The sequence below is a fragment of the Lepisma saccharinum genome, chromosome 4 (assembly GCF_977018435.1).
Source record: "Lepisma saccharinum chromosome 4, izLepSacc3.1, whole genome shotgun sequence".
In the NCBI taxonomy this organism is placed as follows: domain Eukaryota; kingdom Metazoa; phylum Arthropoda; class Insecta; order Zygentoma; family Lepismatidae; genus Lepisma; species Lepisma saccharinum.
In genome coordinates, this window is record NC_139232.1 from 33,115,943 (window position 1) to 33,188,031 (window position 72,089).

Consider the following 72,089-nt stretch of genomic DNA (forward strand, 5'->3'; position numbering starts at 1 on the left):
TTTGTGTATAATAATTACAACGAAAGTTATTCCTGGTAATTCTGAATCTGCAGTTTGGTTTGCAGGATAATATTTAGTTTTCGAGGGCTGTACCGTCGAAACGAGGAGTCAAAATAATAATAATAATAATAATAATAAAAATGTTGAGAAAGGTTTTCTTGTATTTATAATGATAAGCCTCTGCATACGTTGTTAATTCTACATTTTTCTAGACTTGAGACGAGAACGTGAATTGCCCTCCCAAACCGAGACGGATTTGTATAAATTGAGACGAGACTGTCAATGAGACATTTACAAATAAACACGAGACAGACATTTACAACTCTCAACGAGAACGAAATCAAGGCTTCCATGTCTCGTCTCGATAGGATCCTTAGTGGTGAAGTTGTGAACCAACCAATTAGTGCGTTCGGGGTAACGAGATGAGGCTCCTTTTTTCGCAGTACAAAATTCAAAATAATTATATCGTACCATTTCAGTATGGGATATTGTTATACACATGGGCGTATATATAGGTCACGGGGGGGACGGATCGATCAACTTTTGGTATGATTAGGGTTGCTTTATTTCGTAAGTGAAAATCCAGGACACTGCTGGCCGGAAGCTTGTTGGGGAGCAGGGGGGAAGGGGTGCTGGACCCGACAAAGTTGTGTGTATGTAGTCACACTACTTATTAGTATTGATACTTTTCTGTTCATCTTGTGTCACAACGCTTTTAAGAACCAAATTTCTTTAATATGATTCGAGGGGGGAAAATAACTGATTTGATAGTCTGAATGCAGTTTTTTATCGCAGAAATTCCGAAACTATCAGGAAATTGCAGATATTGGTCTGAAGTCCCATCTGGTGTGTGGAATTACCGAAATTTCCTTCCCATCCGTATCCCATCCTATACGGCTCTAATTTAAGAGAATGAAATAAGTCCGAAGGATTTTTTTATGAACAAGCGGATAGAACAAGGAAACTGGTAATTTTAATTAAACAAAAGAAGAGGGGGGGTTGGACCCGTTGAATCCCCCTTAAATACGCCCATGGTTATACACATTATTTTCTTGTAATAATTATACATAAACTAAGTATAGATATGTACTGTGCAACTAATGTAATCTTCTCAGTGTATTTTCTCTTATGTGCTCAAAAATATTTGATCATAATTTGCGCAACAGAAATGGAACACAAACTGAAATATTGCTTTATGGAAAAGAAAGTTAAATAGGCTTTATAAATAAAGTGAAGAATATGAAAATTCCTATTTTGCACTACATAGGTTACGGTAAATATCGATAAATATAAGTTTAAAAAATATTTTTGAGTGTCTGGTCAGCAACCAATTTTATAAGCAATATTTTTCGCATGGCCTGAGAACACACGCAGCTGAACCCTTTCATTTATTTTGCACGTGAGCAGCAGGGATATTTCATAGAAGAATGATCATTACAAAGCATAGCTTTCCTTTCTCCTATCGCTCCTTCTTCCATTATTTAAATCGGTACAGATTTGCAAAACTGCTGCACGTGTTCGCTCACCGTGGGCTACCCATCTGGAACTGGACGCTCGAAGCAGACGAGAAACGAGCTCTCCCTAAGGAGTGACGTAGTAACATGGCGGCGGCGTGTTTTCAGCGCAACGCTAGTCTCGCAACTTTGGAAGTCTCGTTTCTGCCTTAAACTGGACGCCAGAACTTGCAGGGGTCATTTTTCCAGGGTGTAGTTTTTAAAATTGTAAAAAAAATTGAGTGGAAATGTCCATTGCGTGGTAAGTTGAATATTATTAATGCCAAAGTGTGTTTAATTGTGTTATACTTATGCACGCTATATATTTAATCTGTGTTGTGTAACGTGTGTGAAAAAGTGAGTGGAAACAAGGCAGTTCAAGCCAGTGTTTAAAGAAGTATTTTGTTTTGTTTGTTTAATTAAAATATGTGGACGTAAAGAAGCTTGAACTTCTCCACCTCATGAAACTATAATCGCGAGAAATAAGTTGCCTGCGTTGTGTGTAGTGAAAAAGTGAATGGTCGAGACGCAAAGTATTTCCCTGCATGTTTTTACTGTTAAAAATAGCTATATAGTTTTCGTTTACGGTATATGACCCCCCCTCCCCCTAAATTTTGCACAAAATTTGGCCTCTTCTTTTTAAAAAATGTTGTTTCTCACTTCTCTGTGGCGTAGAATACCACGTAAGTTGTTACGTTCAGAGCCTCTATCTAATACAAATTACGAATCAAGTGATTTGTTCTGTGACATCTTTACGTAATGTAAGTCTACGGCAGCACCACAGCCACGGTCATACTTGTTAGATCAGCTCTCGATTGGTTGCAAAAGCTATCAAGAATAAAATTATCCTATGAAAAAACCTTTAATAATAGCTCAAATGAACATAGCAGTCATAATCCAAATTCTGCTTACAATGAAGTGCAATTATAAACAAAACAAACATTATACTGGCTTTAAAAAAACTCTGAAAGTGACAGTATGCCATGACTACTACTAGTGTCACAGTGCCATGACTAGACAGTGTATATTATAAAAACATGACTAGCTATGCCAGGCTATCAAGCTAGTGTTTATATAAGTATTTTGACCTGTCTCATTATCCACTATAATGTGAGAAATTCTTGTTCTGAAATACATGTAAAATCAGAAGAGATTTTGCTGTATACTTTCATTTTTTTCATGCTGCTTATCAGGTTAGGTAGATAATATGCAAAGTTAGCTATTCCTATATTTCCAGTCATCAATCACCACATAGGTAAATAATTTCATTTTTTCATGCTGCTTATCAGGTTAGGTAGATAATGTGCAAAGCTAGCTTTTCCAATATTTCCAGCCATCAATCACCACATGGGTAATTTTTTGTGTGACAAAACTAAATTCCTAATTATATTTCTATCTTAATCACTTGTTAGGTTACTCACTTATGTTAATAATCTCTCTCTTTCTCTCTCATGTAGTCTTGTATAGTTTTGTTTCTCATGAGGCTTGCGATGCCCTCCATATACTATATTCATAATTTTTTTCGTAATTAGGTAGGTAGAATTATAGATTATTGACAAAAATAAAATAAAAGGTTAAAATGTAATTATGAGGCTGCACGATTGCACAAGTTGCAGATGTTGTATTCAACTTGACATGCTAAAAGAAAGATGAAACATGATTATTTTTTTCTGCGGAATGCCGAGGAATATTCTAAAAAAGTAGATGGAAACACTGATTTTTACTAATACTAACGATTTGGATGTTACATAACATATTGAGCATTCACTAAAAACCTTTATGCTAGTTCAGAGCAAATAATATGAAGTAAAAGCAATTTTTCTTGCCAAAATTGAATCGGTTTTACGACATTGTCCGAGGTTACCTTTATAAAAAAACTGAATGGTGCTGACATGAAGAATGTAAATTCTTGATGTTGCTTTGTAATTTTCTTCAAGGCTATGATGTTTATGACTCCCACAGTTAGTTTTTATGCAGATTTAGCAGTAATTGAGTATTTTATGGCTGATTTAAGATTAGTTTCTTTCGCAAGAATGATAATTTTTTGACAAAATTTGGATTCCAAGTGACAGTAATTCAAAACTATGAAACAATACAAGTTTAATATACTAGATTTGGGTCATTTGTGGTTCAATTGTTATTATTAAGTTTCAAGAGGTAAAAAATTGGTAATATTTAGTTGTTCTTATGCTAAAAATCCATTCAATCATCATTTCTTCGTAATTAGGTAGGTAGAATTATGGATTATTGACAAAGGTTAAAATCAAATTATGATACTGCACGATTGCACAAGTTGCAGATGTTGTATTTAACTTGGCATGTTAAAAGAAAGATGAATTTTTTTCTGCGGAATGCCGAGGAATTTTCTAAAAAGTAGATGGAAACACTGATTTTCACTAATATTAACAACTTGGATGTTACATAACATATTGAGCATTCACAAAAATCTTTTTGCTAGTTCTGAGCACATAATATGAAGTAAAAGCAATTTTTATTGCCAAAATTGAATCGGTTTTACGGCATTCTCAGAGGTTACCTTTATAAAAAAACTGAATTGTGCTGACATGAAGAATGTAAATTCCTGATGTTGCTTTGCAATTTTCTTCAATGCAAAGATATTTATAACTCCAACAGTTAGTTTTTATGCAAATTTAGCCGTAATTAAGTATTCTATGGCTGATTTAAGATTAGTTTCTTTCGCAAGAATGATCATTTTTGGACAAAATTTGGATTTCAAATTACAATAATTCAAAACTATGAAACAATACAAGTTTAATATACTAGATTTGGGTCATTTGTGGTTCAATTGTTATTATTAAGTTTCAAGAGGTAAAAAATTGGTAATATTTAGTTGTTTTTATGCTTAGAATCCATACAATCATCAATTCTTCGTAATTTGGTAGGTAGAATTATGGATTATTGACAAAAATAAAATAAAAGGTTAAAATCAAATTATGATACCGCACGATTGCACAAGTTGCAGGTGTTGTATTTAATTTGGCATGTTAAAACAAAGATGAAATATGACATTTTTTCTGCGGAATGCCGAGGAATTTTCTAAAAAGTAGATGGAAACACTGATTTTCACTAATATTAACGACTTGGATGTTACATAACATATTGAGCATTCACTAAAAATCTTTTTGCTAGTTCTGAGCAAATAATATCAAGTAAAAGCAATTGTTTTGCCAAAATTCAATCAGTTTTACGGCATTCTCCAAGGTTACTTTCATAAAAAAAACTGAATGGTGCTGACATGAAGAATGTAAATTCTTGATGTTGCTTTGCAATTTTCTTCAAGGCTAAGATGTTTATTTTACTTGTGCAAAATATTGTTTTTTGAAATGAAAATTCTGACCAGAATTGGTATTATGACATTATTTCCTTTCAGGAAAAAGTGAATGTTACTGCACTCCAACAAGAGGTTATAGCGGAGAACCTGCAATGAAATATCTCTTAACAGAACAGAAGCAATTGTATTTAGACAAATAAAGAATATATTTTATCAAAAAATATTACTTTTATAATAATTTTTCTTTGAAGTGATGCATGTCCAATTTTTAGAGTTCAATGGTGACATGGATAGTGTCTGATCACTCGCTGGTTTCAAAAAATGTTTCAAAGTATGCTTATTTATATTTATTTGGTTCTTTGAATTGATGTTTTAAGTCCACTTTATGCACCACTAGGCTAATCGAGACTGGACCTACAATTCAAAATGGGATCCGTACCACTGCAATGTGGCTCTAGCAGAGTTTCGAACCAGAAATCCCTTCATTACAAGGAGCTTAATTCAATTTCTCAGTGTATTCTGAAACTGACCAACCCATCCTAACCACCATAACAACGTTGAAAGTGAAACATGGGTGAAATATAATTGATTAAAAAATAATAGAAATGAAAACATATAATTATATCTTTGAAGTAATAATTCAATGGAAATTGCTCACAAGTAACATTAAGAGAATTAATTTTTCTAACTAGTAACCACAACCTCTGATACACACTGCACATTTAACATTATAGAGAATGTCAAAACTTTTCATTGATTTATAAATTTTTAGTTATTATTCAATTATATTATTCGTATTGTTACTGCCTAAAAATTGCTAAAGTTTAGCTATAGTCTCCACTTTGCACTTGTGAATTGATATTTATTTCCCAGTTGTGGTTACTGGTTCATTTACTGAATTTATTTTGTGGTCAAAGTGTATCTACATTTCTCCAATTATGTAAGTATATAGGATATTATTACATTCATTTTGAATTTTTATTTGAGATACGTAAAAGGTGAGAATGTCACATAGTAAATTTTAGTATCCGAAAGTTATATTTGAAGACATGTGCTCAATTTGTGATGTTTGAAATTAATTTGGAATATTGCTGTGTAATTCTGAAAGTTCGAACACCATATAGGTTGAAAACCATACATGTGGAACATGTATTCTGTCCAGGAAAAATGTTTTCATTCATACAGAGACATTAGAGTAGAATTTTCAGATGACTGGTGACTCATAGAGTCATGAATGAATTTCATACAATACTAAAATGCTTCCAGCTTCTCATCTATTAGTATAGGGGACGCGAGCATTATGCTGATCACATCACTCAAATCCCACCTTCTTTGTGACAGGGTGCAACAAACCACGGAGAGCTTATTATTGCATGTAAAACTTTACACATATTTGAAGGTAGTTTAGGATTTGGTGGCGAATACGAGTATTTTTCTTTTTTTAGTTTTAACTGTTGTCTGGTGTGAATGAATGTGTATTTCGTAATTTTATGCACTCCCCCCCCCCCCCCCCGAGATTAATTGTAGCAATTGAGATACGTGGTCATTTGAGGAGAGGTAAAATAAATATAATTAAATATCATTCCTAATTAGGGATCAAACATTGTGAATTTTATTTACAGGAAATGATTTACAAATAAATATTGAAATAAAGGGGCTTAACCCCAATAGGCCCCCTTAAATATTTCACTCGTGAATACAGTACTGATTCCATTCAATATAACCGTAATGTAAAATTATATCACTGTAATGTAGCTGAAATATCACAAAACCTTACGGAAATGTATTTGTAATGTTACACTGACATTTTTCTGCAATGTTACATTGACAAATTTCTGTAATGTTGCACTGATATGTTTCTGTAACATTACGAATGTTATGTTAGATTCGCGGACATTTTTACATTGCTGAAACATACCTGAAACATCACAGTAATGTTTCGCAATGTTGCTGCAAAGTTACAATGTTTCACGAGTTACGTATCCGTAACATATCTGAAACCATGTTGTGCTGTATGGGATGGTTGTTCGGATTACACTTTAAACTGTATGTCCAGTCCCGATTAACCTTACTGTGCATAAAGTGGACCAACCAACGAAAAGCTTTACTGTTTCCTTGCAAATCTTCAACTATCTAATGTAAAATTTAATATAAAAACATTATTTTAGCTGACTTGCTGACTTGAGATTTAAAGGCAAATTATTACCTTTAATTCTTCATTAACAATAACATGCTTTATCCTATATAAAATATAGGATAACATTCTTGTCTTCGCTGAGAATCAAATTAGAGATGTACAGGTTAGGAAATGGGAGGGAGAATTTCCTGACTCCTTCCTCTTCAGTGCGAACCCTGCCTCCTACGTTCTACAGTCCATTCAAAATTTCTTCTTAGTTTCAGATATATTTTGCCTCCCCTATAGCGTAATGGTAAAGGTGACCCTTGTAATTTAAAATATCCCGAGTTTGGTACCCGGTGGATGCCCAATAGTTCAATCTCGCTATAAATGTAGATCCAGTCCCGCTTAGTCTATCTGTATATAAAATAGACTTAAAACAGAAACTCAAAGTCAAGATACTCAAACGACCAGCATAGGTAGCTTGTGTAGTTTGAGAGCACCCTCTGCTCAATCAAAATTAGGAAACAAAAACTTTTCAGTCAGTAAAAACATCGTGGTATGTACATTAAAATTTTGGATTCAATTAGATATTCGACGTCGATCTTGTTCACCACATTACCAATTTTGACAACTTTTTTCTTCTTTAAAAACTACACAAGGAAATAAGTTGAAAACGTGAATTGGACAAGGTTTCTTCTCTAAAACTGATTTTTAAATTATGTATATTTTGTCCCGCAGGCACGTGGCCGGGAGGCGGGGGGAGGCTGATGACCGTTCCGAAATCCTACAAATATGTATTTAAAATAGGGTATAACGGTGATTAATTTTACTTACATTAAACATCTTGTACAACAACTTGTAATATACTGAGAAATTCATCTTCAGGGGTTCTATTCTCCACCTTTTCGCCCTTAGATGGCAACTGCTGGCAAGGGATGAACCTCTCCCCCACCCCCCACCCCGGAATTAAAATTCTGGCTACGGGCCTGCTGTCTTGCATCGTGACTGTGCGGTATAAGGCATCATGCTTTTATCTCCGTCAACGGGACGCGCGCAGGTTCGAGTCTCCTGGGGGAAACGTAACAACTTTTCTCCTGACATTTCGGCCTGTGTATAGGACCGGTTGCTACTCACATTCGTCAGGAAGCTACAAATGAGTAGCGCAACCCGGTCACGGAAACCTACAACAAAGATTGGGAGTTCGTCGTGCTGACCACACGTAACTGATTGGAATGGAAGTGAGGCCGGCAGTCGGTAGGTAGGCCCTGGTCCTCACGGGCTGTAGCACCACTGGTTTACTTACGTATATTGGCGTAGCCATGTGTGGGTCCACAGAGGCTCGGCCTCTTCTCGAAATTCTGTCACATTAATTTGAGCAATTCACTGGGTGGCTCAGTCGGAGTCGACCTCCGTTCGAGTCCCGGGTAAGGCATGGGTATTAGTGTTTGTCCAGATGATAAGAAACTGAGAAACTGTAACAATTGAAAAAAGTGAGAAAAGAGTGTGAATGGTGGGGGATACCTCCGTGTAGGGGGTATTTCCTTTTGTAAAAAAAAAAAAAAAAAAAAAAGTCGGTAACGCGTCTGACTACCATGCTCAAGGTCCCGGTTCAAATCCGGGAACTTTTCTAACGTTAGAAGCGGCCTCGGCGCCCACGCAGCGTCGAATGGCATGGGTACCTGGGGTAAACGCTGGGGGGTAAAGGCGGTCAGGGTCGTGTGCATGCTGATCACATCACCTTCACTCATGACCGGATCATGAAAGTGTGGGGGTAACACCCCCTATACGCCTTCATGGAGTGGTGCTAAGCACAGGGGAGCACTTTTATTTTATCACTGGGATTTTTTTAAGAGTACTTTGTAACACGTATAGTGCTGATCTTGAAGATCATACTATCATTAGTTTAACTGAAATTTCACTTGGGAAGCAATCAATTAACATTGGGAAAAATCACAATAGGAGAGAGCAAGTAATGTGATGCAGGAACTTGTTAAGTGCAACTGGTCATATGTTTCCACAGGGGATACCACTGACAGTATGTCCCCACCCTTGGCCGATTTGCCGGTCTCCGTGGCGGAGTGGTTATCTCATTTCGCTACGACGCCAGTGGTCCCGGGTTCGAATCCCGGTCTGGACATACGTGTCCTTTGTGAGCGTCTCTTCATCAATTTCATCATATCATCATTAGCCAAGAGTGGCCAAAAGGCGAAGTAAAATAAACAAAATCAATCAATCTTGGCCAATTAAAGCTGCTGTAAACTCCAACGGTGCCTCGTTACCCTAGGCTAAACTTTGTTTTGGACTCTGCCAACATTTCTTATTACAATTATCATTATTATTATTATTAACAGTTTCGTCTTCACTTCTACCAATTTCATGCTCTGTATTAATAATACTTGTTAACTTTTAAGTATAGACACACCTGATTAAAAATTATCCATTAAACTTCGATAAAACAATACATTTTGATTTAACAAGAGAACACTGTTTCCTTCTGGCTTTTATGATAGCAAACTGATGGCTGAGAGACTCAAAGTCAATTTCTTGCAGGACATCAACATTCGCTGTGAAGGATGACAAACTAGAAAGTCTGCTATCTTGAACGACCGCTCTCCACTGGCCTTCAATTGTAAAATACAAACGTTCTGAGAGCAATATCAAGATTTGGGAAAAGCACAATTAAATGTTTCTCACGAATACGTTTTAAATAGTCACCAGCCTAATTGAATTCATACTTTGCTTCTGTCAAGTGTAAATCATTTAAAAATTATTGAAATTGCGCTACCGACACTACATTACGATAGCCACATTGGCCGCGAACTGCGAAACGAGGACGTTGATTTCAACCGTCAGTATCCATCCTTCCACTTGACTTTCAATAGTTAGCATTCAAATTTTTTACATTCGTTTCTTCGAGGAACAGTTGTTTATATGCGAGCACCATTACCTGATCTCGCGCGGCTTCCTTTGTGGTCTGTCATTCGGACTTGCACTCCGGTCAAGACACAGTAGTGAAAATTGGGTTTTGATATAAGAAGTTATTTAAACGCCAGAAACTCCATTCTATCTTATTTCTTGAAATAAACAAGTAAATGGACTTGACATGCCTGAGTGACTCGCCCTGATTCGAGTCTCCTGAGAGAAGCGTAACAAGTTTTCTCCTTAGATTTCGGCCTGTGTATGGGAACGGTGGCCACCCACATACATGGGGAAAATGGTGAACTACGAATGAGTAGCGTAACCCGTTCATGGAAACCTGCAACAACGACTGGGGGTTCGTCGTCCTGACCACACGTCACCCCGTAAATGGTTGGATGATCTCCCACCTCTGCTGAGGCATATGGGAGTGAGAATGGCAGTCGGTAGGTACTCAAGGGCTGTTACGCCACAGGTTGTTGTTTGATTGATTGATTTGGTGTTTTAAGTCCACTTTATGCACAGTAAGGTTAATCGGGACTTGACCTACAGTTTAAAGTGGAATCCGAACCACTATGTGCCTCCACCGGGTATCGAACACGGGACTCCTTGATTACAAGGCGACGACGCTACCACTACGCCATCGGGGAGGCTCGGTTGTTGTTATTATTATTATCATCATCATCACAATATTTAGGATTTTTTGGCTCCCCCCTGGACTTGCGGCCGCTAGGAGTGGCAAATCCCTCCTTCCCCCTGACCACTGTGCTGTAGTTTTCATTCAGGAAAACTATCCAGCGACAGTGTACTTTCAATTATTTATCCCTACTTCCTCGTTTTGTTACTAACGGAAGTTGTAGTATTTGTAGCAGCATGAGAAATAGAAAATATAAAAACTTCCTAAAAAAATCAATTCCAGTAGATAATAATATAATAATGCACGCATGTGCAATCTCTAATGCACTCTTCCTAACAGACGTAGGTCATATGTGACCACTGCTCGAAGTAAGTTAGGATGCGGAGCTAGCTATCACATTTTCTCAAAGCAACCCCCCACCCCCCCCCCCACCCCGTTGTCTCATTGTCACCATGTTAAACCATAGGAGTATCCATCCACACAGCTAACCACAAAACTCGATTAAACTTCCCCCTCAGTTAGCAATTTCCACTTCAAGTTCTGCATGTGACCTACAATTCAAAATACCACTTTAAAAGCACAATTAATTTATAAATTTAGGTAGGCATGGAAAATGTGCTCAAATGAAAACGCGAATTTTGGAAAAAAAAAACACAGAAGAATCAAGTTCCCTAACAAAACGTTGTCTTAGAAGTCCCTCCTCTGTTATATAAATAAAGGAGAATAATATCTTAATTAAAACAGATATGAATGCATAATAAGGTGTAGCGGAAATCAGATGCCATTACGAATGAAAAACAAACCAGCCCCGGAATATATAACTATGCAATCTGTTCAGATTCAGTTGACCGTAAAAATGCTCCGTAAGAGTAACGTGTTTTTCCAGCTTTATTAATGTTTCATTTTCATCGTCATACTTAATTTTGCTTTTAAAGAAAGAGTGCCCCGCAGAAAATACAAATATAGAAACAGAAATGCGTGAAAGGCTCTGTATAGATAGCTAGAGTTTCTCCCTTTTCGCTGCAGATGGCAGCACATCACAGGCTACTCAATGTAAACTAGTTCCCAGACCTGCCGACAGATGGAAGGCGATCAGCTCATATCTGGAATTATAATAAAGAGATATACGTATTTTCAATCCTGTTGCAGTAAGTTAAAGAAATAATATATTTCGACTTGGGTTGCAATTAGGCAATGAAAACATTGAAATACAGAGCTTGGTTTAGGAGGGGGACAAAGAGGGAACAAGTCACAAATTCTGTGACCACGTCAACTTCCGTAAATTGAGAGCCATTGAGCTAAAATTGGACGAGTTTTGAAATGGTGCAAATTAAACTTACCGTGAAAACATTTTGGAAAATACATATTTAATGTATGCAATGTACCCTGTTCTCTTTTTCACATAATCGCAGGAAAATAATTTGCATATCGTGTATACATACATATGCAGAGCGGTTCGATATCCGGTGGAGGCACGTAGCACAGTGGTTCAGATCCCACTTTAAGCTGTAGGTCCAGTCCAGATTAGCCTTTCTGTGCATAAAGTGGACTTCAAACAACATTTCAATCAATCAATTCAATTCATATGCAGAGCGGATCTATGTAGTTCCTGAATTGTTTTTATTGGTATATGCAGATATGCATCAGTACTTCGTTAAAGCTTTTCTGCATGTTCCACATGAACTGGATATAAGCTGCGCATTACGCAGTAACACATTTTTGTTTTATTTTGTGCCTTCTCACATTTACATTTGCTACTACTGTCTCCTAGCGGAAAGCCACTCTCTGCGGCTCTATATATAAACTTTGATAGTTTGTCATTCAAACGTTCAGAATTGTAACTATGAATTTTTGAAATGTTTCACAGACTTACGAATCCGTGATCATAATTCTATTTTGTTACCTCAGTTATTTACTGTGTATGTAAGGCCTACACTGGAATGCAGTATATACAACAACTTGAATTTTTTGAATGCAATAATAATATAAAAATCATGCTTGAAAATGTACAGAAAAGATTTATTTCAATTTTGTGCTTTAAATTCTGAGCTTTTACATTTTATTATAAATATTATAATTTGTTACATACATTTAATATTTAGTGTCTCTTGGATAGAAGACATGCTAACGATTACAATTTCATTTGCAAAGTAATTAATGGAAAACTTGCAAATTATTTAATGGAAAGCTTAATATTCCCTACTTATTATCTAAAATTACTCTAAAGACTCGTCACTACGCAATCAGCACTAACCGCTTTGCAATTTCTGTCATTTCTCATTTTAGAAATAGTAGATATTTTAATTTTCTTATGTCCCAATACGATCATAATCCGCTGGAGTCTAATGACCTTATATTATTAAAATAGCATGTATAATTTTACTACTAACGTATGTTTTAGTATAAGTAATTGTATTGTAATTTTTAAATTTTTTGATTTGTAATTATTTTATTTCAACGCAAATTGGTATCTTTAGTATGTTTTATTATGTAGTATTGTAACGAGTGCACTCACGGCCCCCAAAATGACGTGTCAATCATACCCCGGCACGGGGCCAAACGTCGTTATGTGCACGGGAGACCGGTCGTGACTCTCGGTCCAGGTTTTCAAGTTCGGTACTGAGACGGTCGTTTATTGTCATACTATTGCGAGGCGGAGATTAATACCTTGAAATGTTACACTGTTTTGTTTACCTTTGATATGTAGATTCGAACATTCATAAAACACTAATAGCATAATATCTGGTACCCGAAAAACGTCAAATAACAACGCTGACGAACGGTAAAAAAGTGAATATATATTGTAACAACCAAAGAAATATTGCAATCAACAACTGTTTACAAAGCCTCCTCAAACGCTCACTCATTCACTCTCTCTCTCTTTCACACACATGAGGTATTTTTACATGTGAAGTATGGATACAAATCATGGATCTCATTAACATACCATTCCTTTTAATTTTTAAACCTTTATGTGAATTTAGGGCATTTGTCTGCCAGCTCCTGTGCTCTTTAAAGTTAACTTAAGATGCCAGCCCTCGGAAAGCGGTTAACTAAGACAATTGGGTCGGCGTGGTTAAATCTTTCGTTCGACTGAACGTTTGCACCCAGTCGTAAGCACGACTTTATACAAGTTTCTCGGACGGGGGTATTACGCACAAGCCTCTCTCGTCCAATGAGAACAACTACACAATTACATAGGGATGCAAAAACTTAAGTGGCTCCAGCTGCCGGAATACACTAATCAATCGTCGGCGCGAGCAAAAATTACCTTAAAAACCACTATGCAACAAATAATACTATTTCACGCACACGACCTTGCAATAAAAACAACTACGCTTTCCACAATTAAAAGAACTCATCAGTCAACTGTTGACAAATTAAATGGCGCGACGGGGCGGTCGGTTACACAAAAAATGGAGCACACTTTGACAATTTATACTAAATATTAAAGAAATGAAATGGAGCTTCTAACCCTGAATGCAGACAATTAAATTAGAACATCTGAACATGAAATTACCCTTTTTTTATAACAATACCAAAACAATTTTTAGACGCGGAAGTTAGGTTTGGGTTTTCCTGAGTAACTATGCAAATAAGTGAGACGTCGGCGTTAACTGTACGGTGTTGATACTAACGGCGCACGTTTACATGTACATGAGACCCTCTGAAGTATACTGTACCAGACTCTGCTACATGGCGTGGTCCTTCATCTCTCCTGGACGCGGGACTTGCACACGGTTCCTTTGTGGCGAAATTGTCCTCCGAGGTCGATCGCGACGAAGAATAATTGCGACGATATGGTGTACTTGCACCTCCTCAGAACCTCGGGCGTTCCTCTTGTCACTAGCGTCGGGTGTACGTGGTCACGCGCCGGTTCGGAATATCTCTAGTGTCGGGCATCAATTGGACGTCGATCTGCAATCATCTCTCTCTGGTGCCGGGCTTCGTTTGGGCGTCGTTCTGGTATCATCCTTCCCTCTCTTTCTCAGGTAACTAGCTTCGGTTGGAACGTCGATCTGGAAACGTCCTTCGGGCTTTGGTTGGGACGTCGATCTGAAAGCGTCCTTCGGGCTTTGGGCAGTGTTTGGTTTTGGCGTCGTCTGACTGGCTTCGGCGTCGTTGCAGGCGTCAGGGAAGCGACGCCCCCTTCTCTATCTTCTTTAGCCCTCCATCCTTATGTAGTCCACGCTTGGCAAAAACAAATCACCGCGTAATCTTCACCAAAATAAGGCGCACACTGGTAACTCCCTATCCGCAAGTTGCTCACAGTACGTAAGGAAACAAAGTTCACGGACACAAAGCAATGATCACGCGAGAGTGTAGCGCGGAGATGCTCTCTCTGTGAAATCCGGGTGAAAAACTGTGTCTGGAATCATAGTACTGCCTATATATAAGAGATTCGAATTCTTCCGTTGAACAGGACGCTCTAGTGGCTTGGCTTCGCTTTCTCAGGGGATGGAAATGACCTCTGTCCATTGTCTTGAAAGGCGCGGTCGGCGACGCGTCCTGGATCCTTGCAGAGTTGAGCTCCAGCTGGTATCTCTGGTCATCCGTGAACATGGGTTCGAACGCCTGCTGCGACTCGAGCCCGGTAGCGGCGAAAATAATCTTTCCTTATCTCCGCGTTGGTGCAAATATGTCATGTTCTAAGCGGCGGCTGTCACTCAAGAAAAACCCGTCCCCAGTTTCCGACGTCTGGCTCGGATACAAGTTTATTCACAAAATAAGATCAAACCTCACACTTTCATGTTTGTGCATAAAATGAATCAATAAACAAAAAATAATTTATATCGAACTGCGTTTCACATGTCACTAGATACCGTGATAGTATATACTTATTTATTATTTTTATTTTGTATATTGTGTATATAATCCAATACTTAAATAAATAAAGTACAAATAGGTGTAGCATAAAGATCGGAAGGCCTGGAAATATAGTGAAAAATCTGCCTATTAATCCATAGAACCAATGAATGAATTAATAATATAAGCACAATATAGATAACGTCAAAGTGGGTTTAAGTCAAATTTATACTCGGGTAGGTTGTCGAGACTGGACCTACAGTTAAAAGTTCGATCCAAACCGCTGTTCATCAGGTATCGAACCCAGGACCCCTTGGTTGCATAGCGACCACTTCACCATGAAAAGGCAGTAATGGAATAAGAGAAACCTAAGTAATTTCGTAAATAATTTATATACTACTAACTACATAAACAAAAAAAAAGAATGTTCAACTTGTCTTTTTTATTAACGACCCGTTGTGACTGGATTTATACTTGGGATATGTCTACAGTCATAGAAAATGTATTAGGATATAATTTAATTTTCACAGTGCCCTATAATAAACTTCCTTTCATATATGTACAAGTATTATTGTTTTTGCTGTTGATACGAAAGTTTGTTGTGCGCAACTGAATACATAACTGTAGAGAAACTTTCAAGTAGATTCCATTTCGCCAGATTTTAGATAAACGGTCAGAACTTCAGATAAATATTATCAATTAAGCCGCCTTCTCTTTAACTTGACCCAAGTTCTTATCGAGAGAGCTGGTAAAATATTTAATGTTGGTGTTCGTGTTATCGTCGATGGTCCACAATCACTGCGATTGAGCAGTAACCTTGGGCAAGGGCGACAAATACAGTTGGTCTGTATGTCTGTGAGTGTTGTTCCAGAAGGTAATATGAGTAAGTTATTCGAAGATTCTTCGCTCTCTGAAGCCTATTGGAAATTTCGATCGTACCCGCCCCAACCGCTTATTGACACGGTAGTCAGATATGTGCAGGAGAAGGTGAGTACTTTCACATTTTCTTGTTGTTCTCCTCGTATAAACTGTTCGAAATTCCTGTCGTTAATAGCGTCCAAGGCAAAGGATATTCAAAGGGTTTTGGGTTTGATACCCGGTGTATGCACATAGCGGTTCGGATCCTACTTTAAACTGCAGGTCTTTCTGTGCATAAAGTTGATTTAAAGCAGAAACTCAAAGGTTGAAGTGTAAGTCCATTTCATGCACAGGTAGGATAATCAGGCCTGTGCCTAAGTTTAAAGTGGGGTCCAAAGCACTATGCAAGGTGCATTCACCAGGATCAAACCGGTGATCCCTTGATTACAAGGCAACAACGATATCAAGTACTCCATCGGTTATACCCAAGGCCTATTTACCATCTCTTGATGTATCCTTCTTTTTCAAGAAAGCTAAGCCTATTGGGAGATACATGGAAGTCACATTAAATTCTATGAGTCTAAATGTTCGTGCGTCATACTCTTTTTCTCCATAACTACACATACAGTAGCCAACAAGAAAAAAATAATGGATGAATATCTAAATTCAATCACATAGCTAATGGCTAAAGTAGTGTATTCATTTTTCTATGAAAACCTAGTTCCTTATCATTCTTACAATTGTCCGTGTTACTAGTGTTATCTGTGCGAACTTTGATTTACATATCAATATTTCTTTACGGTACGCATTACTTGCTTGTATTGTTAATACTAAGTTCAATACAAATAAACGTTTCAACTTTGCTTACCAAGATTTCATTAATAATTGTGCAGAAATTATATATAATCACAAATAAAGCATTTGATAGAAAGCAGGCAAAGACAGAAGAAAAATGGTTAGTAAACAAAACAGATAAATGTGCAATATTGTAAAAAAAAGTTTATTTAAAGTTTATCAGTTCAACAGAATTCTAAAAACAACTTTGTTAACCTCTCTAGAAAATACATAAATGGATTTAGCGTTACATAAATAATGATCATTCTGTCATTATTTTCATAGTTTCTCGACGTTTCAATTATTACTACCAATGTTACCAATTTATCTCTTCGAGAATTGCACGTTTGGAGCAGGGAGAGGGTCAATGGTGGGTCAGAGTGGCCCATGGCCCACCTTGTCAAGATGTAATGGGCAAATTTCATGGAAAATATGATAAAAAATATGCTATGTAGATAATGATGGTTTGATGACAAACCTTAGAAAATTCGAATCAGGGACTTTTGGTTTCGGAGCTCACTCTGATAGCCCATGATCCTTCAATTTAACACATGCAATGGGACTGTTGATCTTGTGGAATTTATTTTTACTGCAATATTTAAACTTCCGATTATTAACTGACGGCACCCGTGGCGGAGTGGTTATCACATCGCGCTACGACGTCAGGGGTCCTGGGTTCGAATCCCGGCCTGTGCATGGATGATTGTGAGTATCCAAAATTGGCACAAAAGACGAAGTAAAATAAAGCAAATCAATCAATCAATCCAATTATTAACTCATAAATGCTTATTTGGGTCAAGTAATAATAATCAAATATCAAATAGATTTTCTTTGAAGATGTGGCCCACTTAAAGATTGGACTGTCGTCCGGTGACCGCCTATAGCAGAAAAATGGCGCCGACACTGGTTTTCAATATCGGAACATTAAAAAAAAAGGGGGGATTCCCACAGAACAAATATGTTTCAATAGTAATATAATTAAGCCTTGTTTCCATATTAAAAACACTAAAGTTGCTGACCAAGGCTGTTTATTGAGATTTAAAAACACATGTAAAGTGTTTTTAAATCTCAATAAACTTCCTTAGTCAGCAACTTTAGTGAGTTTAAATATTTTTCATATATAAATCAAATTTGACAATAAAACTTGTCTATGTGTACGGAACAAATTAGCTAGTACAACAGTGGAGGGTGACATTTTACTGTTCTGTTGTTTACTTCTTTCTCCATTCACCCATGATGAATTCTTGCCGATGACTGTTTCAAGAGATTTGGTGTAAAATACTCTTATTTGGCTAAATTGGCAACCGGCGCTAATTCTACGGGGAAGCAAAAGTGGTCGAAGGATGGTGCTGACCATGTCACTCCTTTTCATGACCAGGATTAAAGAGTGAGGGACGTTCCATGTATTTTAAGGTGTGGCTGAACCTTCGGTCTATTTCATTGAAGATTTTTTCGATAATTTCTTACCTCTCGCTAGGATATTCGTAATTCTGAGAAATTACATCTGTTTAGAATATTTTACGAGGAATTCAAGTAAACCATCATGCAGTTTCCCCTCGCTGTTGTCTAGATATTCATAATAGTCTTGTGGCACGGTAAACTTATTTTCCATCACAGGTATGTAGACAACGGCCAAAGCAAACCAGGCGAAGATTCACTTGAGTCCTCTACAATCAATTCTTAAGAAATTGAAGTCGAACTGCATGGCGGAGTGGTTAGTACAGAACGCTACAGCGCCAGGGGTTCCGGGCTCGAACCCCGGCCTGGGCATACGTATTTTTGTGAGTGTCTCTTCCCCAATTTCATCTTATCTTATCATCACTCATCCTCATCGTCGCGATTAGCCAAACGTAAAACAACCTAATTCGTTATATCAATCAACCAATTAATTGTTCAAAATTTGTAATATCGTAGCGGTTTTTCGAAACGAAATAAATTTTCGAAAAAGGTCTTCGTTGAGAGAGATCAAAGATAGAATGGCACTTAATCGTAACAGTAAAAGGAAAAGTTCCCCGTCGCATGAAAGTACGTGGGAAGCTGTGGGAGCTAAGGCCCCGCATATTTGCGATCGCGGTCATCTTTGAGAAGCACCTTTACCACTCAGCATTGGCCCCAGGTACCCATTTCAATGGTAAATTGTTGGAACCGCAAATAATTTTTCATGGTATTAGAAGAAATGTAAGCGCTAGATATCAAAGTGAAGGATTAACATTTCTTTCAGACTTCAGAATCCTTGGACTTGGCTGTTGACGTCGGTTGCGGTCAGGGACAAGCTGCCCGGATGTTATCTCCACACTTCGAACACGTTCTGGGAGTTGACGGAAGCGACTCACAGATCTCATTGGCCAAAGAGATAAGTCATCCGAGCAACGTCACATACAGGCAAGTCAAATTGAAATCCCATCTTCCTTAACAATTGTAACTGGGTGGTGTCAAACGTTGATAAACTTCGTACGTACAACTTTTACCTTATACTTTACAAAAAATATTTCTGCATCTTCTGCCCAAGGTGTTAAAATCCACCAACTTGGTACCGATATCCTATATTAAAAAGGCTATGAGTTTCATTTGGGCTATGATTAACAGAGCTATGGTTTTCATGACTGCATATTTCATTGGTAATGGTGATATGTGCGTGAAATATATTGAAACGCAAATCATTAAAACACTAACTTAAGGTGCTTCGTTAGGACATGTGTAGACATATTTAATCATTTTACACTTATTGTAGCATATTTCACTATATGTTCCTGTTATATTCAATTTTCGCATTTTCAGGGTATAAAGATATTATTCTCCTTGTATTTATACCTATTGGGTTAAATTTGCATCTCTTGTGTCAGCCAAAGTAGAAAAATGTTTTTCTGGTACAATGCATTGTTGAAAGACAAAAAACACATTTCATTCATATTTGAAATTTTACACAAGCATTTGTACATTGTAACTCACGGCTCATAAAGTGAAATAACAAGAATTGTGTAAAAATATTCGGGCATATGATATTGTATTGAAATAAAATTAATATGGCTACATACCTTTAAATAGTACACTTTTTACTTGTTTCTATATTAATCTTAGATTCTATGAAGAAAATAATTGATTAAATAGAAACTGAATTGTTGTAAAACTATGTTTTATGTATTAGTGCATAGTATTTTTTTGGTATTTTAAGTTATAAGTGCATATTTTGTTTGCAAGGGAAGCTCTCAAAATTGCTGACAAGAATAGCCATGAAACTTGAAGAAAAGGAGGATACGTGGACCAAAGTTATATGTGTCCATGCGACATTTCGCAATTGGCCGGATCCTTTGAAACTCCGTCAATATTTAGGGAAATCGCCAATAATGTACGCAACCACATATGTACAAAGACAGTTGCTAGCGAAGTGCATGCTTTCAAGAAGCTGGTGGTTAGTTTGGTAAACGTGTTTCCGAGACATTGAAATGCAGTAAATCTCCAAATATAGAACGTGACTGCAGTGGCAGTGGTTATGCGTACACAGCGCATGTACTGTTCTGGATGCATTAAGTACTGGAACCGCAAATAACAGGGCCATCCTTTCTGTTACTTGATTCGTGGTCTGCGTAAACCGACAGTAATTTTCCTGCCAAAGCCTTAGGAATGTTCATTTGCATACAACTATCATACAACCTAAAGGCACCAATTACGCGTACATCCAAGCCTTTCGCAAATACAAACTGTTAGCAGCACGAATACAAGAGTTCATACAATATGATAACCTGCGTGATAGTCTCTTCACTTTCAAGGTGCATTCTTATACATACAATCAGTTGAGGGTATTTATAGAGTGCACCAAGATAACAATCTATGCTGCGTTATACGTGGAAAGAGTCAGAATATGTGTCACAGGAACATGCTGTAATGTGTTGGAAATAAATTTTACACGAGGAGCAGTGATCCAGAATGCCGAAATATTGTCAAAAATCTGGAGCTTACTATTTGACACTTACATCCATTCAAATGTGATGATAAGCAATTGTTAAAGAAAATGAACGTTGAAATGAACATACCCAAGGTTCGTAGAATTGATGCGAGGTCGAATATTCAAATATTTTATTAAAAATTATAATTTAGACCTACTTCAATAAACACTTGGGAGCACAATTGCGTTTGTAAATGTTGAACTCCAGGAAAACAAATTCCTACCAACCACTTCAAAATAAGTTAGCTATAGCATTGCCGCCTTGTAATCAAGGGGTCTTGGGTTCGATTCCCGCTGGATCCTCTTTCGAATCCCAGTTAAAACTATAGGTCCAGTCCCGATTACTGTGCATAAAGTGGACCAATTCAATCAATCAATCAAAATCAAGATAAGTTATTGTAGTTTAAGGCATTAAATAATATTATCCACTAGTTTCGATGCATTTCCTTCTTCATCCTCCATTAAATGCTCTTTGGTTCTGATTGTGGGTTTCTTGAACGTTATTCCCGATGCAGTGCTTTAGTTTCTCACTTTCTACTTCTCTCGCAACTTCCTTCATTAGGGTGTATTCTTTGCTTTTCAAAGTGAATAGGATCAGCAGTATAGAAAAGTAGATGCAAACACCTCATTCTTTTCACAAACATTTTTAGGAAATTTATCTTCTATTCCTAAACAATTTGCATTTTTTAAAAAGAAATACTTTCTCCATCGACACGAATCTTCTCAGCACAATCTTCAAAGATGTTGTCAATAATTTGTAGAATCTTACACGAATGGAAACGAATGCATCATTTCCTCAATCCCATATTCTCAGACTTTTCACGAAGGGCGTTTTGTGGAATTTCATAACGCACCACCGTTAATTACTCACACACGGATAGAACAATAGCATTACACTGGGTAGGTGGTGTAAGTTCGTATTTGTGAGGGTATAAGGATCCATTTAAGAGCCAAACTAACCATAAACTAGCCGTGGTTGTCTAGTCTGTCACCATCCGTTGAGGAGTGGCATACCTTCATATTTCCACTTGTAACAACTATTTTGAAGATTGTGAGTCATTGCACCACAAGATTGCAATTTTAAAGTTTACTAAGGACTATATAACACTACATATTACACTCCACAAGTGAGTACAAATAAATTCTTCACAAAAATGAAAACTTAACAAGCTCTAATGTGCATCTCCGCCATATTTCTAGTCCCAGGACTATGCACGGCTTCAAACAAAAGCTCATTGTTTTCAGTCTGTAATTAGAGGTATGTGATTTCTGCCGTCACCCCTATTTTGACATTTAACAAGTCCAGTTGGCGCATGCACACTTCTGTCGGTTTCGGCTAAGCAGGCGGACTGTACATGTTAAAACTGAGAGAAAAGCGAACAACGGCGGATATTACCGCTTAGGGGTATTCCTTTTTTAAAAAGAAGTCCGTATGGCGTCCGACTGCCACGCGGGAGACCCGAGTTCGATTCTCAGGGTGGGGTGGTCTAAGGTCGGAAATTTTCCGGCGTTGTCCTCGCATAAAGTGGCTCTGGGGCTCACTCAGCCTCAAAAGAATGGGTACCAGGGGGCAAACCTGGGAGGTAAAAGTGGGGTATTGATCATATCACACCCAAAATGACCAGATCCAGATGTGTGTGGGCCTACCCCAACATCCCCAAAATGTGCCTTTATGGCACGGTACTACTTTACCCTGACCATAAATTGATTTTTTGTGAAAACTTTTAGGCAAGTTTTGAGGAAATTTTCGGGAATGTTAGGGGCTTTTCGTAGTGTGTGTATAAATCACTGTTACACTCCACTATTACTGCATGTATTAAGCATCAGCTGAGAGCACAATCGGGGAACTCTCATTTTACAGCGCAAACACACACACGTATTCACGTTTGGTATACAGGATGCAGGATGATGAATGATCGACAGCTGAACACGATTTCCTAAATTAGCTAAATTAGTTCGAATAGCAAAGAGTAACAAAACTTGTCATCCAAGTAGCTGACACTGGGACCTAATGTCATTAGAAAGCATTAACAGTAGAAATTGTCGTGAGGAATATCGGCGAAATGTTTATAAATCAAGATATTTTTTGTATTTTCAAATCCAAAATGAAAATATAATGTTTTATTTTAATTTAGATGCGGGCTCCTTTTTCTGTGAATTATTCTACTTGACAAAATTGTAGTGTCCAGCGAAAAAATAACTGTACAAAATATGTTAGAAATAAGTACAAAGTAGAGTATAGAAATGCCATTTTCAGAAGATACAATTTTGCGGCTCGACAACAAGAAATAATAATAGATTTAAAGAGTCATTTCTTTAACAGTTTCCTACCCCATTTAGTTGTTTAGATGGCTGTTTATGTTTTTGCCCCTTAATGAAAAGTAAAAATTTATATTTTTGCCCGATGTTCTTTCTTTATTATTATTATTATTGTTATTTTGAATTCTGGATCATAATTCAGTGACGTTTTCAATGTTGCTGCCTGTAAAGGGAGCGTTGTCATTATCTGTTGCAGGTGCTAGCATCAACCGTGCTTGCATAACTGTCTTCTTGCAACACATTAACATGAGCGAGAGAATGTACATAGCAATTTTAATTTTCTTTTGACGTGTTCAAATTATATGTACACTTATTCTCTTGTAAATAATTATATATCTACTTTGCTGAAATTGATCTCAGTAGATATTTGTTTGCGACTTCGCTTGTAATTGTCTATATCTGTATGTACAGGATGGGTGAAAAGTAACTAGGCATTGACAATTTGCTGTATTTTTTGTAATATTTAAGCAATCTCAATGAAACTTTCTGTACACATACATTATGGAATAAAATTACGGGCCAGCTCAGAATTCAATGTAGGCACAAGCGGCAACTACAACGAACGGGGATGGAATCCACGGTCTTCTGTAGGAATTATTTCGTTACGTTTGTGATAACATCCCGAATCCGTGCCTCCAATTCTTCCACAGTGGGGTGGGGGGTTTGTCTTGTACACATTCTCTTTTGCCCAGCCACACCTCTGTAAAGTAATCACTGAATTCCACACCTCGTAGCGTGCCGCAATCTGCGCTCGCTCCTGGACGGTCAAATGGTTGGTCACCTTACTGGAAAGATTATTATCAACTTGTGAAATTCGAATGCACATATGTAATCCTATTTCATAATGTATGTGTACAGAAAGTTTCATTGAGATTGCTTAAATATTACAAAAACTACAGCAAATGTTTAATGCCCAGTTACTTCCCACCCACCCTGCAGTTCCATACATTACAGAGACACTCCCCAAATATGTTGACCAAGTTCAAGGGGTTCCGCTTCACTCTGCATAGCCTACAAACACAAATAGCGAAGAGAGCAGAAATAACTACCTCATGGTCAGAAGAGCGTATAACAACATTTTAGAGCAAGAAAAAGAAAAATGGCAAGTTGAAAAATTCGAAGAAATTAGAAAGGCAATCTCGGAGAGGAATATTTCGGCATTATGGGGAGTTCTACGTACATTGAGGGGTCAGAAAAACAACTGGGTGCATATTGAGCCACATATTTGGGAATCTCACTGTCGTTCTTTACTTGGAGGGGAGGGGGAGACATCTCGAACAGAAATTGCACGGGAACGTTACTTCCTAGGGGACTACATACCGATACTTGATGAGGATATACGAGTGGATGAGCTAAGAATGGCGATTGGGAAATTGAAAAAAGGGAAAGCGGCTGGATTGGATAATATCGGAACGGACTTCTTTAAAGCAATTGGGGAAGACATTAATATGTTAGAAAATATCCGTAGACTACTAGATAAGATTTTCAAAGAGGGACATTTCCCGAAGGACTGGGCCACATCAATAATTTGCCCTATATACAAAGGCAAGGGGGATAGGAGCGAAGCGGGCAATTTTAGGGGTATCTCTTTGCTTCCAATATGGAGCAAAATATATACGCATATTTTAAACCGTAGAATACAAAAGTGGTCAGAAATATTTGATAAAATTTCCCCTTTACAAGCAGGATTCAGGAAAGGGCATAGTACCCTAGATAATATATTCATATTGCACACATTAGTACTTGAGCGAATTAAAGAGAAACGAAAAAAGTTGTACGCGTGCTTCATTGATTACGAGAAGGCGTTTGACAAAGTTCACAGGGGTATTTTGTGGGGGAAACTGCAAGAAAAAGGAATGTCGGCGCGCATGATAAGGGCGCTACAAGCTATTTATGAAAACGTACAATTTTGTGTGAGATGCGATGGCCACAGAGTATCATCATTACAACCCTCGCATTCCGGGTTAAAACAAGGATGTATCCTGTCGCCAATTTTATTCTCTCTCTTCATTGATTGGGTGGCGAACGAAGTATCATGGGAGCAGGGCGCAACCCCATCTATAGGGGAGCAAGAGATACCTGTACTCTTGTATGCGGACGATATAGTCATCATGTCGGAGACAATAGAGGGGCTACAAAGGGGACTAAATAGCATATACGAGGGGTGCCAAAAATACAAAATGACAGTTAACATTAAAAAAACTAAAATCATGGCTTTCAAAAATGGGTATACTTTCAGCAAACAAGAAAAATGGAATTACGGGGGGGAAGTAATTGAGCCTGTCAAGCGTTTCACGTACTTAGGAGTAACATTATCTATGACTGGAAGTTGGACGCAACATATACAGACACGAAAAAGCAAAGCAAAGTTCGCAATAGACCAAGTAATACGTACCATAAGTAAAGTACCGCAAATGCCGTTCTCAGTGATTCAGGGTTTGTACAAGTCAATAATAACAGGAACTTTGAACTATGGGGTTGAACTGTGGGGGGCAAGAGGAGGGAGCACAGTCGCAAGCATTCAAACAGAATACTACAAAAAAGTGTTGTGTGTAAGTAGAAGTACTGCCAATTGTGGGGTACTTAAAGAATTAGGTCTAAGCAAAGAGACAGTACAAGCTAGGATGAGAACTTTAAAGTATTGGCTTCAGCTGGCAAGGGAGGGTAACACGACACTTAAGGGTCAATGTCTGATAATGCAAGTAAGAGAAGAAAATACACGGAACTGGGCGAGGGATATAAAAAACATGTTGAACTCTATTGGGATGGGGTGGGTTTGGGAAGCAGGAGGGAGGGTAGATACATCAGTTGAAAATCAAATTAGAGGGAGACTTATGGACATAGACAGGCAAGAAATACTAGCCGACTGTCAGACGAAGACTTCACTAAGAGATCATTTGAAATCAAGGGATTGGGGGAAAGCAAGATACATAAACTTGGTAGGCAAAAAAGAAAGGGGAGGGATAGCATGGTTCAGACTGGGGGGTTGGAAACAAGTAAAAATTAAGAATGAAGCAGGGGAAACTATATGCTCTTTGTGCGGGGAGGGAGAGACGGGCGAGCATCTGCTCTCTGCCTGCCCCTCTACGCGTGATTTACGAGACAAGTGGGTTGAGAACGTAACAGAGAGGGAAATAATGGAAGTGGTAGAAGACAGAAGAGGAATCATAAGTGACATAGTGCAACGAGTGGGGAGATATTTGTGGGAAGTGAGGGAGCGACGAGGAAAGGCGTTAGCGGTCAGCGATAAGAACGAAGAAACCGCACAAAGTGAACCGAGCGTGTAATACGTGTACTGTGGGTCTAGCAGTGTGCAATGTATATGTGTTTTGTTTTGTTCTGTTCTGTTTTGTTTTTCACATTATTCAACAAAGAAATTCAAATTCAGGAGGCCGAATGAACCGGACACACAACTTTATTTGCATGTGCAATATTTCGATTGTTAAAATATACTAATTATGTTTAATTTTTTCTTTTGTATCTGATCAACGGCTAAGAGTTATTTGTATACTAACGTAAAGAAGGTATAATATTAATACACGACTCTGAGGGAAGAGAAAGTGTGTGTAATGTAAAATTAATGTAGTGCGTACAGCGTACAGCTCGCACAAGGAAAATGTAAATAAATACAAAAAAAAAAAAATACTTGTAACTTGTGTCCATTATCTTCCCATTCTGCATGTCTGTAAGAGTAGATTCTCGGTCAATAATTTATTTTGGCTATGTTGTATAACTTTCCCCTCTAAGATTCATCTGTCTGTGTTAAGTTTCAGAAAGCAATTTGACTCCATCTAAATTTGAGTGACATGTTCCGCATGTACCTTCATCCCTAAAAATCACTTATCGAAAATGAAAACTTTCTGTGCAACTTTCACGTTCCTTCTAAGACTCATGGGTCAGCGGGTAATAGTTAATATCAACTGTTTTATCTTCAGTTAATGAGTAATAAATACTAACAGTAAGATATTTACTGACGTCATAGCTTTTTCAGGCATATAGATTAAGAACAGATCATAAAAATATAAACTTAACGGTTCATAATTGATGATATATATAATAATTCGTACCTCGTATATACAGTCTAAATACATATAACTTACTATCATTTGTAAGATCGAGCACTTGATATATTTTGTGTTCATACATACAAGTACTGATATTTACTTGTGCAAAGCCAATCTTGCTACAAAAGAACCAATGATTGGATCAAGAACAGACGTAATCCACATGTAGTGAGCCAAAGTCAGATTTGTACAGAGGCGTGCCAAAAAAATCTGGAAGAGTTTGGCAGGGTCATTTTCATAAACGGTTTCCTATTATTTTTTCAGCTCCGACAATTCCTTATAATATACACATAAAAGGTGGCGCAAAAGTCATAATTCTATTTAAACTGACCTTTATTTTGGCATCTTGTTGTTCATATCAGTAGAGTTTTGTCAGTTAAATAGAAGATACTCACGAAATTTATTGTGTGCGAAAATGAATAAGTATACCCCACAAGAACGTATACCCCACAAGAATTGTGACAATATTTTTAAGGAATAATCTATCTGTAATCTTGACACAACGAGAATTTAGACGACATTTTCTCAATCGTCCCCCGATTTGAACGCTCCAGATTTTTTCCTTTGGGGATATTTGAAGTCATTGGTTTATGAATGAGACATAGACGTTACAGCAACTAAAGGACAATATTCATGAAATTGAAAACATTTCCCCGCAGATTCTTTCCAACACCATGGAAAACGCAATGAAAGGAGTCCAAATTTGCATCAATTCGAATGGTGGTCATTTATTGGATGTTATCTTTAAAAATTGAGGACATGAAACTTACATGTATCAATAAAAGTTTAACATAAAAAACGTACTTTGTTTAATTTAAAACCCATGCTGTAGGCTAAGAAAATCAGGTGATGACTTTTGCGCCTCCTAGTACATACGTATATGCATGTAGAAATTCAAATTCTATGCACTTTTCCCCCTGAGGTGAGTGTTTTCGCATTGCTGAAATATAAGACTGAGATTCCCAATCAATGCACTTAAAGAATCGTTCAAAATTTCCCAACAGTCAGGATTCCAAAAATGACAAAATAATTTCCTAAAATAGGCCTGATGAGAATACTTCCTTCCGGATCTAGATTATAAAATTTCGACATTCGGCATGTCCACAGTAATTTGAAAAAAGAAAGAAGAAAAGAAAAATAGAAAATGCGTGTTTCCACAAAACTTCAATTGAAGTGCAGAATGTGCTTAGTTTAATTTACTTTGAATGAGAGCTGGTGTACTTTCCGAGCTGTATTATAATTATGTCAGAATGATTCAAGTTTTAAAAACATTCGCTACAATAGTCAGGAATTTACTTTATGATTCTACTCCATCTGTCGGTAATAAAGCGAAGATATATAAATGAGAGTTTTGCGATTTATAAATATTCAGGATATTTAAAAGTTGACAAAGAAATCTAATGCTCCATTTTATTACTATACTATCACAGGTAATATTTGGAAGGTTGGAACCCAATTCTCTCCTCTGGAACACTCTTTGATCGGTCTTAGATAAATCTAGATTTCGAGACTCGGCCATTGGGATTCCGAAGTACATCATAAACGACCATAATGACTCATGCCCAAACTAAATAACTAAGAACTTAAAAGATCTCCCGTCGACTGTCCTTTCTGAAAATCTCCGGTTACTCCTTAGACATTTGAAACTCTACAGAAAAGTTACCTTTCTTCTCGTTATGCGTTTGTGCAAACTGTCTTTACATGTTCAAAAATGCCTCGTGGTCCCCACACAAATTGATAAAAAATTCAACGACTCTTTCATTGGTCAATTTACATTAACAAGGGTGCACGCAAGACGGAATTTATTATTGAATATAGCGACATAGTGGAGTCACGAACACAGAGAAATGTATTCCGTCTTTTTGTTTCTCCCCTTTGTACAAACGTGCCGTCTATTTCACGCACGATTGTGTTCTACGCAGGTCCAGATTTATATTAGTGGAGCCCCGGGTTGGTAATATGGTGAGGTCCCCTAGATGCAATTGCAGTAATAACTTTAAGGCCAAGTTATATCATATAGTGAACGGAAGAAAATGATTCCTTGGCGATACAATTACAACTAATTTAACAAACTGTGCTAACGCATTTTCTGTTGTCTCCTTTTTTCTTTTAGTTTATGCATGACCATATACAGGTCACCTTTAACAAATGCATGGGAAACCATTTCTTACCTCAAGTTGCAACACTGTTTCAGTTTTGTGCCTGAAACTTTGATACCGGCACCCATCTTATACTGGTTTCGCGTCTTATTCCCGTGTTGAGAGACCATGGAGTTCGAGCCCCACCATGAAATGTTCCAAGACAGAAATATATTACTTGTTGCTTTACACATTCTTATTTCGTAAAATACTGCACGTAGAGTCGCCTGCAATAAAAATGAGACACCAAGATCCTGAAATCTTCTCTTCCCTGCAAGATGTCATGTGTGTGGCCTGACTCTACGGCGATCGGAGAACTTCAATAGGAAGTCTTCAACAGAAAGTTTGCTCCTCGTCGTGCAGAGGACCGAGTATTTTAGGATGCAGATGTCTTATTTTCATTGCGGCTGTCTGTACATATTCTAATGACCAAAAGAAAGAACTTATGTTAGTCCCCGAAATGAAATCGCAAATACGCTACTGCACCTACAAATACCAGTGAGACGTAAAAAAGAAACAGAGGTTGCCGTGAGAATGCAGTAATTAAAAAGATGCAAAGAAGGTCTAATTCAACTTACTTTGAACCGTATGGAATATTATGGGTATCTGTCCCATCAACGAATTTGAACTAATAATTCAGAATTTCCCACGTCACGTATGTCTTGGAAATGATTATTTCCTTCAATTCCCGTAATCCCATTATTCCCGGATATTACGTTGCTTGAACTTTTTTCCGCCAAGACTTCCTATCCTCGCAAGAAACAAATTTAGTAAGCACCTTGTGTTGTGACCTCCTTGGACATTATACTTACAGCTGGTGTAAATAAACATGTCATTGTTTCACGGAAGAAATATTGAACTGACAATTTTCTATATTCATTTATGAAATGAAAGTCACATGTCACATCCTTCGATTAAACTAGGGAACAAATATCAACTTGTTTTCTGTATCCTGGATGAAATAACGTGTTCTCTACTAATGTCGGTGCCAGGAATTCAGAGAAAGTCTCAATATTTGTGTATCACGTCACATTTCCGAGATTTACAGGGTATCCCAAAAGTCACGCAACCGGGACTTTGAACGTACTTTACTTTTGTACAAAAAACGATAGAGCCATGAACCTTGTATTAGTTATTAACTTTATATTTATGAATATTCTTTAAACATTAAACACGAATATAAATCTCTGTATGAACGTCCAGTACGGAATAAGAGCTTATAGGGTGTAAAAAACATATTCTACGAAGGGAAGAAAAACATGGATAAAAGACAGATATGGAGTCGCTTGCAATAATTTTCGATGTGTATTCGATGGTCTCAATGGGCATTTATCGAACTGATAAAAGAGCGATACATTTTCATGCATTCTATCCATAAAAGGTAAAAAAAGATGCAAAGTTCCCCTCGCATATAGCACCGTGTCAAGAAGGCACATTAGGGTATGTGGGAGTAATTCTATGCGTTGCAGGCAATTTATGGGATTAAGCATGCCATTTTCATAAAAATGTAAGTTTTTTTTAAAATTACGAAGTGTACTGGCAACATTGGTTGTGTCAGGGTGCAGTCAGTACCAGCTGCTCCGACATCTGGCGATGTTATTCAATTAATTTACAGATGAAATAAAAGATTGAAATTATCGTGCAAAAAACTAACCTACATATCTTTTTCTATCTAACACTATAATTTATATTTGAAAGAACCTTCCTGGTCACCAGAAACGTTCAATTTCACTGTGGTGGATAGTGTTTTAGGAATTGGGAATCTCTCACTATGTGGTACCGACTTCAATGTTGAGGGCACAACGCCATATGCTTAATGCATATGCATAATCTTCGAGGAATAGCCACGCATTACGGTGCGGCAAAAATAACAATCTGTCAAGTGGTACCTTGGTTCAAACCATGTCATAGACATATCAAAATGCCTCGGTGTTACAGCACAACTCTGACATGTAGGCTAGCATGTGAGACCCATGGGCGGTCTTGACGTCCAGCAACAACCAAAGTACAGTCGGTACATTATATTTATACAATCTGTAATGTTTTTACATTGTAATTTTGGAGTGCATTGGTCAGAAATGTAACAGAATGTGTTAGGGTGATATTCACAGCTAAGTGGTTCATTCAGTCGACATAGATTATCACAGCACAAATAAAACGCTGTAAACTGTATGTTTATTTATTACGATACATATTAATATCCTTTATTGCAGCAAACAGGGTTACAATAAACCTCACATACCAACACATAAGAGACGACTGAAGGCATACATGATGATTTGGCACTCAAACAGTTTGCAGTGTTGCCAGATTACAAGAAAACCGGAATTGAGTGGTGTATTAATTACCCACATGATGCCATATATGACTTCACGCGTATCTCGAAAATGGTATATGGTGGAGAAAAATGAGCGGGAAATCCGAAATCCCATGCCGAAATTAGTTAAGAAGACATATTCGCTAACAGGATTCAAAATGGCTGTTCCCTAGTGTTATGTTAACCTTTTTTCGAGCAGGACTCGTTGTTATTGAAGCCATCACATCTGAGTAAGCCACTGGACAATACTAATGTTATCATATCACATATGTTATATTATGCGTAAAATGATTTGCCTTTTACTTCACTTGCAGTGTGGCGAGCGCTGAAAATCTCCCGCTTCCTGATGAATCGGTGCAGCTTGTGATGTCAGTGGAGGCGTGTCACTGGTTCGACCTACCGAGCTTCTTCAAGGAAGTGGATAGAGTGCTGGTGCCCGGAGGCGTCGTCGCTTTGGCCGGATACGTCACCTACAGGTTCATCCGCAAAGACACCATCATCATTCTTAAGGACGCCTTTTCAGAGGTATCGAGGAAAGAGTAAGACGTCTCCTGCAACCTCCTCAATTCTTAACTTGGCATATATTTTATCACGCCCGAGCTTGCAGTTTGAGTCTCATTCAGAAAGTCCACTTCATGCACGGAGTCCAGATCTACAGTTTTGAATGTATTACATACAATTAGTGGCTCAAACAAAAGTGCGTAAATTCGTGGCGGAGTGGTTAGCAGATCTGGCTACGACTCCAGGCGTCCCGGGTTCGAATTCCGGCCTGGGCATGGATGTTTGTGAGTGTCATCACTTATCCTCATCTTCGCAAATTAGACATAAGTGGCACAAAAAGCGAAGTAAAGTAAAGCAAATCAATCAATCAAAAGTGGGTAAATTGTCCACAGCTCTGTCCTTTTGTTTTATTCTACAAAGGTAATCCAGAAAATAATGCCTCCTCTGCTGTAGAAAGTTTATGTGGACGAGGAACATTTGGAAACTTTGTGTGAAAAATGATACACATGTTGGGTACCTATTAAGGCTATTTAAAATATTGTCCGTTGCTTTCGATACATTTCTGCCACCGTTCAACCCAATGCCGAAATCCGCTCTGGTTTTTGAGAGGGACAAACAAATGGAAGTCCGATGGGGCTAAATTTGGACTGTAAGGAGGTTGGGGAATTACTGACCACCCCATTTTCGTAATGACCTGTGACATTTCTATTGATACGTGGGGACGTGTGTTATCGTGGTGCAAAACATCACTGTTCAATGGAATGTGCTTTCTTTTTCGTCGAATATGGTTCCTCAACTTTTTTAAAGCCTGGACTTACCGAGCACTGTTCATTATTGCACCACGTTCCAAGAAGTCCGTACAGATGGCACCCTCTCTGTCCTCTTTCTCGGTTTTCGTCAGTTTGCAGGTCTGCCACTTCGATGTTTCTGCACCCTCTCGGAACTTCTTCATCCATCTTCTAATGGCAACTGCGTTCTCTCCAAATGCCGCCTCTGCAGCCTGCTATGGATCTCCGGTGCCTGACAACCCTCTATTTGCAAGAACTCGATCAAAGCTCTTTGTTTTTTTTCTCTGCCATTCATGTTGTTTATTTATTAGTTACCTGCAAATGAAAAAATGTGTGCATTAGTAACATATCGCATTATATGTGTGTGAAGTTTCATTGGAACCCGATTTGGAATGAGTAAGGTGGAGGCATTAATTTCGGTATGGCATTTGTATGTTGTTTTAAGAATAGCACTATGCTGGTGATAATATTTTCCTCTGTTATTTTCACTGCTTTTTAAAAATACAAACGGAGTGAATGAGCGTGGCAATGGACAATTATCCTGCTAGTGTCTGTGCTGTCGGCTGTGCAATTAAAATGAGTTTCGCACCTGAATCTAACACATGGACGTCCGCAGGATTTTTTCCAGAGAGGAGCAAGGAAGGATTTTTTTCCAGGGGGGGCCAACATGGCATATTTTCCCCAATAATAGTGTTCATCCCTCAAAAAACATTGCTTAATTTTGAATTTATCATGTTAGTGCAATAATTGACACACATTATTGTGGCTGAAATTAAATTATATGTGTGAAATATGTAATTTTTGGTTGACTTTCATTTTCCAGAGAGGGGCATGGCCCCCCCTTGCCCCCCTTCCGGACGCCCATGATCTAACACAGAACAAATATGACTCCCTAGAGAACTTGTTACGTTTTTATCACTTTTAAAAAATATTATATTTAAAACTTCAAGATCATAGACGTATCTTTATGGGAGCAAGGGATACATTTTCTTACCTTCTCATACTTGAGGTTCATGTTATGCCACCCACCTTCACTCCCAAAAGTTAAGCCCCAAGTTACGCTGGTGTTCAAGATCATAATAACATTATATTTCATTTACTTTTACTTTGATAGTTTTATATTTAGAATACATTTAGCAGAAGTATTTTTTCGTTTTTACCATGTTAACATTTTTCTCCATCTGTAATGAAAATAGTAATTTCGACTATTATAATAAATCTGAACGTATTTCGGTTATAACAATATCATAATTTAAAGTCGTTTGCATGAATTATTTATTGAAAGTATCATTTCCAACAAGCTTCGGTAACAGTCGAATGACCATTAGAAATGAGAGAGATCAAAAACATGCGTTTTGTAATGGGATCAATATTAGCGTCTTGAAGTTCGAGATAAAGACCACAAAAATCGGTAACCATCTAATAAAATGTATCTAAGTCAACTACAACTTGCTTCTAATTTCTTTTGCAAAATACCCTGAAAAGAACACTCAATATTTTGTAGCCAATAAAATAGGCTGCGCAATTTAAATTTTCTTAAGAAAAACACCATAATAACAGCTATGGAAATTATTTTTAGGGGAACACAATTTTCATTTCAAATTATATTCGATAACGTACGTATCTGATTCAACATGCATCGCATCTAGTATTGCAGAAAATAGTTACTAACACTTTCTTATATGTTCCCTTGAAAAATTTAACTGCATTTTAAACATATATTTAACAAGTTTCCTTTCATATTTCAGGTTGTGTTTGGCGAAAGCACTAAATATTGGAACTCCATGAATTACAATCCAAAGTACCTGAGGAATAAATATGCTGATATAATTTTGCCCTACGAAGAGACGTACCGAATACAGTTAAGTATTCAACTTACACAATAAAATATCCCTATTTAGAACGTGCAAGCAATATTGCATGCATTTCATTTAAAGTTACTACACGTCCCGGATTTTACGGGACTGTCCCGGAATGTTATCATTTGTCCTAGTGTTCCGAAAAGTTTCTTCGGGACATAAAAATGTAGAAATGAAGAGTATACTTTCATGAACATTTTTTACTATTTAAATGTGTGTACGTAATTTTAAAATTATCATTTTACAAAACAACATAACAGTACACCGATCCCTCTCAATAATACGAGAGTTATCGAGTTGCAAGAATGTGCTGCAATAATATTTGACTTCACGATAGCGCCGCTCAATTAACTTGGCAACAACCATTACTGATACTACTTTTTTTAACTCCTTCTGCTTGCAGTTCTGAATTTCAGTTGACTCTCTCCCATTGTATAGTAAGCTGCCTGCCTTCAGTGCTCGGGTTCTGTCTGTCTGCAGTTAGTTAGTTAACTATGGCACCGAAAATAAAGTGTAGATTAAATGATAGACTTCGAATTGTAAAGTAAAAGTAAAGTGCTCCCCTGTGCTTCGCACCACGCCATGAAGGCGTATAGGGGTGCGGGATTATGGCCCCACTTTTTCTTGATCTCGGCCGAGCAGGGAGTAATGTGATCAGCACCACGCCCCTAGCCGCCTTTACCCCCCAGAGTTTTCTCCAGGTACCCACTTTATACAATGCTGGGTGGGCGCCGGAGCCGCTTGAACAGGTTGAAAAAGTCCCGGTTCTCCCCCGTCGGGGATCGAACCCTGGTCTCTCGCATGGTAGTCAAACTTCGAATTGTATTTCTGTTTATTAAAAAAAATGTGCAGAATATGATTATGGGACTGCCCATAATAATTAGGTGCACATACATACTACTTTGGTCCAGCTCCCCCTCCCCCGCTTCAAAACCAGCTTCCGGTCAGAGGCGTTCGAGATTTGAACTTACGAAATACAGCAACCCTAATTTTATTATAAGTATACGTGCACAGCAAAACCGTGATGTTGCAATTAGAGATGATGCAGGAACCCCACTTCGCTCCGTCCACTCCCTTTCTCCCCTTCTCTACAGTTATGCGCGGCATTGCTCCACAAATTTCCGGGACAGAGTATAGATACTTGTCGGGACGGCACCGGAAACAAAACAAGTCTCTGTACAATCGAGACGATACTTCGTTCGAAACTTAAGTATGATATGCAGTGGTTAGCACAGCGCGCTACGACTCCAGATGTCCTGGCGTTAAAATCCCGGCCTGAGCATGGGTGTTTTTTGTGAGTGTATCCTTATCAATTTCATAGCATCATCACTCATCTTCGTCTTGGTGATTAGCCAAAAAGTGGCACAGAACGAAGTAGCATAAACCAAATCAACATAATTCAGTATGATACTTGAAAACCTTATCTGAACCACGTTTTCCTTACCATTTAACTTCTTCAGACATATTAAGCGGATATTTAACTGATTATCTACAAATAAGTCACGTGTGTTTATACATGTTAAACATAATATGTTAGGTATAAGTATAGAGTAAGGATGATTGAATTATTCCATGAGTTCACTCGATATACCCCTTAAAAATTTAAGAATATTAGAAAAAATGAAATCACAATAACTCACAAACATCCCTGACATATAAAATCAAAATATAGATTTGAAATCAACACAAAATTCGCAATAGAAATGAGATATATTTCCACCAGAGAAAGGATTAGCAAATCAGTGCATAAAGTGGACTTAAAGCAACAATTCAAACAAACAAAAAACAATTAGTGAAAGAGATGTTGGCATGTCGGAGCCTTCTATAGATCGACCACAAACAAAAGAACCTTCGACGAAAACTCTCCGCGCACTTCCCCCTTATTCCGTTCAACTCGGGCCATAAGAAAGCAGCATGCATGCTCTCGTCAGTCCCTCCCCTCCACTCAGCACAGGAGTCGCGGGTCTGCGCAGGCTTTTTTACTTGTGGTTCCACTATAAGAAGGTCATCCCTTGCACCCCTTCAGACAATGTCCGCCATTGAAAATACAAAGCCATATTACATTTTTCAACCTATTTCAAACCAATTGTTTCAACAGCCATTAGATCAATCTCCACCAAACTTTTATAAACTCGCTCTTTCAGCTTCAGATTACACTCGAATGGAATATACAAGAAGAAGCACTTTTATAATTGTAAAAATATAGAAACAAAAGCTTTGTTGAATGGTGATATGCACCATCACCTTCTATTTAAAAAACAGTTATTTGGGTTACATTCTTGACAGGGCGCAGTATTCCTCGCTCAGTTCCTATGTTAATTAATACGCATAGATACTGAAACAAATTTGCTGCATCAGTGTCCAAATATTTGGACCAATCGCACAGTTTGAAGTCACGTTCGTCCCAATGCAATAACATGTCACTGAATAAAATTTAATTATTATCCTTTAAATTTATTCGTCTTTGATCGATCAATGATGTTTGAAATATCTATGCACAGAAGCTGATTGGTGTTGGGCCTACAGTTTTATTGTGAATTTTGTACTCGAACCCTGAACCCAAAGCACTTGCTGTTACTAATGCAATGAGATAATTTCATTTTAGAGGTTTTTATTAAGTAATTGCATTTAATTGTATTCCAGGGACGACCCAACGTTCATCACGAGTCAGGATGTGACAGTGGCTGACTTGGCGTCTTTCGTGGCGTCCCTCTCTACCACTACGATATATAGGAAGGAGCACGGAGAGGAAGCTGCACGAAAATATATTCAGTCAATACAAAACAGGTAATCAAAAGAACTGCACATCGCTGCAACCAGTTCTCATGTGAATTAATCTAACCATATATCAAGGTGCAATCATTGGTCTTATATCAAAACGTTTAGATATTAAGAGCTTTACTAATCATAGACGACAAATATTTAACCTTATAACTGCCATTTGGACTCGTTGCTGTTTTCTGAAGAAGTAAATAAGAGGAATGGATGAGAGGTGACGTTATAATGATAGATCGATTCATTGTTCAAATCAAATTTATCTTGATATGTAAAACAAATATTTATAGTAGAAATTCAGTCAATTATCCCACTGGAAGCCAGTTTTTTTAAAAAAAAAATGGGAATAAAGTATTTTCTTATTGCTTATTAAAAGTGAAAAGAAGTTAACAAGAATAATTGAATTTTTAAATAACGAACAAGTTTGCATATTTTTGAACTTCCTCAACCGGGTTCCTTGAAGCCTAGTAGTTAATACTCTCTTCTTTGTTGCGATCGGTTCGAGGTTCGGTTCCCGACAGCTTCGATGAGGGGTCGACCATGTGTCGACCGCTTCGTACTCCATGGAGTTCGTTATCCAAGATGAAAATCTTTAAATGAAGTTAATATTAATACCAAAACACCAATAGGGTCGTTCCATGTGAAATAAACAAGGTCATCAACCTTATATTTCTTGATTATTTTAAAATTTGGCATACTGAGGTAGGAAAATATGCAAAGTTGCAAATTAATATCTTTTGTATTTCCGAATTTATTTGCAAACTGTGCTATTTTGACAATTTTTTCAACATCATGTGAACTTTAAATTGCAATATTTCGGCAATTAGGCACTTATGGAAGTGATTGAGGTGGCGTTGAAAAGGTATTGAATAGCTATTTCACAACATATAAAGCATGTTTATATCAGGGTAAAAACCACTGAAGGTGAGTAAAGAAAATCTTGGTAGCCATTTTCGCAAAAACGGTTCGTTTAATTTTTCTTAAAAAACATACATGTCATACATACGCTATTACTCAATAACTGTACAAAATTTCAAATGGGACGCCAATTGGACCCCGAGTTATGTTATATTTAGGTTAGGTTAGGGTTAGGTTAGTGTAGGTTAGGTAATTCATGATAACAAATTTCCATACACAAATTCCTAATATTCAAAAGTAAAAGTCTAATAGAAATGATATACAATATTGATTGAATTATTTTTACGTATTTTTACGTATGATGTTTAAATTCCAAGTTATTAGAAATACAGGGTAATTCAAAAGTCCGGTCCCATAGCCAACTCCGTTATTAGTGCACATAGCGAAAAATTGAAAGAGGGGAAAGTTGTTGGAAATAGGAGAGTTTCATTCTAAAGTGCTTGAATTTTCAACGTAGCATGCACCTTTCAGGCTGTACACCGGTACGAGCCTCATTGGTAGCCAAAAATGCAACATACTTGGCACGGAATATTGTAAGACATCGCAAAATCATACAGTCCTGGGAAAATTAGGAATTGATGACGATAATTAAAGGCAATGTAAACAAGTGTAAGAAGGTGAATGTGTGACACGCGCGGTGTCATAGTGTGAAGTAATTGGCATATTGCAGCCTGATTCTCACGTGTGCGTTTTTAGTAGTCTGGGGGAAGAAGCGGTGTGTACGTCAAACATTCAGCGTCATGTCACAACACCGCCCGAATCACTTCTGTAGGTGCCCTGATTGCCGAAATATTAAAATTTAAAGTTAACAAGATGTTGGGAAAGAATGGATAAAATCGCACAGTTTGCAACACAGATATGGATCTGCATCTTTGCATATTTTCTTTAAAGTGGGTTTGATTGATTCATTGAGTTGGTGTTTTAACTTCACTTTATGCACAGTAAGGCTAATCGGAATTGGACCTACAGTTTAAGGTGGGATCCGAACCACTGTGCCATGTGCCTCCACTGGGTATCGAACCCGGGACCCCTTGATTGCAAGTCAACGACGTTATCACTATGCCATCGGGGAGGCCCGCTATATGTATACTATATATATATCTTACTTTGTGGATACTGGAATATTTATCAAACCTCTTCTGATTTTTTCCTGAGCACGCTTCTGTAGAAACACCTGGTAGAATGTCAGAGAAGCATGTTCAATCTTCTTAACCAATAAGGTGTCAAAATATTTTTGTTTTTATTTACTCTTCCTTCAATTTCTGTTCTCATTATTCCTTTATGTCTCAGAAATGACCTACCGTCCTATAACCTTTTTGTTCCTGCCCGACTTCACTCGAATACTTCTTTCTCATCAACAGAAGACGATGGAGCTTTCGTGCACTTTTAGCTCATCGTGACCATGAAGATGAATGATGATTACATGCCACTAATGAAAGGACGCTAATGCCAGGGCCAAAACCTGAACGTTGACCCTACAGTGGCGGGATCGTCTGTCGATCGATCGCAGCAAAAAGGAGAGCCTGCAGTTAAATGCATTAGCAGAGCATTCGCTTTAAGGAACAGACGTAAACCTCGGAGAGTGATCTAACGGCCACCTCATTTGAACCTTTGAATATGATTAAGCATATTTTTACCACATTTTGTGCGTATGAATATATTGGGTCTCTAGTCAAGGGGTTCCGGGTTCGATCCCTGGACACAGTGGTTGGATCCGACTTTAAGCCTTACGTCCAGGCCCAATTCCCTTAATTATTTGTATTTCTCACGTAGATAGTTGTTGCGAACAGCAGTCACGTACAATAACAGGTTTCCGTCTCAAATCCGTAAAAAATCCGTTAATATCTGACAATTAGATGATTTCTCTCCTTCACGCTGAGCATGCTCCTGCGAGAGTGAGGATTGTTGGCACCTAGTGGAAATTAAGTTGGTCTAAAATTTATTTTCTAGTTCATACTCGATGTACCAGATAACCTTAACTAGCAGGCCAAACAGGTTTCTGCGAAAAACAAGATACATTCAATTAAGTCTTCTTCTTGTCTGTCTAATTATTTGTTGCTAAGTCGATATGTAAAGCATAGGAAAGCTAAAACAAGAAGCGTGCATTTGTGGACACAGAATTTTTAATAGTACTGAAACCTGTATTTTGCATTCAGAGAACACGAACCTTTGAAACAGCATCTCTCAACGTTACAGTCTAATCGACGAGAACGCCTAAAATAAGGACTGTCGAGTAGAGTATAAATTTCCTTTTTGTGCATATTATCATTAATTACGATGTTGTGTTTATACGAAATGTTCTATTGTCAGGAATGGGGAGACTTGGGGGAGGTTCAGGACTTATCCTCCAGCTACAAATTCTACAAATGGATTTCAACCGGGAAATCTTGCAAAAAGACACTATGGGGGGAAAAAACAAGTAGGCTGTACCATAACCTGAACAGACAATATATGACCAGAAACACAATAAATATCCACATACGTGGAGAACTCCAAATGCGTCAATCCTGGCATTTATGTTGTCGTTGTTTAACACGTCGCTTTTATTCCTGTTTAAAGTAATCACGGTGGATGGGATTGAATGATGATTGCTGACGAAGTGCAGATATAATGTAAACAAATATTGCAATATCGGGATTTAAAATATATGGAGCTATCCTGTGTTCGACACTCAGTGATCCATGTATTCCAATATATATATATACACAAACACACGTGTTATACACACCCACACTAATACACTCTATATGGTGATAATTCAGATATTTCAATACTCGTTTAACCTGCATTATTCACTGAATTCAAAATTGATGCCGTGTAATGTCCTGAACATTCCATTATAGTTGTACATTACTTGATCGTAACTTTGAAATTTTGAGTTCGTTCACTTTTTCTTGTTAACTGTTTAGTGTGTCCCAGTAGACAACCAGTTTCAGAAGGACAAGTGTATGGACTAACCTATAGATGTCAACCAGGCAACGAGATTTACAAAATAATCAAATTATCAATAGTCTCTCAATATCTATGGCAACGTGTTAACAGGGGTATGAAGAAGTGAAATTTTAATTATGTTCTCTTACCCTTATAAAACGTTGTAAGGAATAAACCTTTTATGAAAGTAAATTCGAGGGTTTCGCTTACTACCACTTGAGATTATCAGAGTATTTTCTCACGAAATTAGGAGCGAAGGGTGAGTTCGTCCTACAGACGTGGAGGTACGTAACAACCGATAACGAATAATTTGATATTCGAAGTCGGACTCCGTGGAGCAGTGATATATGTATCGCCAAGGATTCTGGGCAAAGCACGGATGCGTGTTAATCATGCTAGTTTGTCAAATACGAGTATATTCATTTTCGTTAGCAAGTAATCTAAAGAGGCAGTAGTGACGTTATATCCCGATACTTGTCTTCCTCATATATATTCTTAGAATACAGGTTGACGTTTCTGAATGCTACCCCCCTTTCGCAGCTAAAAAAAAATATATTCAATCGCAACTGTACAGTCAGCGGCAATAAAAATGAGACACCTAGATACTCGCTCTCCTGGAAGGCGTTATGTGAGTTGCCTAAATACATGGTGGTGTTAGAAGTTTCCATTGAAAATTTACTATTAAAATCCACTTATCGTCGTAGAATTAGGAACACACACAACGCCTTTCAGGGGAGCGAGTATTTCTTGATCTAGTTGTCCAATCTTTATTGCCGGTGACAGTACCTCGAAGCGTTTCTCTTCCAGATGGATGCAGAAGTTTGGAGCCAGCGGAGAGCCTGGACAAGTGGATTTCACTGTGGAGGTGCCCTACTTTCTAGTGATGGCTAGGAAGCCGCTCAACTGAAAAAGGAATCTCGACAGTAATGGTGCAAAGTGTAGAACGGGATGTTCGAGTTAAGCTGCAAGAAGTAGTATCAAATATGAACCACAAAGAGTAATAAACGCAAGAGTTTTTTTTTATGCTATATAATCTTTATTACATTGTTTTCTATCGTCGTGCCAAGGACAATTCCAGCTAATACTCAGGACGACAGCCCGTGTGGGACGATGGAAAATTTGCAATTTGTCTTTGCCCCCAAAGAAGATGACGAACAAATGTATGTTTTTGTATATACATAAATATAATAAATATGATAAGCTGTTCATACTTGTTGATTAATTTGTTTAACTAATAGCACTGTAGTTTTCCAATGTAAACAAATTTTAATATACGTCTATAAAACTTGCAATCCACAGTTGCCTCACATTTTTGGCAAATATTAAATATGAAGAGGTTTTCTTAGGATATCAACCGGTGACAGTATGTATACCTATCCAGAAATCACCTGGTTGATATCCCGAGAAAACTTCTTCATTATTCGCTGCCAGGAAAGCTTCAAGAAATACTAAATACTTCAACACGAGGTTTATGTTAAATTAATAATTTCTGAATATTCTTGTAATAAACCTCCAACAAGTGTTATTTTTATCGATCTTACAACAAAAAAAAATATCTGTTGAAGCAACATGCTATAACAGTAACCAAAAAATATTCAGTTGCAATAGATTGATTGAGTTGGTGTTTTAAGTCCACTTTATGCACAGTAAGGCTAATTGTGACTGGACCCACAGTTTAAAGTGGGATCCGAACCACTATGTGCCTCCACCGGGTATCGAATCCGGGAGTAGCAATAGAGTTGCACATTATTTCTAATAATATTATTATTAAAATAATTGAAACAACACAAAAGTCAATCATTTTTTCTTGATCTAACACGTTTTTCTTCCAAACAGAAGTTTCAAGGTGAAGGAATGGCTTATGTCTGGCCACTAAAGATACCGTTATCATATTCTCGGGATTTCCTTATTGGCAAACATTTAAATAATTCGTATGTAAGAATCGATTAATTTGGACACCCCCCCCCCTCCAGGTACACCTATGACGCAATCCAATCAATGGATTATAAAACGGATTTATATGTAAATACATATTTATGTATGAAGCTGAAATCAGTTATATTTTGTATTATCTTTGCACATCATGGCACGTAGACTCGAAAAATTCAGCTTCTATTTTCCATATTTGTACAGATTTTAGGTTTTGGCTCATTTTTACATATTTTAGTTATTTTTACATATTATTTCCATATTTCAGAACATTTCTCACAATATACTACATATTCGGTTAACTACATGTCCCCCTGTGACCGAAGGTGTTGGGTAAATATCTTGTGAGTAACTGACAAATTTGAAATATTTAACGCAGTTTGAGTCAATAAATCCATCTTAAGATACAACAGAAGAAAATTCACGTTCAGGATAGGCTCGTACCCAGGGGAGGGGCCATGGCTCCCTCTTTGAGCCAGAATTTTTTAAATTTGAACCTATAAGAAGTTATGAGAATAACATCGACGATTTTTCAAACTTGTAAAAATTTCAATTTTGTACTTGCGTAAATGAATGTGTTTGTTGTGTAGAGAGGCAGTCTGCAGAAGTCTGCAATCTGTGATATTGGATACATTTTGTCCTATAACCACTTTTGCTCTCCTGCTAAGCCTTGTCTAACCAGACCCCTGTGAAAATGTCTCTCTCTCTCTCTTCCTCTCTCTCCCTCTCTCTTTTATTTAACCATAGCCCGCTAGCCTTCGTAAGCGGGCTATGGGTTAACTCTCATTTAGAATTCTTTAGTGTAATAATAATTGCTAATGTATATAATTTAATTCATAAATATATTATTTTTTAAACATACTGCAGAATTACCATGGCTGTTCAGTGGTTCTGGTATAAGAAAATAAAGGCAATTTGAAAACATTTTTAATTTGCGAAACTCAGAACTATTCAAATACTTCTGACCAGTATCGGCGATTGGTGCCAAAACTGGGGAAGAGGAGGGGGCTAGGACTGTTATTAGCCCCGTCTAGTTCACTGCAATTTTTGACACACGGTGCAGTGCAGATGTATCCAGTGTCAGGGTGTTGCAAGGAAATTCCGTTCAACCAACTAGACGGAAAGCGGTGTTCAAGTTCAGAAGATTCAACAAATGCCTGTCTGCTGCTTTAAACGGTCATTTGATTAGTACGTGACCATACACCACACATACACCGGTCCGGAAGGTAGTGCAAATGGTGCAAACAAACCAAATACAGTACTTGACAAGAAATCAACGAACTAGACGACTCGGTGTTGCACCGTGTCGCCAACTAGACGGTTCGGTGCAAACAGAGTCAAAAAGTGCAGCGAACTAGACGGGGCTATTTTCTCTTGGTTGACAAGCATTAAGAAAGAGGTCATAGTACGAGGATAAAAGTCGGGGACAACTGCTCCCAGCCCCCCCCCCCCACAAATAGCCGCCACTGTATACACACGCGCGCGCGCGCGCTCGCGCGCGGATCTGGCCCCTCCCTAAAAACATTCCTGGGTACTGGCCTGGTTAAGGACGACAGCGCGTGTGGGACGATGGAAAATTTGCAATTTGTCTTTGCCCCCAAAGAAGATGACGGACAAATGTATGTTTTTCTATATAAATAAATATAATGTCAATGTAAGCGTACTGTATTTTATGTAGCTCGTGTAGTGTCTTATATTATTAAAAATGTATATTTTTACAATTTTAAGTCGATATTTAACTACATATTTTATTAAAAATAACTAAATATGTATTTACATATCTAGCACATTTGTACTACAAATTAATCCGTTACCTGCTAATAATAATAATTTTCTCTCTGTATATTAAGTCTAGAATAACAACGGACATAATTTGCATGATGTACCTCACTGTGTATCTATCTCTTGTTTAATTTTTAAGGAGAAAGCGGCTTTAAACTTCACAGTGAAGGTCACTGCCAAGGAGGTGTATCAAAGGTACTCGCCTGTTCTATTTCTTGACATAAGGGTCGGTGAATATTTATGAGCTGATTCCCTGTTGAACTATTGCGTAATGCACAGTGGGCGTTCGCTTGCCTTGTCACGCAGGGCGTCCCCTTGGGGGATTCTCCTTTGTTTGTGACGTTTTGTGTCCTCCGACCATTGCAACATCATGTCCACTCCTACCAGGGGTGCTCAGAATCGGGTGAAAACAAGCGTTGGTTGTACTTCATTTCTCATTTCATTTGCGTGTAGTTTGCCACAGTTCCTCATTTAGTTAACCAATTTTAATGTTTTTTCAAAAGAAAATGTTCGCCAAATTTCGTTTTAATTCACCAAATTCACTTTACACTTAGAAAAGGTTTCCATAAACGAATTTTGTATTTACCAAATTTGCTATTTAATTTACTTTTTCCACAAAATTTTCCAAATTTCCAATTTTATTTATATTTTTTTTCATTTAGTTTAATAAATTTTTAATTTAATTTCTAAATTCCCCATTCATGTTCGAGGAATAGAAGACGCGGTTGATAAGCGAGTTAGTATTTCTTTACCTCGAAACTTACAATTAGAGGTTCTATTAATTTTCGGTGGCGTTGGCCACCATCCATTTGAGAACTGGGGAATTCCCAATTTAGTTTGGAAAATACACTAAAAGAAAAATATTTAATTTATAAAATTCTCCATTTAGTTCATGTTCGTATTAATTTACCAAGCACTTTATTTCATTTATAAAATGTTCTACATACAATGTAGTTTGCCAATTTTTGTATCAGCAGACATACTTGAGGACTAAAAGTGGTAAACGTGGAAAGTGCCAGAAGTGAAAGTGTTGGGAAATCGCAAAGTTCAGCACATCAGCCCGTACGATCGTTCACACTAGTGTCCTCTTTACACGCTCTTTGAACTACTTAGTGGGCTACCAGCCACATTTCACGTTTACCACATTATAAAGAATGGCACATTTCACAGTTTAACGTTGAAAACGGTGTTTGAATTATTCTGGCACTTACAGCGTTTACCAATTTTAGTCTTCAATTACTTAGACCCTCTGGAGCCCGTCCAAAGCATCGGATTGAGGTGAAACTTGTTATAGAGGTTATAGAGACCATGGCAAAGCGAAAGCTGATGAAAAAGATATTTCAAATTTTCACAACCAGATAGAATAAGGGTAATTTTTCAGTAATTGCTCAAACTACAATGCACTACAAGTAACATTACGATTTGTTTTCACCCACATTTATGCATTCTCCGTTAGCACGGTTACCAATCGTTAATACAGGGAGGTCAAACTTTCATACAGATTCTGCTATTTAATATCATGTCTACTTTAAGCTAACATTGATTTTTTTAACGTGTGCACAGTTCAGTCTTTTTGAGCATGTGACCCGTAAACCTGCCAGAGGATGAGAAATCTTTTATAAGTATTTTTTAAGAAGGGATAGATAAAATATCGATGTGTAATTGTTAAAAAAAACTAGTAATCATGTTCCAACGAAGTTTGCATTCTGGAAAAAAGGAACATTAATATTCAAAAAACATTAACAATATTAAACTAACTAACTAACTAACTCCCTAGCCTTCTTAAACCCGAAGGTTCATGGCTGCAGCAACACAGGCCTTCCATCTTTCCCTATCTTGAGCAAGTTCTATATACTCTTTTCCATCCCTACCGATTTCCCTTAGGTCCATCCCAACATTGTCCCTCCATCTTCGCCTTGGCCTTCCTACAGGTCTCTTACCATCAGGTTTCCCAACAAGAATCCTGTAAACTCCTCTTTCCTCTCCCATTCGTGCCACATGGCCTGCCCACCTAAGTCTTCTGATTTAATTATTCTAATAATATCTGGACATGAATACAAATCATGTAGTTCTAAATTATGTAACCTTCTCCACTCACCTGTCTCCTCATCCCTTTTAGGTCCAAAGATTTTCCTAAGGATCTTATTTTCAAATACTCTCAATTTATGTTCCTCTTTCAATGTAAGGGACCAAGTTTCACATCCATATAATACTACAGGCAAAATTACTGTTTTGTATATTTTAACTTTTAGTTTCTTAGATATTAAACGAGAAGACAAAAGTTTATGAAGAGAGAAGTAACATGCATTTCCTGAATTAAGCCTACTTTTTATTTCCTCTTTAATATAATTTTCATTTGTTAATATTACTCCTAAATATTTGAATTTGGAAACTGGTTCAAACGAGTTGTTATCAACAATTAGATTTTGATTATTACCTAACACTTGGTTTTGGCCTGTAAGCATATATTTAACTTCCAAACCTATCTCTTTAGCAGTTTTGAAAAATATTTTAGCATTATTCTTAATTGTATTCACATCATCCCCCAGTAAGTCTACATCATCTGCATATGCTAACAACTGAGTCACACCATTTAATTTTAGTCCTTCTTTAGTTTCTTTTACCTTCCTAACAGCATATTCTAAGGCAAAATTAAAGAGCAATGGAGATAATGCATATCCTTGTTTTAACCCATCATGAATTGTAAATTTGTCAGACATATTAATATCCACACGAATTTTACTTTCTGTTTCACTGGTGCATATTTTTATCATACTAACAAGCTTCTTAGGTATTCCAAACTCTACTAATATATTATATAATTTATCTCTTTTGACCAAATCATATGCTTTTTTGAAATCAATGAATAGCTGATGGACATTTTGATTATATTCCCACTTTTTTTCAAGTGTCTGTCTGATGTGAAAAATTTGATCTGCAGTTGATCTGTTACGTTTAAATCCACATTGATAATCACCTATAATTTCATTAGCATATGGGGTTAGTCTTGTTAAAAGAATGTTAGATAATATTTTATATGTTTTGAGAGTAGAGAAATTCCACGGTAATTATTGCAGTTCATTTTATCACCTTTTTTAAACACAGGAACAATTATGGATTCTTTCCACTGTTGAGGAATTTCTTCTTTATTCCATAATAAACAAATTAATTTATGAATTTGACATATTAATGAATTTCCACCATATTTAATTAACTCAGCTGGTATTAAATCAATGCCAGGTGCTTTGTTATTCTTTAGCCTTTTAATAGCATCTTTAACTTCAGTCAAGTTAGGTTCTGGAACTAAATGTTCTGCTGTGTGGACTTAATTTACTTCAGATTTATCTCCTACATGGACATTTAAAAGGTCATTAAAGTAGTTCTTCCATCTATTTAGAACATCGCTTGGGTCAGCTAGAAAATCACCGTCTTTATCTTTTATCAAGTTTACTTTAGGTTGCCACCCCTTTCTAAACTCATTTACACCTTTATATAAATCTCTGATATTTTTATTTTTGCTGTTTGTTTCAATTTCGTTAATTTTGTTTTTCAAATAATCTCTTTTTTTACTTCTAAACGTGCGATTAACTTCTCGCTTTATTCTATTATAATTGTTTAGTTTTGTATCATCAGAGTTATTTAACCACCTAAGTCTAGCCTGATTTCTTATTTCTATTAGATTATGACATTCATTATCAAACCATGGCTTACTTTTTCTCGGTTTATGGTATCCTATACTTTCTTTAGCTGCTGATTCTATTGCATTACGTATGTGCTCCCAATTCTTATTTACGTCTGTTTCATTTATATTTTCATCATCATTTAAATCCTGCAAAACATCAAATCTATTTGACAGCTTAATTTGGTAATCTTTCTTAATTCTTTCATCAGTAAACTTTCCTGTATCAAATTTTATAACTTTTAGATTTTGTTGTTTATGATTTATCACTGAGAGTCTTTCTCTTAATTTAGCAATTACTAAATAATGGTCACTGGCACAGTCAGCACCTCTATGTGTACGAACGTCAATTATACTAGTATGCCTTCTCTTATCAATGAGAATATGATCTATCTGATTATGAGTTTTACCATCTGGAGAAGACCAGGTATATTTATGGATATCTTTATGTTTAAAAGTGGTACTTTTCACAATTAAATTCTTTGAGGTTGCAAAAGTAATCAATCTTATACCGTTATCATTACTTAATTCATGAAGACTTTCTTTACCAATCGTGGGTTTAAATGACTCTTCTTTGCCAATCTGTGCATTACAGTCACCTAACAGAATTTTCATATCATACTGAGAAAATTTATCAAAGACCTGTTCTAACTCTGTATAACAATCATCTTTAGTATTATCATCTTTATATTCCGTTGGTGCATGTATGTTTATTAAAGTAATTTTACACCACCTGCCCTGTAAAACTGCATATGATATCCTATCATTAATAAATTCTACTGTTTTAAGAGCTGAGATAATTATATTATTTATGAAAAAGCCTGTTCCAAAATTATGATTTTCAGTACCACCATAGAAAAAAGTATAATTTTTAGTTTTACAATTCCCTTCTCCTGGCCACCTAACTTCCTGGACAGCTACTACATCTAATTTATACTTAACTATCTCATTAACTGTACACTGAAATGCCCCAGGCCGGTAAAGGCTCAGAACATTCCAGGTGCCTAATTTAATATCCTTATTCCTAACGTAGATCTTATCCTTAGTCCAGGGACCTCCCAGAGATCCGAACGGGGGACTATTTTACCTCCGGAATATTTTACCTTGGGAACATCCATGGCCTTATATTGCTGTTTCTTGACATTTTTTTACAGTGCAGAGTTGTCAGCTCTACGCCTAACCCCCAATATGAATGGAGGAACTACTACACAAGACAATCACAAACACATTAGACAGCACAATTACTACACAAGATGAACACAAACACATTAGACAGCACAACTACTACACAAGACACACACAAACACATCACAACTATAACACAATATAAACACAAACAGACCACAACTACTACACAATATAAACATAAACAAACTACACACCACAACTACTACACAAGACAAACACAAACAAATTAGACAGAACAACTACTACGCAAGACAAAACAAAGATACTAGACAGCACAACTACTACACCAACATACTAGACAGCACAACTACAACACAAGACACATACATACACATCACCGATACTACACAAGACAAACAGAAATACATTAGACAGCATAACTACTACATAAGATAAACATAAACACACTAGACAGCACAACTACTACACAAGACAATCCCAACCACACTACCACAATACCAAACATGTTAACTAGTATTATCTGAGTATGGACAATATGAGGTCAAAAACAAACGTATCATAAAAAAATGGTATGTACCATCAAATAATTAAATGTCAACATTATTTTCCTTCTTCAATAAAAACAGAACCTATTACTGTGGAAATCTTACCTCACAGCATTTACAAATTTGTATAAATTCAATGGGGTTTGGAATAATAAAAGTTGCAATTTTTAACGTCTACAGAGAAGAATTGAAGCAGAATTCATATTGCAATTTTAAAATTTGTGAACAAATATTATGACCAAAGTAATTGTAATTCCAGAAAGTTAATTAATATTAAAAATGTTAATTTCAATTAAATAATCACAATAATACGTTGATTGCAGAGTAAATAAGAATAGAGAGAATAGTGGAGAATTTCTACTAACATTAAAATGGAAGAAAATGAACTTAAGTTTAAAACACTTATTTATTCGAGCTTGGATTATAGCAATTGATAGGTGTAAAAATATTAATTTGATTTGATAGATGGTCATAGGAAAATAACTTAGTTTCTCTTCAATGGTTTTCATTTGTTATTAGATCTAGGGTCTATCCATGCAAGCACCTCTTGTTTCATATTTAAGGAAAAATATTTGCATGTAAAACAGTGGTGAATAAACTCATTTATCATATAAAAAATATGTCTAAAGTGAAATGTGAATTAAAAGTGCCTTCTTGTTGGATGTACTTTACCAAATCTTTGTTAAATTCTAGAGCGACTTAATGCTTCTCCAATGCTGTAATGACGTCATCGACTTATAATCTTGGGTCCCTGGTTCACGATCAGCTGAAAGCGCATAGTATTTCGGATCTCGAGTCACGATTAACCTTTCTGTGCATAAAGTGGACTTACAAATTAACTATAACATGAGCAGCTTGAAGATATACACGTGATGCTCTTCCCAATTAATTTAGTTAGCGGTGAGTTGTTGACAGATCTAAAAAATTGCGTCCTCACAAAATATCAGGCAATGATGGCATTGAATAATATTGTGATTGGCGGGATAAAAGTGCAAGGAATATCACTCGATCGCACAGCCGTGGCTCAAGCGCTCTTTGTTCCACTGTCAGCTATTTTAGAGCATTTTCGTTTTCACTTACTATCGTGACAATTCCATTTGGCCCAACCTGATTTCTTTTAAATTTAATTTTTGAATAATCAATACGTATAAATCTAATATTAAACGCTTTTTGACGAGATTGTGTTCGATGCCCGGTGGAGGCACATAGTGGTTCGGATCCCACTTTAAACTGTAGATCCCGTCACGATTAACCTTACTGTGCACAAAGTGGACTTAAAACACCAAATCAATGAATCAACGAGATTGTGTGGAAAACCATAATAATAAAAAGACTGAAATTTCACATAAGCAGCTGAAATGTTTCCCATTAGATAGGAACCATTGTTTGTACCGACGAAATTAAGAAGAAAACGTCATACTAGTAGCCTAATGCATTGTCAAAGTGGAGAATAAATTCATTCCTGGCAAGGAAATAAAATAAATCATTGTTGGCTAATGACAATTTTACTCCAAGAAGGAAATTTGGAGTAATTCCCTCCTACTGTTATTAATTCGCGCTTGGCTTGAAGATAAACAGTCATACTTAATGAACTTCACATAATTACTTTGAATTACACTTTACAAACAATGATGACACATTCATATTCAACAATCCTTTGTAAGAATTTGTCACATTTTTCCTCGAAGACATTTGCCCTGCTATGAATTATAATTACTTTCCTGTTAGTGAACTTCAAAATGTCATGTGATGTTTATCTCCTCTACATAGTAAGACCTTACTGCAACTTGCTGTTATGAACGTTAATGCTACAAAAGCGAGGAATTCCCCAAAGGTCTCGATATAAATTCTCGAAAAATTATGCTGTAAAATGCTTCCTTTGCATGACTGTGTGCAAAAACTACTAATTAGCTTGGGCTTCAATAATAATGCGGGTCTGGCTATGTTTAAAATGTTTCTGCTCTATTTTAGCTGAAATACGTACTGTTTAGTAAGCAATGTCCTTTCGTTGCGAGTTGCCTAAACATCGAAAGTAAAAGCAAATTATTTATATACAATTCATTTCCGTTTGCTATGAGATTGCACATCTATAGATAGTGGCGACGATTGGGTGTCAAAACCTCTCTTTGTAGAGGTCATAGTGCGGGGCAAAAAGTGAGAGAACAACTGTGCCTTCCTAATCGCCGCCACTGTCTATACATATGTATAAATATGCTTCCGGGCTTGTTTAAAAAATAAATACGTGCTGTTTATATTTATTTTCTTTCTTCATGTTGGTTTCACTTTCTACACGTCTTCGAAAACGCCACCCATTTCCAACTAGAATTAAGATTATTAGTTTCAAGATGAAATTAAAATTCAATCGTTCAGATTAGCTTAGCTTCCAATTTACTTATCTTAATTATTTAGCCTACTTCATTTTATATTATTATGTCATTGCTACTAAACATTTCCTCTTGTTTTAATGACTATTCCAATTTGAAACTTGGAATGCGATTTAAGCTCTTTTACGTTTAATGCAAGGGCGCTACTATCACGGTTATGAGCATGAATTTTTAAAACTGACCTCGAATGGCATTGACTGGATAAGTTTCAGTCATTTACTCTGGAAGTTACTTGGTTTGCCAGAATTCCTTGAATTTAGGAATCCTGAATTACAATTGTATCTCATGAGAAACCAGACACAAAACTAATTTGATCAATTTCTCAATTCATTTGTAGAAACTTAGTAATTCATCAAATTTTTACTACAGCTCTTTGCTGAGGTACTTGAGATATAATAGCTGTAACATGAGGCACTGATGTATAAATTAGCAAGACTACTTTAAGACTGATTTAAGATGGGGCCTTACAGAAAACCTCAAACAACTAATTTTCTCGCGAAAAATAAATACATCAGACTCGTTATTACATCTATAACACAGCCGGGCCCGTGGCGGAGTGGTTAGTACATCGCGCTACAACGCCAGGGGCCCCGGGTTCGAATCCTGGCCTGGACATAGATGTTTGTGAGTGTCCATTCATCACATCATCACTCATCCCCATCTTCGCAAATTAGCCGAAAGTGGCAGAAAAAGCGAAGTAAAATAAAAAAAATCAATCAATCAAAAAATCTATAACACACTTTCACATCACTTTGTACTCGTAAGATTGCTGACATGTTACAATTTAATTTTGAACTTCGCAAGTTTTCTATGATGACGTTAGAAAGGAGTGACAAAAGCAATGAACGTACATGCTTCAAAAAGAAGAGAGAGAGAGAGAGAGAGAGAGAGAGACGATTCTCCGTGAGATTCTCAACAATTGGATACTCTCTAACAGAAAAAGACCTGCAACGGTTCTTGAGCCACTGTTGCGCCTAACGTCGTTTGCACTACGCTATCGCTGGTGGTTCCTGGTTGTTGTAATAACCTAGTCCATAGGAGCCCCCCCCCCCCCAATGTTAACGATGTGGTGGCAGAGCCCCCAAATAATTTTGCTTTAGAGGATCTAATGTATTATTTTGCTTCTCTTGTAAAGTTTACTCAGAATTGTGCCACATGAACTTAACTTTAAATACACATTTGAAATGTTCTAGACCATCAATTTGGGGGGGCTGAGACCGCCAAACCATCAACTTTGGGGGGGATATGACCAGAGACAGCAAAACACATGACTTATTACTATATACTAAGTATGTAATTATGAGTATTGTTAAAATTTTTACTAAAAAGAGTTTCAAAAGACGATGTGCATGAACTAGGATAGTGGATGAGACTTTTGGGCTACAAATGGCTCTAACATGACATTCAGAACGAGATCATTGATATATTAGGGAGATCTGTTTTGCGCTCCTTGGTAGCAGATATTAAAAGTCGGGAATATTTTGCTGTTATGGTTGACGAAACTTGTGAAATATCCATTCGTGGACAATATTAATATTATGAATTAGAACTGTGAATAAAAGTTTTGATATTCTTGAGGAATTCATGGGCTTTTACGTAATTCCGAACACTGAGATCAAAACTTAAAAAAGGGGAGAGAGTGAGTCATTCATTTATTTATTTCAGTGATCAGAGCCCGCCCCCAATAATTTTGACAAGTCGGCGCCCCTGACCTAGTCTGACTGCGTTTCACCACACTACTGCAGCAGGGGGTGGACGTGGCACAGGACCCCCCCCCCCTTTTTCACTGGACAGTAAGGCAACATTCTCGGATATGGATGACACGTACAGAGTCTCAAACCTCTCTCTCTCCCCTCTCGATGATCTCTGTCTCTGCTAGTAGTAACGCACCGGCGTTGACGAAGAAAACTTCGTATAAATTTCGTTAGAACCGGAAGTAGATAAGATAAGAGAGATAAGGAAGTAGATAAGAGGGGTGGGTGGTTTTGAGTGTTAATTGGTCTGGGCGGAAATGATAAGTGGATCGAGAGGAGAATAATTGTGTGTGAATTGTGATCAGTGTTGCGAAATGTGAATAAAAAGAGTAGTGTTTCCAACTGGTATGTATTTGCTCTAAATTTGTATAGATTTGAATAGGTGAGCGTTAGTGTTTAAAGTGAATGGTTTCGATTCCGAGTTCGGGGTATATGTTGTTATTTTTTGTGAAAGATGGAGAGGAGAATAATTGTGTGTGAATTGATCAGTGTTGCCAAATGTGAATAAAAGGAGTAGTGTTTCCAACTGGTATGTATTTCCTCTAAATTTGTATAGATTTGAATAGGTGAGCGTTAGTGTTAAAGTGAATGGGTTCGATTCCGAGTTCGGGGTATATGTTGTTATTTTTTGTGGAAGATGTGAAAATGGAATGTGTATATATTGATTTCCGAAAAAAATGGATTGAGAGGAGTAGAATAGAGTGTGAACAGTGTTGCCAATTGGGAAGAGCAGTGTTGCCAACTCAGATGAATATCGGTGATTTCCGAATTAGGTCACGTGATTCAATGATTGATTTATTGATGATGACGTCATGGGTTTGGGAGTAGATTTCACAAACGTGTCACGTGATTAAATTCTTGAATGTTTTTATTGAGAAATTGTGTGAAAGATGTGAAAATGTGTATTGATTTCCGATATACTGTTATTGGAATAGGGTGTTGAGGTGATTGATGGGAGTTGGTTATTTGTAATTTCGATGGTTGGCACAATTTTCCGAGCAGAACATGCTGGAACATGCTTATGAATGGAGGACAGGAATGAACATGTTTGGGGGCGTTACCTTTTGGAGGAAATGACGTAGATGGGAGAAGGTATAAATAGTGGGTCGAGGCGTGATCGGTGTGTGAGAGAATGGACGAGTGCGGTACAGGATTGTTGAGTGGAGGACTGAATTTTTACGAATACAGTTACGAAGAGTTCTGGGAAATTGTCCGTTCTTGCGGTGACCTGGACCGTGACAGCACTGCCCTGAACCGCCTGTTGGGTTATTTCCCGTTCATGTACGTAGGGGTACGTGAAACTCCCTGGTGCGGTTGTTACACGTTCGACGATTCTGGAAACGGCGTTCACCAATATTGCGAGACGCTGAGGAAGATAGACGAGAGGAAAAGAAGAGTGGACGAAGAAGCAGGATTCCCGAGCCACAAATGTATGTGCGAACTGAGCCACAGGAAGGATGAGCATAGTGTCCATGAAGCTTTGAAGAGTAGAGTGAAAGAGTGGCTTGTTCTGCTGGAGAAGAAAAATTCTGTATGGTGTTCTGCATGCAATCGTACTTTGTTGAGTAAATTAGCAGGACACCCCTGTTTCCGAGTGAGTTGTTCACCAGATATCTGTCGACAGTTGTTTCCTGACGATCTCGATTGTGACCTGGATGAATGTCTATCACCGCTAGAACCTGCAACACCGTCACCCACAGTATCAGATTGTTTTTCATTGGATGACATATGAGAGTGTTCGGTTACCAGTCTCGGGTGTTCCATAACGGCCGATATACTGTCGATTATGTGTCAGTGAATAATAGATACCAAACTTATAAAAGGTGGCCGATAGGAATACGGCAGACTCCAGAAGAATTAGTTACTGCAGGTTTTTATTATTCAGGATTTAGTGATAGAGTGACCTGTTTCCATTGTTTGTACACAGTGTGCGAATGGACATGTAAAGATTGTCCGATTATAGAACATTACAAGTCGATACCAAGCTGCAAATACATACAAAGTGTTTCAGCGTTACATCGTGATTCGAAAAGTTGCAGATACTGTGACTGTCCAGAATCGGTGAAGGAAGACCCCCCAAGTGTGAATTCTGTGTTTATGTGCAAGATATGTTTTGAAAAACCCTGCAGTGTTGTAATTCTTCCGTGCCGCCATTTTGTATCCTGCGGAGTTTGTTCTTCTCAATTGGATAAGTGTGCCATATGCCGAGGCAGCATTGAAGACACAATCACAGTGTTTACCTGTTGAACTATGGGTGTGTGTTTTCTGGATGTTCAGGGTCTTCGAGGGAGAGATGGTGAATTTGTGTGGAAAGAAGTGGGGGTATTGAAATATCCTTTTGAATGTACATTTGACTTTTTGGTGAAACCCCCGTACGGTCTACATTTAGTGAGTGAAAAGTACCGCCGTACAAATTACTGGCTGCGGGACTTCAAACACGGACTTGACTGGGAAAACGGTTGGGTCCCCTATGAGAAATTAGGTGATCTTTTATATTCTGTACTTCCACAAGGAACAGTGTATGTTAAAGGTACAGAAAAAGTGGTACTTGTGGAAAAGTGCATCGGGGAAAAAGGACTCAGGAATGTATTTGTACAGAACATGGAAGATCTTGAATGTCCTAAATTGAACAGTATACATGTGATGGGGAAAAAATGCAGAGACCATACTCGATGTAGAAACCCGAGGAAAACCTGTGCAGTTGAAAATACCTGGAAAATGTATGATTTTTATTGTAATAATATAACAAATAAAAAAAGTTGAATATTTAAAATGTTTTATTTATAGAGAAAGGTTTACAACAATTTCTAGTTTACAAAATTTATAGAAAGGTTTACAATTTCTAGTGTACAATACAAATAACAATACAATATGGATGCATGGTAAGTAACAGTTGATTTACAATGTCAGTGTGTGACCCCGATCGTTGACGAGATATATTTCGGTCATCAGTTCATTGTACCAGAGAATGTAGAAAGGATTCAGCAGATGTTCGGGTGGTTCCTTTTTGTCCGAATACATGTTCTTCATGATATTATGTACATAACCCTCCACGTAGGGTTGTATTTTCTGATAACATTCCCTCATTAATTTTTTCAAAGGTTTCAGCAGTTTACATAGGAATATGTGCAGTTCATCGGGAGTAAAAATGAATGCATCCGGTGAAGAATGACGATACATAGAAATACAACGTTTTCCAAAAAAGTTTACTCCATTGATGGTAATATTTCCGGTAACCCAATAATTGAATCGTCGACCTGTATCGACGTAAGTTAGCAGATCAGATTGTATAGTATACAGTTCACGAATTTGTGCCAAATCCATATATACGGGCGATCTTCCCTGCTGCGAAAATTCCCACACAAGGTTGTAAGGGGAGTCTTTCTTGAAACCTATTGCCACATACTTGGTTTTTTCACTGTTCAGAAAGTATATGTTTGCAAGATAAAGATCCGTGCAGGCATCCACGTTATGTAGTTTCGAACATTCGTTGCTGTCTTGAGGCAAGTTGATTGCTTCAGGTATTTTTTCTTGATCGCTCTCCGTTGCCACATCCATTTCTTTGTCGGGTGATTTTTTGTTGCTGAGATTAGTTGTCTCGATCTCGAGTGGGAGGAGACGTTTGCGGGTCTTGCGAGTCATACGTTCCACGAGCTTTTCGTGTTTGTTCACAGGAACGTTCATAACAGGTTCCATGATGTTGTCACTAGAACTTCCCAGGAGACACTGAACAAGATACATCAATGCACAGATGTTTTATACATGCGTGTTACGTACACTCCCGTACTGCTTGGATAGAACGACACACTTGGGTTCCTCTAGGACACTTGCAGTTCGGTAAACGTTTGAAGATGTCATGGAAACGTTGTCGAATATATTCATCTTTATCGATGACTGGTGGAAAGGTTTGTATAAAATCCTTGGTTGTGATGTTACGTGCTTTGTAATAAGCATATACGCAGCAGTAATGTCCGCATGTTGTGGCAGATATCCCTTGTAAGGGGGTATTGTTGTAAGTCCAGACAGAGGAATGTCGATTCAAGAATGTTACAAATTCTTGGTAATACGGATGGAAACCGTATGAATCAAAATATTCGGCCACATTGTTCTTATCGAAATAGAATGCAACCCAGTGCGTTCCCTGGGAATCGGAAGTGTCTGTGTTCGCAATTATCAAGGCAGGGGTGCAGAACGCTCTAGGTAGAAGGTCTCTGGGGTAAACACCACAAAAGATTTTTTTGGATGCGCAGTTGCGAGTGAGGACGTGTCTGATCTGCGACGTATTCATCGTTGATGATAATATCCCTGTTTTTAGTCACTTGGATGAGATCGTCGTCCAAAGCGTGAAACCAAGGTGTACGAGTTTTCTGGAATAATGTTTTCGAAAAGTCGCTATTCCGATATTCAATCTTCAAAAACGGGTTCTTCAGTTTTTTCCATCACAGCTTCGATGTTTCCTTCGCGACTGTACCGAGCCCACTGTGAGCTGATAACAGGAGTACATGCAATTTATAAACACTACACTAGTGAACGATGATATCTCTATTTTTTGTTATATCCACTGCAGCGTCGAATTCGGCATAAATAAGACAGGTTATATTTTCGGGTAGTTGAGGAGAAAACTGCATCTCCACTCCTAAGGTACCTTGTTCCTGAAGACTGGTGTGTGTATCGTTCCCTGAAAAATCTGATGTAATGTCGAAAATCAGAAAAAATGATCCATTTTGGAACATTTGCCTGGTGATCTGATGACCGAAATTACCGTGGTGGATACCTGTACCCGAAAAGAGTGTCTGATAGGCACGTGTCACCAAACCACCATTTCCTCCTGCTGTTATCCTCAAAGGTTCGTGAGGTATGAGTTCTCCATTCTTAACAAGATGGAAAGAAGATAGATTAAAACTTCTAAAGTCAAACGGGTTTGTATTGGCACTACCGAGATAACTGGAAGTGGACACCATAGCAAGTAGTACAACGTTCGGGAAAGGACCTTGGAAAACATTATCGATGGAAATCTGTTGTGTCCCGGTAACATAAGAGTAAGCTTTAATGATGCTTCTCGTGAAAGGGTAGTGAGCTGGAGCGTAAGAAAGTGCTTTATCTATAGCCAAACTTGTGGTAGGAGTAGGAATGACATGATTTATTTCGAGAACTGCCTTTAATATTTTTACTTTTACGGTAGGTGAATCTTGATCACCCCAAATGTAAAAGGAATCACGTGCCTTAATAAGTTCGATACGTACTTCAACACCGTTGACGAGGTATTTAGGTTGATTGAAGAAATCAATGTGGAGTCTTCCCATAACTTCCACTGTGGATGTTACTTCTGTAGGATTTCCGGTTGTCGGAATGTATTGGAAAAAATCTTTTCTGGTAGTAAAACCCTTGTTTGCAGCATTAATTTTATTTTGCTGTCCTGGTGTGTCCAAGTAATACAAGGCGTTCGTGAGATGTGTGTTGGCAGCATCGGAACCGTAATTGGTGATCACTTCGAGGATTGATTTATATGCATAATTGTTATCAGCAGATGTTACAGATATGCCATTGATCATAACGTTACATTGCGAAAACATAGTATTCTGAAGATAATTTATGACTCCGCAGTTTTTTGTGGTTGCATTGTCGGTTGGAGAAGCGCTCATGCGACTCCCATCTTGATTGACCATTTCAAGTTCCATACGTAGATAGCAAGATGAGAGATCGAGGAAATCTGTTCCCGTTGCAGGTATCACAAACAGAATTACGTTTTGATTATCGATGGAAACAATCGGTTTGTAGGTAACGGTGTATGTTTTTTCAACATTCTGCTGGATAGGTTTTTTCTGGAACAGATCCAGTTGTGATATCATGCAAGCGTTATTCTCCATTATTACCCAAAAATATCTTTGACGGTGTTTTTCTGTTTATTTCCTCGTTTGCGGGTTTGTCGACGTTTTGCAGATGTACCACCTTTCTTTCGAAGTGTTGAGGTACGGGTGGCCGAGTGTTTTAACATCGAATGAGTATTTTTTCTTGTTGATCTCATTCTTATACCCGATCCTGCCAGAGAATCGATTTTCTGTTGCGTTTTAGTTTTAAGATTTTGACCTGCCTCGCGTATTCTTTGATGTACAATGGTTTTCGGAGTTTGCTGCGTTGTCGCCATATCGGTGATGATATTAGCACCGGTTTTTAAAGCTTCTCTGCCGATTGCTTTTGCGCCACTCCAGAGAAGAGGTTTCACCATTCTAAAAAGTCCTGCAAAAAGAGAACCCAGACCTCTCCCTTTCTGGATTCTATTAGAACGAAAAATGGGTCCGATTCCTCCATGTATTTGGTGAGTATAATAATCGACTTGTGAATACATGATGATTCATCTGGTTTTCGACATAGACTGAAATAAATGATGTTCTGTTGTTTTTTAAAAAGGTTTTCGTTTTCTACGAAAATGTAGAACAGCAATTGTGGGAACGGAGCTGCTTCTTAAAGGTATAAAATTTCCTTTTCTATCATTCAAGGCGATTTCTACCGTTTCAAAAGAACCTTTATCCAGAGGAACGTAATGAATTGGATCGAATGTGTGATGGGCTACTGGTACTATACAGGGTGTATCGATTTCAAAACATGGTTTTCGAGCAATACGTAGAAGTCGTAACATTTCTTCACCAACTAATTGCTGTTTTACAATATCCGAATATATAAATATATAAGGATTTTTATCCACAGTGTTATTAGATGTTATGTGTGTAGAATAGATAGATTTCAATATATCGTACCGAAATTTAGCATAATCGTCCGTTACGTCAATTGGTGTCACTGTATTGTCCACAGGACCGTCCGATTCGGGGTGCGAAAGACCCATCTCATTCAGATATTTAACCAATGCTTCTTTAAAGTAGAATCGAAGATGAGTAGGCACAGCTACATTGGCAGGACTAGTTTTTAAAAAAGAGATAAGATCCTCCACCGTATAATTTGCTGCAGGAAAATAGAACGGCTGTTCGTTGATGTAGAGTGTGTTGTCCGTGGAAATGGATGATCCAGGTGAACCCCATTGCGGCTCGATTAGAAAATGCCAGAATTCCTTAAGAATGGTTTTTCGTATTTCTTGATCATCGGGAAGGGAATCTGCAATCGTGGTAATCAAATCTTTCGCATTTGCGTATGTTCGAACAGGGAAAGTCACCGATCCGAAATCGGTCTCCAGAACATTATCGTATAGAGTTGAATGGTGTAATTCTGCTAATCCGACTTCCCATAATTCGGGAATCAGATCGATACGTCTTGCAAGTTTTACTGTGAAATGGGTCAGCGTGTTGTCTGGAAAATATTTTTCCGATGCAGATGACGGGAGGTAGACGTAGAAATCGTCATCCATTCTCACCGAGTTAAAAAAACTCACTGAAACGTGGAAGGTGCATGTTTTGATATAAATATGTAATTTATCCGTTCGATAGCTGTTTTACCGAAGATGCCTTGATCCATGAGTCAAAACTGGGTGGGTAACCGAGCCAGCGAACGAGATATTCCAAATTTCTACCTTTACCGCGTGTTTTCAAAATTTTATCGATTTTATACTCTTCGTTAGGATCTGAATAAACTTTCTGAACTTCCTCCTTGTAGAATGTTCCTTTTACAGGTTCACCATTTAAATCGTCCAATACGTAAACTGGCACAGGTGTACGTTGAACGATGGCATGAATTTTGAAGACTTCTCGAGACCACGACTGTTCGTAACCCTTTTCGAAATGTCCTTTAACAACCGAAATTCGTACCATATCCCCCACAGTAGACCTAAATAGAGAATTGACAAACACCAATTGGAGCTCGGTGGAGCTCGCCTTAATGGTTTGCTCTTGTAAGGCATGAGCTCCATTTTCTCGCAGTGTTACCAACTCCTCACTCGAAAAAATCACCAGGGTTTTTGTTTTTGGGTATAACCTAACCTAAAGCAAGGAGGTGGCAACCTTGCTTGAGGTATTTTCTCGCAGTGTTGCCAACTCCTCACTCGAAAAAAATCACCAAGGTTTTTTTTCTTGGTCTAACGTAACCTAAAGCAAGGAGGTGGCAATTTTGCTTGAGGCTTGCCTTACAGTGCATAAAGCAAGGTTGCCAACCCACTGGTACTTTTGCCATAGCCTTTTACAAGAAAAAAAAAGAGAAAGGGATGAGTTAAACAACCGACAGCTTACCCACAGCCTTTTTTGCTCTAACCTAACCTAAAGCAAGGAGCTGGCAACTTTGCTTGTGCAATCAACCCGGTCGACCGCCCTCAAGTGGAGATAAGCGTTGCCAACTCCTCACTCGAAAAAAAAATCAACAAGGTTTTTTTGGTCTAACCTAACCTAAAGCAAGGAGGTGGCAATTTTGCTTGTGCAATCAACCCGGTTGACCGCCCTCAAGTAAAGATCAGCGTTGCCAACCTACATATACTAAACAAGGAGAGCCGGCACTGCCGTAAAAGAGAGAGAGAGATGGGTGGATGGTAATATAGTATGTGTGTGCGTGTGTGCGTATAATATGTAGCATTATTAACTAGAGTGTGTTGGCAATTTACTTGCAACTAAAAAAATAGAGATGCCAACGTTGGTGTAAGATGAAGAGAGAGAGAGAGAGAGAGAGAGAGATTTATGGCTGGCAACAGTAACGAGCGAATGCGCCATATCGTAATTTTCCAACTCCGTATATCGTGATTTTTGTAAACCTCTCTCTCGGGGGAAACACGATGTGTTATACACACGCGCGCGCGCGCCTGTATTGTGACGCAAACAAACAAACAAAATAATAATTGTTGTCTTTTAGGATACCTGGCCCCCTATAACCTCGCGAGGGTGCGTGGTGCCCAACGCAGTTCTAATGGCCGCGGCTAACAAAGCCATGCCTTTGTAGAGTTTCATGGGTTCTTTTTTTTTTCCTCCCACCCCCTCAATTTGTTTAAGAAATTCGATTTGATCCTAAAAAACACTCTGCATCCTATTGGAGTGCTTTGGATGTGTTTTTAGATTAAAAATTTTGTAATTGGGGAATGTAGAAAAGCTATTCTTGCTTGTTGGCGATATTTTTTAAAACTGCTCTGTGACCCTCTCGTTTTTCACGTCGTAGGCGAAGGACTTCTCTGCAATCAGGATGACACTGCATAGGGTATCCTCGGGCAAGGCATCGTGGAACTCGCAGACGACCTTGATGTTGGTTCGATCGTTGACCACAACCTTATTTCTCTTAGATGTGTTGATGACGGTCATGGGTCTCCGTGCTTTGAACTCGCTGGGCGTGTAGTACATGTCCACGCTCCCCTCGGTCACGCGTTTGTAAGCCGAAAACGCTTCGTAAAGTTTGAGGTAATCGTTTTTGGTCACGTCGAGGTTGTAATTCTCGCGCGGGAACACTTCATTGCGTCCATTCTTCAGATAAACGTTCTTGATCTTGCAGTCGTCGAACTTGCTGGAATCTTTTTCCTGATTCTTGTCTCTCCCGGTCTGAAAGAGCACTACGACGAAATCTGCCATGTCGAACTGTATGTTGTTGAACTGCGTCGTCACGTCGAATTCCATGTGACTTCCGGACGCCATCTTCTGCACGCACTGGTAACCGTGAAAGTGAATCGGCACCTGCGGACTTTTCAAGATCTCCGCTTTGTACTTGAGGGCGTAGTTTGTTTCGTATTCCACCACCGGCATTCTCAATTCCATGCTCCGGATGACGCACTTGGCTGCTTCGGGTAAAGTGTTGGCTATCGGCGTGGTGCCGTCCGGACCCAAAGTAGCGTATCGCATCAGTGCGTCGTTGTCGTTGGCCGCTCTTCGAAACGTGACTCTTAGTCCTCCCTTCCACATGATCTCCTTGTAGTCCGAGAAGAATCCTGGAAGCAGACGCATGGGAAAGAGCACCGTGTGACTTCTCGTCGATATTTTGGCCCCGGCTTCGAATCCTCCTGCTTGATAGTATGCTGCGTCCGTTTTGGATAATTTCAAAGTTCCCACTGCCGTCGACGTGATGCCTGGATAGTCTATTCTGTCGATGACGGTGTTGTGTTTCCTCACCTCCACCTGCGAGAACAGGTGAGGCACGAAGTTGTCCACGAGTATCAAGTTTGCTGCTGCAGGAAACGCGTCTCCGCTTTCTTTCTTCACCACGTCGAATTGAAGGTAGAGGTCCGCTCTGTGAGGATGAATGAACCCGTCGCCTACGTCCACGTCGTATTCGATCTCCCTGTTCGCCTCGTTCAGATTGGCAAACGTGCGACGGTTGGGAGGGAAAGATTGCAATTCGTAACTTTCGATTTGCTCCATTCTCACTATGTATGTTATTTATTATATGTTGATCTCCACGATGGCCGTCGTAGTGGCACCTGCGAAATCCACCACGTCTCCTTTCTCGTTCGTCACCACCAACTCTATGTCGTCTATGCGGTTGCGACATACTGGAAAATAGATCGGCGAAGAGGGCGTGTAGATGATCGGTTCCATGAACTCGGAACTTGGTTTGAATGTGGCTATGATTCCCGTCTGCTTGTGACTTCCCAGTAATCCGTCCGAGGATTTCGTGATCATGCCTTCCGCCACGTTGCAGTGAACGTTCAGAGTTTCGATGGCTAGAAATTTAGGAATATTGACTGCCGTGTGCTTGATGCCAGCTTCGAGTTTGGTGTCGTTCTCGAAACCTAAAAGTTCTCCCATGGTGCCCAGGTCCACGGTCTCCGTAGCGGATAGGATTTCCACTCTGTGCGTGACCGAATTTTGAGAAAGGTATGTGCCTTTGGGTAATTGAGCTTGCAAAGTGGAAAGATTGTATTGGCCTGGCGTGACGACGATGTGTTCGCTTCCGACGCTAATTTTGTTGTTGTGCTGCGTAACGTTAGGTATGAGGTACATGCTGTAGAATGCACGCAGAGCCACGGATTTAGGATAGACGATGTCGTCGTGCAGCGTGAGTTTCAAGATTGAAGATTCGCTCGTGAGATGGAACACGCCCATCGTGTTTAAGATTCCACAATGCTTTCTGAAAATGTTCCACCGACGGGTTATTTATTTTAGACATGTATGCGAGAACGGAAAGGCATAGGTGGCCGCAGTTAACATCGGTGAAACCCTGGATGCGTTTGTCATTGTAGTAGAGGTTGGCAACACTGAGATACTTCACCAACCTGGCAGGTGGTGTGCCACCGAACGAATCGAAAACAAATGCATTGTTATCGTCAATTTTGAGGTAGCATATCCAATGTGTACCAGGATTTTTGTAACTGTCCAGGTTGACCACGCCATACTCCTTTTTCTTCACAGCAGAGGGTAGAGAATCGGACATGAAAACACCTCTGAAGTTTTTTATTCCCAACGGTTCGATCAGAGATTCAATATCGAAGTTGGACAGGGCTTCTTCTTTTTTTTATATTTCTTCAAAGCATCGAGGTTGCTTTTTTGTTTTTTGGTTATACCTTTCCCCTTCTTCTCCATAGCCAGGTTGTGACGTTTCTGTTCTTCCAATTCTGCCTTGTTCTTCTTCGAGTCGATGACGGTTTTCGCGATGGCGGCACTTCCGCCGGCCAAACTTCCAACGGCCCCCAATGCCGCCAGGATGGCCGGGATGCTGAATATGAAACCTCCGATCTTTTGCTGTTTCCGCGAACGCTGCAATCTTTTCAATTGAGGTGTGCTGAGCAGCAATTTCATTCCGTGTCCTTTTGACAAGCAAGAACGTTTCTTCTCGCGTTGTTTCTTGGTGAGTAACCCATCAAGAGCACCTAGATTTTTTAGATTGGAGTATGGTATCTGGTACACGACACCCTTGGGCTTCATGTTGATGCTCTATGTGTTATTTTCACGGTATGTTATTTATATATATATTCTGAGATTTTTTCTTGTGTAGTTTTTTACGGTATGTTATTTATATATTTTCAAAGCCTCGCAGTCGTTACACAAATTCTATTACGTGCTTTGTTTTCTTGCCAAGAAGTTCCTTTGTCCCCTTGTACACGATTCGAGTTTTGTTCTCGATTAAAATAGATAGCTTCTCGTCGGATAACATGTTAGCGTATCGATCTGGTAAAAATAGACTGTATTGTGCGTTGAGCAACAGGCGTACCTTGGGACCATACTGGGTAGAAACGATTGAACCGGAAGTTATCGTGTAAGGTTTGTCGACTTCCAATTCCTGAATTTTTACATACTCGACTGACAAATTTAGCATTTGTTTTAATGCTTGGAGATCACTTATTTTTTCAGTCGTCATATCAAAAAATTTCAGAGTGTTAGAGAGAAATTTAATTGTTTTTCACGATGTGTGTTATTTATATATACCGAAGATTATTTTTTTTTTCACGATGTGTGTTATTTATATATCAAGTTTTTTTTTTCACGATTTGTATCGAAGATTTTTTTAACAGAGGAAGAAAGTCCGTGCTTCGGAGAACGCGAGGATGTGCGTAGTGATATCTTCCTTCTCCTGCATAGACTTGTACCAATCATCAGTATACCATCTTCTTCCCTGCATCGCCTCGTTTAGTTCGTCCGACCTCTCCTCCAATTTTTCCCCTGCAGCCGAAAGCAGAATGTTGAGATCACCGCACCTCAGGCCGCTGATCTCCCGAAGAAGGTCCTTGAGAACCATTTCACAAGGGATGCGAAATTCCGGCATTGTTCTTGCCATGCTTACAAGTTTATTAACATCTCCGTTAACTACCTTTTTGAATATTTTAGATAGTAGCTCGGGTGGCAAATCAGTTATGCAAGCCATGTTGTTTTTTTTACTGTATGTTATTTATATACCCCACCCCAATTTTTGTTTCGTGTTCATGGCGATGGTGGTGCCTAGTGCGGCGACCCGTTCACCCAGCGATGCGTCTCTGCTCACGAACCTTTCGAAAGCTGCGTGCTCTAACTTTCTGTCTGCTTCGTGACGTGCATCCAGATCCGTCTGCGTGGTGTTGTAAGCGATGTCGTGATCTTTGCATGCGGCATCCAACGGATTGACACCCTTGTCTCCTCTCTCCAATCTTTTCTCGAGTTTGGTACCCGGTCCGCAGTACTGGTAGCCAGGTAAATGCATCTCGAAAGGTAACTTGTTGATGATGTCGTTCACGAGTCCCTTTCCTTCGGCCACGTTCCAAAATTTCGGAGGCAGCGTGTTGATGATTTTGATCAGGTAACCTATGCCCTTGTCGTCGTTCACGATGAAGTTGGAAAGTTTCGTGCTGATCATGTCCACGATGCCAACCTTCTCGTTGTAGAAATTACGGTTGCCTGCATTCTCTTCGCCGGCTATCACCAACAATCGGTCCACGAGTTTCCTAACGTCGTCCACCCAAACGAATTCTTTAGGTAACGTGTTGTAGCGTTTGACGCCACTGCCTGTTTTGACCTGGTTCCAAATCGGTTTGATGAGATTCCTGTACTTCTCACCGCTGCTCGATTTCACCCTATTCTGCGAGGCGTCGTTGTTCTGGTACAAGGCATCCGTCATGATCAGAATTTCCTTGTAACTTTGGTAATCTTCGTCGGTGTAATCTTTCGGCTGCTTTTTGGCGACGAGTTCCCACAGTCCCACCGTACCCGGATACCTGTTCCAACTATCCTTGTCGCCTAAATTGACTTTAATGTCGTTGCCTTCGAAGGTCACCTTCGATTTCCCAATCTTCCACACCACACCGCCGCCTTCGCTGGTTTCCATGCTGGGATACAATCCGAACACTTCATCCTTGTCGAATTTCCCCGTGCTCAGGTAGTCTCGTGCCAAAGGTCCCAACTCGATTTTATCCGAAGACGTGCTGCCTATGGCTCGACGTCGTGCCGGTACATCTTTCAGTTCGAACGGCGTCGAAGGAATGCTCGAAATGGGTGTGGGTACGGCGTAACTTTTAGCTGCGAGCGGTACGAGTTCATTAATCAAATTTTTATTTTGTTCCGTGACACTTTTAATTTCTTTACCTAGACTGCTGATGGCATCGATCACGGGTTGATCCTGACGTTTCTTCTCTTCGTAGAATCCGCGATTCTCGGATTTCCAACCTTTGAAGCGTTTCGCGAGGTAATCGCGAAGCTTGAGATTTTCGTCTTCGATTTTTCGTTTCGTCATGACGTTATTTATATACGTCGTTTCTCACAACGTCGCAACGTTTAGAAAGTCGTTGATTTTGTTTCTGTATTTTCCCTCGTTGGGTTTCCTCGTCATGTCGATCGTCGCGAATCCGAAATCGTCACCGTTCCAGCAAGTAGAGCAGCCTTCCGAAAATTGATTGTAGTTCATGTCTCCGCCTACGTAGTCATCGTACGCGTGCTTGAGGTTGGTGTGATCTTGACGAAACAAACATATGAAATTGGCGTTGTCGCGCACTAACTGTTTTGGAATTTTGGAAAACGTTTGAGCTAGGTAAAAACAATCCATTCCTTTGTGACGACCTTGCGTGAAAAAGTTGCGAATTTCATTTTGATTTTCCAGGATGGCGTCGTCGAACACGACGACTGAATTTTCACGACAATCGTCGAGTGGTTTTATTTCCGAGGCGAACGTTGCAATGTCCAGGCCATCGTACAGTTTCATCAGTTGCTGGTATTTGGATTGCTCCAAACTTTTCGAGAACACGTACAGGTGCCTGTTCTTCCAATCTAACCAATTCGGTGCGAGGAGAAAATTGTCCACGAGCAGTGTCGTTTTCCCACACCCCGAAGGACCTACGATGAGACAGCGGATGCTGTCGGGAAGCAACTTGCCGTTCTTTTTCTTCGTTTGACTTTCCGGATCCGGTAGACGCTTCACCACGTTCCACGTACTCACAAGATCACTTCGTTCGCGTCGATCCAACTTTTTTCCGGAAGTCCCAGCCATTTGACAAACAGTTTGTCACCTTTCCTACGCAATACTTTCTCGATGAGGTACGTGTCGGGGTGTTTCGTTTTAGAGAGTTCCTCTTCGTAAAATCTTCCTTTCAAAATCTCGCCGCTACTATCTTTTATTATATACGTGTGTCGGTTTCCAGGTAGAACTCGAACCACCGTAAAAAGTTCCGTGCTCCAATTTTTTGTGAATCCCTTCTCGAAGGTGCGTTTGAATTTGCTGATCCTCACCTGGTCTCCAATTTTGTATTTAGCTTTTTTTGTCGTGGGTGTGTACTTTGGACAGTAAACTGTAGAAATTAAACGCTGCTCGTCGGACTTGGTAACGTCGGCTGGCTTCATGCCTATCGTTCTGTGTGCCGTGTGATTATAGGTGTCGACGAGTTCCGGCAGGATGTCGACCCATTTGTAATTTCCCCGAAGCGTGAATCGTTTCCACATGTGTGTTTTCAAGGTTCGATTGAATCTTTCCACGATGCTGGCTTTGATGTGACTGAAGCTCGAATAATGTCGAATCTTGTGTTTTTGAATAAACTTTTGGAATACGGCATTGTAAAATTCTTTACCGTTGTCCGTTTGCAGAAACCGTGGTCGTCTGCCACCGCTTTCGCGAAAAATTAATTTGAATGCTTCCGTGACGCACGTTCCCGTTTTCGCCTTCAAAGGTAGAGCCCATGCGAATTTCGAAAACGTGTCTATGACGGTGAGAAGGTACTTGTTGCCCTTGTTCAATTTATGCACGTTTTTCAAATTGCCGCTACTCATCTCCACAAGGTCACTTTGCCAGAGGTCGTCGATGCCCTTGGTTACCACAGCCAAACGTTCGTAGTTGCGGCGTGCAGGTTTATGCAATTCTTCGACGATGGCTTGCCTAGACATTTTTTTAGAGATTACGTTTCAAGAGAAGCACAAGCGTGATGGGATTCAAAGAGGGTGGCACTTCGCTCGTGTTTTGAATGATCAGCTTATCGCCGGCACCCACGTCGAAAACGGTGAGATCTTCGTCTTCGTGTATTTCATATATGTTGCGCGTTTCGTTCCAACGTGCCAGAGGAATGTTTCCTGCTTTCTGGACACCACGATTCGATATCAAAGTCATGGTGGGAACGCTAGCTTTTCTGCCGTGAGACCAGTACGAAAATTCGTTTATCTGAATCGTGCCATCGAGGAGAAACTTGTAGTACGGATGATAAGGATGTAACATGTACAGTTTGTTACCTTCGACGAACGTGGAGATTCTCTGTTGATTGGGTACGCTGTTGATTTCGATGGCATGCAGAGAATGCAGTTTAGCGAATTTAGTATCGACGCTAACGAGGTTGCTGTGAAGCTGTCCCAGTGTATTTTGTACGGGCAACAAATGCTCGACTATGGTATCCGTTACGACAGAAAACGACGGTTTGATTTTCACTTCCACGTTCAACTGCTTGAAGTTTTCGTTGAGTTCTTGCAACTTGGCACCGAAAGAGGCCAGCGTCGATTCCTGCGTGGATTCCAGCACTCCAACTTGATCTCTGATGTTGACGACGATACTCTGAAGGTTCTCGACTTGATTCAATTTCGAGCTCTTCTCGGTAAGATCGTTCACAATGCTTCGCATATCTGTAAACTGCGTGTGAAGGTCGGCGACGCTCTGCGAAGTGGGCAGCGTCGACACCAGCGAAGTAAGTTCGTCTCGAATCTGTTCCACGTTCGCCGTTTCCGTTTCTAGTCGTTTCAGCATTCGAGATATGTTCCTTTTCAAAGCGTGTAATTCTTTGGAGGTGGGGAGATTGGCCACTTTACTCTCGAGATCGCTCAATGAATTTTTGATGTCGTTCGAATCGGATAGTGCCGTCACCGCCGTTTTCAATTTTTCCAAATCTTCGCTCGAAGGCACGCTCGTCCGTAACGATTCCAAGTCACCCTGTATGTTGTCCAGTACGTGATGAAAATGAGCGAGATTCGTTTCGACGTTCAAATTTTCTAAATATTCGATCTTCTGCTGAACCGTGCTCAACGTGTCTTGAATGCTCGTCAACGCTCTCGCTTCAGCGTGAATATTTTTAATTTCTTCGTTGATCAACTCCAGAGACGCCTGAAGCGTAGCGATGGTGGTTTGAATGTGTTCGAAATCTTGATAGGCCTCCAATTGAATTTTTATGTTCGCGACGCTTTTACCGATGACCTGCAGTTCGTCCGACGATGGTAGGTTCGTCATGGTATCTTCCAAAGTCTGCAACTTGGATTTAATTTCTTCCAACGTGCTGGCGAATTCTTCTTGTAATTTGGAAACGACGACGTGCAAGCGTTCTACATCAATATCGCTCACGACGGTTTGAAGTTCAGAGAAATTCTTTTCTATTGCGGAAGTTCGTTCTTCGATTTCGAGTTTCAATTTTTCCAAATCTTCATTTTTCGATTGAAATTGCTGTAATTTGGCCAAATCATTTTGAAGCGAATCCACGCTCAACTGTATATTTTGAACGTTGTCGTAAGAAGGTACGTCGACATAATTTTTTATGAGCGTTTTCAGTTCGGAATCGATTTTCAGAATGGGGTCGAGACATTGCGTT

The 72,089-nt window shown here is 38.6% G+C and overlaps 1 protein-coding gene across 3 annotated transcripts; it reads left to right on the forward strand.

The window, feature by feature from the left end:
• Positions 1–16,014: 16,014 nt before the first annotated feature.
• Positions 16,015–42,655, forward strand: LOC145987129 (putative methyltransferase DDB_G0268948). 3 transcript variants are annotated; one of them, XM_083121625.1, is made up of 6 exons: positions 16,015–16,146; positions 19,177–19,337; positions 32,051–32,261; positions 34,774–34,886; positions 37,528–37,671; positions 42,316–42,655. In XM_083121625.1, exons 2-6 carry the CDS (start codon positions 19,237–19,239, stop codon positions 42,413–42,415), a joined length of 669 nt encoding a protein of 222 aa, XP_082977751.1. In that variant the 5' UTR covers positions 16,015–16,146; positions 19,177–19,236; the 3' UTR covers positions 42,416–42,655. The 3 variants fall into 3 exon arrangements, with proteins under 3 accessions (XP_082977751.1, XP_082977750.1, XP_082977749.1); XM_083121624.1 differs by having other exon boundaries at positions 16,025–16,118; XM_083121623.1 differs by having other exon boundaries at positions 16,033–16,250.
• The last annotated feature ends 29,434 nt before the right edge of the window (positions 42,656–72,089 follow it).

Coding starts and splice junctions, on each gene's coding strand:
- LOC145987129 (XM_083121623.1), top strand. CDS start 16,113: ATGTCTGTGAGTGTTGTTCCAGAAGGTAATATGAGTAAGTTATTCGAA. Junction 19,338..32,050: donor CCGAGCAACGTCACATACAG/GCAAGTCAAATT, acceptor CTTCACTTGCAG/TGTGGCGAGCGCTGAAAATC. Junction 37,672..42,315: donor ATTCAGTCAATACAAAACAG/GTAATCAAAAGA, acceptor TTTCTCTTCCAG/ATGGATGCAGAAGTTTGGAG.